The sequence below is a fragment of the Gordionus sp. m RMFG-2023 genome, chromosome 2 (genome assembly GCF_954871325.1).
Source record: "Gordionus sp. m RMFG-2023 chromosome 2, tfGorSpeb1-WG-v2, whole genome shotgun sequence".
Classification (NCBI taxonomy): domain Eukaryota; kingdom Metazoa; phylum Nematomorpha; class Gordioida; order Chordodea; family Parachordodidae; genus Gordionus; species Gordionus sp. m RMFG-2023.
In genome coordinates, this window is record NC_088776.1 from 36,042,536 (window position 1) to 36,102,487 (window position 59,952).

Here is a 59,952-nt window from a genome sequence, read left to right on the forward strand (position 1 = left end):
AACGACAAGTCGTTCATTGATGAATATTGTATGGTTAGTGAAAATATGATATGTATATATATGATTTTATAGGTTATGGAACCGATAGCTACGGCTCTTTCAATTTTAGAGAGCGAAGAAAATAAGCATTTGGGATATCTCACTCCCATTATAATATCAAACTTAAAAAATTGGCTTTCAATTTTAAGTTTTGTAAGCCGCTTATTGATTCAATCCTGGAAGCCATAGATAAAAGTTCCTCTATCCAACACACACACTAGAATATTTTCAGATAATGATAAATTTTTTTTGATGAGGAAATGAATGAAGATCTCTGTGAAGATGATCTTTCAAGCTTTTTTCAAAATAAAAATATTTCATCAAATATTTTTAATCAATTCCTCGAATTGAAATTTTTGTTTATTAAATATAACACCACTCTCCCATCCTCAGCGCCAATTGAACGTGTGTTTAGCACGGCGAAATTTGTGTTGAGTACTAAGCGCTCATGTATATCTGATCAAAATTTTGAAAATCAATTGTTAAAAATAAATAAAAAATTGTTACATAAAGATGTTATCTTATATTATATTATTTTTGTATAATTTTATTCATATTATAATTATATATGAAATTTTATTATAAAAAGATCCTATCTTATATTATTTGTATAGTTTTATTTTATTATATATTGTCGGAAAAAAATAAATATATTTTTGTATTAAATATAACATTTAATTTTTTTAAGGAACGAGTAGCCCGTTACTTTTTTGAAAAGTCGGTAACGCGCGTTCCTTTTGTAAAATGGTAACGAGTAACGGTAACGCGTTCCATTTTTCAGATGTAACGGTAACGCGTTTCTTTTTTGTAGTAACGTTTACAGCACTAGTTTTAATGATATTGTTTGTTCTTTTAATACTTCTTCTATCGTCTGTTGGCTTGATGACATCTTAAACTTTTTTTATTTTATTAGGCTCTTGTTGTGATATTTTGTTAATTTTATCGAATTCTATAGGGTGGTTTCTTTTTATGTGACGCTCAAGATTTGTCCATTGACCCTTCATATTTATTTGACTATCAGTAATATTACATTTTGATGTACTATACGTAAATAATTTATATATTGGATTTAATTTTTCTTTAGGTATTATAATTTATAAGCTTAAAATATTGAAAAAATGTTATAAAATGTCAATATAATAAAGTTTTTAAAATTATTAGCACTTGTCAATTAAATGTGATTGATAATAATTCGAATATAATTAAAATTTCAATATACTTGTAAACTTGCACATTATTTTATAAGCATAAAATCACGAGTCTCAAAGCGGTTCAGATGCATTTTAGTGGTTCGGTTCAGGTTCGGCTAGAATTTTTTTAGCGGTTTAGGTTCAATAAAAATATCAGGTTTTAGCGGTTTAATGATCGATGGTCACTATGAATGTTACCTAAAAATTAAAATCACTAATATTCACTTTATAAATTGTTAAAGATGTTCTACAACTAACCATTATAATATTAATAAAAAATAAAAATTATTTTTTTGATTAAGATTATTTTTTTGATTAAGATTTTCTAATTTGATATGAATTTTTCATTTAAAATTCATAATTGTTTAAATATTTTTAATCAACTTGCTCAATTGAATTGTTTATTTATTAAATCAAGTCATTCACGTTCGTCGTTTATTTGCGAAAATTGAATATGTTCGATTTCACCGTCCATTTACAAAAAGAACGCGTTCAAATCTATAAATATTTTTTTATAAATGCATTTTATAAAATATAAAATGCCTTATTTTAGCCGTAAGACAATATTTCTATTTTATATTAAAATATATAACAATCTAATATATAATCCCCATAATAAGATGATCGTTTTAAGGAGACTATATAGTGTAATGTTAATTTTTTACTCCACAAACCTCCCGTTCAAAAGTGTATACTTTAGGCAAGCACCAACTTTAATATAAATTAATTTAAAAAATTATTTATATATATATTAATTAAAAACTGATAATTTTAAAATTTTGCCGTTATTATCATAATAAATTTAATTAATTAGCTGATATTTTTATAATTTGACCGTTATTACCATATTGCCTAATTTTTTCTGACATAATAATTTTGAAAATTTTTTCCCAATCCAAGATAAGTAAATCTCTAATAACCATTTTTTATTCTTTTTAAGGGCATTTATTGTTTTCATTATGTATAGACTAGACAGATATATGATAGATATTGCCTTAAGGTAGTAACTATCAAATTTGTATTTTTAATTTGGATAGGTTACTAAAATTTATTTATAATATATATTTTAAAAAATCGTTAATTTTGAAAAGCGTCTGTAGCCTAATGGGCAAGAGTCTTGCTTACCAATCACATGGTTTTGGGTTCGAATCCCAGCAAAAGCAAATTTTTTCTTAATCCAATTTGGTGGTTCCGTCCTTGGGGGGGATGATATATAGGAGGCCGGACTCAACCACTTGATTCCTTTATAATACATGTTAAATAAGGGTCTTAATATTTTAATAAATCTTGGTCGATATTTAGCAAATTAGTATTTAGAAAACCCCTATAGGCTGACTTGGTAGTATCTATCTGAAATTTTTTTTAGACATAACCAGGCCTGATCAAAAACCCAAATCCCATGCAATTTTCATAAAATTTTGCCATTAATTTCTATTGTGATTTAACAACAATCTTAAATTTATTTATATTCAATTTATTTCTATTGTGATTAGAATAAATTTAAATTTGTGATAGAAATCATATTGGGTGAAAAGAATGATAAGCTCAGGATGGAAAATCCTATGAGGTTGGATAATAGGATTTGCAGCTGCTGTATATGTCGAGGGAAGGTTTGAGAAAATTTTTTTAAAATTATAATGGGTCGGGCTAGGCTTGGATAATATTTTTATAAATTATATTGGGCTGGGATTGGGGAAGTTTTTCAAAATTATTATCAGCTTGGATGTTTGGGAATTTTATGTTATTAATTATGGATCAGACATTGACCTCAAACAAATTTTTTTTGCAGACCTGGGCTCGGCCTGATTAAAAAACCAAGACCCATAAAATCTGATTTTGATTGTATTTTTAAATTCATTATGATTTTTTAAATAATTTATTCCAGTCCTCAACTGCCAAAATTATTATGATCTTTGGTTGGGCTTTAGGAAATTTTTTCAAAATTATTATGGCCTTATCCCTTGCTTGGGAATTTTTTTAATATATAATATTAGGCAGAGGTGGTCAGTAATATTTTAACAAATAATATTGATATGAGCTATAAATATATTTTGACTCAAAACATAGCATTTAAACTTAGTTTTAATGCTGAAGGTGGGAGGGGGGTTATAAAATAAAAATTGGATATTATTTTCAAATAACAGGTAACAACTATCATAAGATTAAGAAAAAAAATTCTCATTCCCTTTCATTTTTGATGAGCTCAGCAATGCTGACTAACGGGAGCTCTGGTACTCTTAGTTATATATTTTTCATTTTGCCAATCAAGAAAGAATTATTTTCTCCTTTATTCGATGATAGATGAATCAGAAATTAAGATACCTTATGAAATGTCTTTCACAAATTTAAATTTTAATATTTTTATAAAATATATATAAAGTATATTTAGACCATATACAAGCTAACTAATTACCCCTCAACCCCGTCATTCTTAACGGGTTATTAGCTAATGGTATATAAACTGTTTTAATCAGGGTTGTGCATTTGACCGGTCAAATACGTTTCGGTCAATTGACCGGTCAAATTCAAATATATGTTTTTTTAAGTTAATATTAACTTTATTTTGAATATAATAGTAAAATGAATCTATATTAATTTTTTAAATTCATTGTCATTCATTAACTAACGTGTAGCTATATTTAGCAGTCTTGTTCTAATTCATATTCAATATTAACATTTTCTATATTTTAATCAATTTTCCTGTTGTCTTTCTTAGATCTTAATCGATTTCTATTTTCATAAGAATCGACCTATTTCTTTCTAAAGAAGAAGTAGAACAAGGAATTGTTAGTCTCTGGACAGGGTAGACAAAGTTTAATCTATTAACTTGAGGTCGGAATTGATTGTTTCTGGAAATTACTAATTTCCACATAATTTGCTATATTAAACATGCTGTTTTTGTTTCTGAAAATAATTATATCACTTAAAATATTTTGGTGATCACTACCTTGTAAAATAGCTAATTCTTGAATTATATCACATACTTCATTAATTTCACTGCTAGTGAGTTCTCCTTTTGATATTGTGGACCCAAATAAGCAAACATTGTGATCACATGTATTTTCATCGTTTTTCCCTTTTTTAAACATATTTTTAATTCATTTTTCCTTTAAATTTTTTAGAGTATTTGACAGGTCAAATACTCCTCCGGTCAATTGACTGAATTTGACTGGTCAATTGACCGACTTGCAAACCCTGGTTTTAATACTTTGCTAATTAAAAAAATTATATTTATTTTTAAATTTGTTTTTCAAAATCTTTGTCTGATATGCAAGAGCATTTCGTGGATAAAATAGAATTCAATATGCGAAAACGCGTTCTGCGAGAGCGGAAGTTGGAATTGTCGTGTTGTACTTAGTGAATAGGAATTTTATTTCAAAATTTTATTTAAAATGGCTATAGATCAACTTTATAAGCAAAATGGAATCCATTTATTTTTATCGTTCTAGGTAGACCGGACAGAAAAAATAATAGTTTTTTAAAAAGCTGTGTAATCGGCTTAATTTGAATTTTTTAATAAACAATCCTCTTCTAAATTATCCATTAATTTATCATAAAAAGCGATAATTTAAATTGGAATTTTTTTCTGGTGCTCAATTCTAGGGCTCTCTAAAGACTTTTTTAAATATTTAATAAAAGTTTTTATTTATCTTTTGTTGATAAAAGTATAATTACATCAGAAAAGAAAAAAAAGAAAGAAGGAATAAAAAATATTTAAAAAAAGCTGAGTAGAATTTTAAATTAAAAAAGCGATCCTTTTTTTAAAATAAGAACTTAAATTTTTTAATTAATTTGAAAAGCGTCGGTCAATAAATCGAATAAGTTCTCATTCAAAATTAGTCTAATTTTTCTTCAAAAAATACTTTCACGAACGCGTTTGTTTAAAATACTAATTAAATACAATACAACTTTTCCGTCCTATATGCTAATTAATTTAAGCATAGCTAAATTTTGTAAAAACACTAAACGTTTTTCCCTAGCATATCAAAACAATTTTGTTAAAAAAAATTATTACAAAAAGTATATTATAAATTATTTTTAAAATTCCGTATTTAACGATATCTATATTTGTTTAATTTGTTTATTATATAATTTATAAGTATGATGCATTTGTAGGAAGTTATATTATCGGTTAATGATATTATATCAAACATATGATTTATAATTATTTTTCCGCATTAACCTCTTAGTTTTTTGGAAAATTAGATAAATTTCTTTCACTCCAGGCACCATTTTTAAAAATGCTTTAGAAAAAGGTTTTTTAAATTTACTTTACATTTTACAAATATTAATTTAAGTTAATTAATTTATAAGTACTATATTTCCTATTTAAAAGAAATGAATACCTGAATTTATATAATTTTACTTATAATAATAGAGTCCAAATTGAGGAAATATGATCCTCGGGCTAATGATACACACATTCTTATATAATAAATTTTGTATTCTTTTAAAAATCATGGGAAACCACTATTGTTCAATATTTATATCCATAAAAATATCGATAAAATGCGAGTCAATATTTATTTATATCCATAAAAATATCTCGAAAAATACAAATCAATATTTATATCTATAAAAAAATTGTCTCAGAAAATACGCGTAAAAGAAAAAACAAAACATTTACTACTTTTGGATATCTAAATTGCTCTCACTATTTGAAATCAACAAATTTCATCTTGGTTATTATAACCCGATTTTATATTAGATAGTTTACCATTCTTTTTGAGTTGCAAAGCATGTTGATAAGGTGGGTTTATTGGCATCTGGACGGGTGGGTGGTACACATATTCATTACCATTGAGCTTAATAAATGAAGTATTTCAATAAATTTTTTATTTAAATAATAATATCCAACAAGTACTTGTGAAAGAGACATAGACAAAATTATCTAAGAGAGCTTAAAATTTGTTAACCAAATTATGATTATTATAATTGTCCCTAAAAAATTATCATTACTACTATGACAAAATATCAGAAGCTAGAATATATAAACAAAGTACCTCGAAAGGATAGTTGCTATCAGAATCTAACCCCCGCTCATCGGTGCAAGAGGCAAAAGGAATAATGAGTCGGTTATGAAAGTTTTCCACCAAATAATCGTTGGTCCTCGTTACTTCATCCAGATCTTCATATATACTAACCGATGGGGATAGGAAGGTAGGTATGTAATCGGAAGGTGGATTGTATGATTCGCAGACCGCAAAGGCTTCGGAACTGCTATTACGACTGCTGCTTGGTTTTACGAAGGTCACCTGATCATTTATGATATTTTTAAAGGTTAACTAAAAAAAGCTCGCAGATGGTGAAGGGTTTTACATTAGCTTTAATAGATGTCATAATTTAAAAAGATAAAAATATATGTGGTCTATATATATTTTAAAAAAAGGTAATTTGAAACAGGCACCTGTTGAAAATTTTAGAAACCTTAAATAATAAATATGATAATAAATAATTGGATGCATTAGGAGAACAAGAAATATGGCGATTAAGGATTGTACTAGGAATTCTTTAAAAAGCTCGTAAACAGAAATCGCTAATAAATATCCGCTAAAAAAATTTAGTTACAAGGGTATAATAATATAGATTATAGAATATTTTGGAGTTAAATAAAACTTAATTATGGATATTTATAATAAAAAAGATTACATGATCAAAAAACTCTCTCAATTTCAAATAAATTAAATCACTCTCAGTGCTTCTAAATATTTTCGCAACAAATTTTCCGCCGGGCTTTATAAGGTGAGTTGTTATATTTAGGGCGGAAAGAAGGAGTTGATGCTGAATATACTCATCGATATCATGAAATCCTGTAACATCCGGAGCTCCATCGCATAGGACTAGATCCGCATGTTCGCCATTGAAATGGGATAAGATTTCTATTGACGTTTTTTCACTCGTTATATCGCCTTCAATTTTTTTGTAAAATTATTTTATAAATTACGCTATATAACAATTTTTTATTTCCACACCCATCTAATAAATAAATTTGGATAATAAAAAGGCGTTAAAAAAAGTATTATGACAATATTTGATAAGAGATCTACTAAATAAAGGTTATATATTTTATTTCACGACATAAATAAATAGATAGTATTAAAAAAATAAAACTGATGTTTTGTTTTTAAAAAAATTTTCAGATTTTGAAATGAATTTAAAACTATAGTAATCAAAAATTATTTTTTATACCCAATAATAAAATATATTTGATTTCCGAACAATATTTATATATGTATCAAAATAAAATATATAATAATAAAATCCAACTTTGGGCTAGCAAGAATATAAATATTATAATTTTAAATTACGGGTTCCCTGAAAATTTAATAGCAAAAAATTAAACACAATAAAAAAAAGATGGGTTGGAAATATTTTAAATAAAACTAGGGATTAATTAAAATGAGGCATTTAATTCATAATTAGAAAAGTTGTAATAGTTTTAAAAAAAAAAAATTAGGAAAAAATGAATAATTAATTAACATTTTTAGCTAAGGTTGCATTTATAATAAGCTCGCTCTCTACGGGGTTGTAAGATAATAAAATCAAGCAAATACATCGCTATTGTGAGATATCCGCCATTTTAGCGTATAAATGCAGCCTAAGATGTCTTCATTAAGGTTTGAGAAGTGGCATCCCGGTCTTATTTATTATTTTGACGTGAATCAAAATAAAATATTTGGCTATGCTCAAATAAAAAATATTTTAGGCATGTTCCGATTAAATTTCACCACGATAATGTCTCTGTTATCAAATTAAAAATTATTGAGTATTACCCAGTTTAAATTTTTACTCTTTAAAAGAGTTGTTAAGTATTATTTCCTATTAGTTCGATAAAAAAATTTAAAATAATAACATTTTTTAGTTTATGGAAGGAAATTTATATTATGTCATGGAATTTATTCCACTAAGATAGACAGAAATTTTTTTTTCTCATTGATTGAATGAATGATATTTTATTTATTCTATATATTCCTTAAACTGTTGTGGGCATAGGCATAAGAGGAGGATGAATATACATATGGCTAATTTGGTAAATGTTATAAGCCCTTACATTTTTATCGCTCCTTCTTTCCTAAAAATGAATAGAAGCTATTAAAACAATAATTTTTTAAAAAATGAGCATAAGTGAATAATTTAAAATAATGATTATAATTATAATTTATCAGAAAAAACAAAAAGACATTTAAATTTGAAGTAAATAATGCAAATTTTCCAGAAAAAAATATTGCAATTTTCAGTTTTAATTCAGGGATGTGAACCCTCCTTCTAAAAAAATGGGTTCGGGTTTGGGTTTAGTGAAAAATCTTTGAACCGGTTCGGGTTCAGGGTTCGGAGACCAGAAAAATAATGACTTATTAAAATTAGTTAGAATAAAAGAAACATTATTTTTTTAAAATTTAATTACATTTTCCATAAAAATAATTTATCATCATAATTATAATATATTCGTGATTTTGTACTTCTCTTTGTCTTACTATCAATTTAATAATCCACAAACTACAATATCCTAAAATAGATATTATTATATATTATCATCATTTATAAAAAAACTTTTAAAATCTGTTTTGCTGGGTAAAATTTAAAATTTTTTATGAAAAATGTCCGACTCTTAAATATAACAATAATCAAGAAATGTTTTTTTTAATTAATTGTTTTAAATAAGAACTCTTTTTAAATAGGAAATCTTTTATAAATGAAAATAGTAAATTACATTTTATTTATATTATTTTTAATATATAATTTAAAATAAATAACATGAAAGTTAATATATAAAAAATAAATTTTTTTTTAAAGGCTTGGAACCTGAACCCTATATTTTAGAAAAGGGTTCGGGTTAGGGTTCAGCGAAATATCGAGGGTTCGGATTCAGTATTGGGTTTTTATCCCTGTTTTAATTATTAGCAAAAAAAAATTTTCCAAATTCATTTTATTTATAAATCATGTTTAAACATCATCCTTAAATCTTTTTAATGCTCCCAACACGTAAAACATTAATACATGATTACCTCTAGTATATAAAGTAAATTCATATTACATTTGCATGCTGGGCCACTCATTCATTTAAACAAGCATGTTTTGTTCAAGAACTGAATCCTAAAAATATAAGCTATTTCTTAATATTTTCTTAAAACTTTTTTTTGGATAAATTATGATAATATATTAATGAGAAACTAAATAAATGAAATTTAATTTAAGGATTTTTAGAAATTTTTATAAAAAAAATGAAAAATATATAATAAAAATTATTTTGATAAATATCTAAATAAATTATAAGTATGCTATTATAACAAAACTTTACCTAAAACCCAAGTCTAAGTGATATTAAATTTATTTAGCTAAGATCGAATTTAGTAAAGTTACAAAAACTTAATATATCCTCCCCCACCCATAATATTAGCAAAAGGCGGCTCAAGCCATCCCTGGAAAGTGAAACCCAAATCTTTTTACAAACGGGTTAAATAAAATCATGGATACACTATTGAAAGCGTATTATTATTATTTTTAAATGTTACACGGCCAAAGGCCTATAAAAGGGCCTAAGACCTAATTCATAGCAAGCGTATGTTCAAGCGGTGAGCTATTTACACAATCAAGCCAATAAATAGGTATAATTTATAAATATGGAGCGTTATGATGATAAAGCTATGATAATTTGAAAAACATATGTTGCGATGATAAAAAATTTGCGATACGATCAGGGATGTGAACCCAGCAAAATTTTTGCCCTGGTTCGGTTTAAGGTAAAAAAAAATAGGTGGGTTTGGTTCGGATTCGGTTCAGGGAAATATTTTTGAACCCGGGTTTGGTTCCGGTGTAACGTGTGAAAGTGATTACCGTGAGATTTTGAAATCTCACACCATCAAAATCTCAAGGGATTTCATGAGATTTTGAAATCTCACACCATCAAAATCTCACGGCTAATACCGCGTGAAAGTGATTTCATGAGATTTTGATTTTTATCGCTTCAAATACATTGGGGGCCATTTAAATATTCAAAATCTCACGGCTATTCTTTATTTCAAAATCTCATGGATTTTTTCAAAATATCGCATTATGAATTTCAATATGCTTAATAGCTTAAATTTTCTCAAATTTAAAACGTCAGATTTGAAGGAAGCTGTCAAATTGGAAATATTTCTATATAATACAATTTAATTTGAAATTCTTTTTTAGTATATTTCCTGCATTATGATATGAAGTAAGTTTTTAACAAAATATTTTTTATTTAAAAATTATTTTACCAATAATTTTAAAGATATATATGACTTCTTAAAATATTCTAAAGTTCCAATGAATGTTAATAAGTCAAACTTTATTAGGAAATGCAATGCCTTCAAAATTATACATGAAAATTTGTATTACATATAAATGAAAGTAAATTTTAGATGTTAATATAAATAATATAATATCTTTTAAAAGTAGGAATAGTAATATTTTTATTAATAACTATAGGGTTTTCATTTTCTTTGTTGGCATTATCTATTAATGTACAAAAATTTTCAAAAAACATATTTAAACCATTTATTTTATTTATTTTTTGTCCATCACATAATATTATTTTATATATATTTTAATGATATATTATTTTAGAAGAAAGAAAGGTTTTATGGACTAAAGATGAACAAAAAAATATAATTAAAAGAATACATGAGGGAGGTATATCTACTCCCAGGAATATCTATGGGAGGGCATCTGGGGATTAATAAAACTAACCAGATAATAACGGAAAGGTAAAAATATGCATTATCTTATTTAATTTTTTACAGCTTTTATTAGTTGACCAGCAATAAAGACATTAGGTAGTTTATCAAATCCTGTGAGGTTTGTCAAAAATCAAGCAGTCATTTTGATAAAACTTCAAATGTGTTGCACAATATTAAAGTGGTTCCAAAATTTTGGTATCAAATTGGCATTGATCTAATCCAGATGCCTGAATCCAAAGAAAATTATAAATATATTTAATGTGCCATTTGTTATTTCTCTAAATACTTAATGGCTATTCCTATTAAAGATAAAACAGCTAAATCTGTTGTTAAAGCTTTATACATCATTGTCAACACTCACCAATGTTATGAAGTAATAAAATTAAAAAAAACTTATTTGAATTTTATCAATCTAATAATGCATATTTTTTTTAAATTTAATAAAACTAAAATATACATTTATTTAAGATTCAGATTAATGATCAAGGTAGGGAATCCTCTAACAATGTTTGTACAGAATTCCATAAATATTGTGGGATTGTTCAGCGAATAACCTCAGTCTACCACCCACAAGCAAATGGTTTGGTTGAGCGAGTTAACAGAACAATCCAGAACCGAAAAGCAAAATAGGTTATGGATATCCCAACTGACTTGCCATATGCTTTAGTGGGGATGTTGCACCTACAATTATTGTATACACTCTTCCACGGGATTTTCACCCTATGAACTGATGTATGGTCAGAAACCTCGACGTCCTCTTACAGTAGAAATATTTTTAACTATTATATTTTTAATTATTATTTAGTTACAAAACTAAATTGAGGATATATTTGCCTTACCAGAGGTTATGGCAAAAATTACTATAGATGAATGTTTAAAAGAAGAGTTTGATATAAAAATGGCTCATCTAAAGATAATAACGGAGCTGGCTATACAAAATATTGGTATAGCACAGCTCAAACAAAAAAAGGATTATGAGGACAAAAGGTTCTTGCATGGAACCATAAAAGGTTGGATAGGAAAGGGGGGATGTTGAACCCCTGGATAGGCCCATATTTGATCAATAAAATATTTGATAAGGGTAATTATATTATATAAATTATTATTTATTGTATATCAAGGTGTATATGAATTGATAACATCAAATAATATCATATTAAAAACTATATATAACCTCTCAAATTTAAAAGAATTTATTGTACGAAACAATGAAAATGGTAATGATTTTTTAAAAATCTTTTTATGAAGTAAAAAATATTTAGATACAAAAATTAATAATTAATAACATTATAATTATTTTAAATGATTTTATTATAATTAATGCATTTCCTTAAGATATTGGTTCCCAAAATGGGCTTGATGATGAAAATAATCCACATGATTGAGTTTGTCGATCCAAAGTCCCCTATAAGTATTGTGTAATGTATTTAAATAAATTGATTTTTTATATTCGCTTAAAGATACAATTTATTTACAATTTATAAAAATAGAAATATATATATATATAGCTGATATTAAATCATTTTGTAACTTTACAAACTTAATAAATTAATCTAAACATTTCATTTGGCGACGAATTTATTTTTCAAGTCATTTTTGACGACGACGAACTATTTAAAATAAAAAGATTAAAATTATACCATGCCTCTGAAGAAGATTGAAGAACATACTCAATTTCATATTCCAGAATTTGTCAAAGAAAAAGTTAATATTCAGGATTACCTATATAAAATAGAACTCATTTTCAAGGTAAAAAATATTTTCGATGAAAATAAAAAAAAGGATCTTTTATTGGCCTATATAGGCACCGAAAATTTAATTAAAATTAAAAATTTTTATTTTCCAAATATTTTAAATAATATAAATTATTTAACTTTAATAGAGAATCTTGAAAAAATTTTTAAGGATGTCTCTACCATTTTTCTTCATAGGAATAATTTTTTTACATTAAAAAGAAATAACGAAAATATAATTGACTTTTCAATTAAATTAAAAAGCATTTGCGCTTTATGTAACTTTAAATCGCCGGTCGATGAACTCTTAAGAGATATTTTCATCTTAGGAGTAGGGTTACCCGAGCTGGACAAAGAACTTCGGTCAAAATATGCCGAAGGAAATATTACTTTTGAAGATACTGTGCGTCTAGCTATCGCGCTGTCTTCATTGGAGAAGGAAACCCTGACAGAAGTTAATAAAATAATTAAACATAAGCCTATGCAAGTTTCCAAAAATACTTATCCTAGGAATAATTATAACAACGTAAACAAATTCAATAATAATAATTATAATGCTAACAAATTCAACAATAATTTTTCTAAACCAAGTTTTAAACCTAATTTAAGTCAAAAAAAAGTAATATGCTTTAGATGCGGAAAAGCAAACCACATAGCGAAAGAGTGTAGAACGCATGCTATACAAATGATTTTACCACGGACACCTCGCCTGTCTTTTGCTAATAAAGCTACAATCGATGCGAAGATAAATGGACTGCAGCTTACTATGGAATTCGATACTGGGGCGGCGTGTAGTGTGATAGACGAGGTTACCTGGAGTCGCATAGGCAAACCAACATTATCACCTGCTTATAAACTAGTAGGATATAACCATATCAAAATCGAAGTATTGGGTAAATGTTTAGTGGAAGTCGAAGTAAAAAATATTTCAAAATTTTTACCTATTTGGGTAGTTAAGGGTGAGAATTCCCTCATTTTTGGAATGCCTTTTCTTAAAGAATTTGATATAAAAATTAACAATATAAATATGAAAGATTCCAATTTAAATACAATTGTTTCAAAATTTCCGCAAGTTTTTAAAAAAAAATTAGGACAAATAAAATTACAGGAAGCTGTCATAAAGATACAACCAAATACAGTGCCAATTGCGTTACCATCTAGAAGAATTCCATTTCCGTTGCGTCGAACCGTTGAAGCTGAGTTGGACTAACTTTTAAATGAAGGGGTTATCGAGAAGGTAGATCGAACAAATACTCCAATTACTTGGGCTACGCCAACGGTTAATATTTTAAAGAAATCCGGTGCCGTGTGGATATGCGGAAATTTTTGTTTAACAATCAACAAATATTTAGCGATAGATAACGATTTACTACCAACTTTCGTTGACCTGACAAATAGGATCGCGGGTGGTAAAATATTTTCAACGATAGATTTAAGAGATGCATTTTTACAATTCGGAGTTAGTCCAGAATGTAGAGACCTTTTAGTAATATCGACTCATGTCGGTTATTACCGATATCAAAGAATTCCTTTTGGGTTGACTAGCGCTCCGATAATATTTCAACGTTTTATGCAAAATCTATTAAAGGGAATTCCTATGGTTAGTGTATTTTTAGACGATGTAATTATTGCAGGCGAGAATAATTTTGATCATTTAGTTAATCTAGAAGAAGTATTAAGAAGATTTGATAAGACTGGACTGACAACTACGACCGATAAAATTAAAATTGGAGAAAAGTCAGTTACTTATTTAGGTCATGTTATTGATGAATTCGGAATTCACCCGACCGAAGATAAGATTAATGCTATAAAAAATTGTAAAACACCATCTAATGTTAAAGAATTACGTTCGTTTTTGGGAATGGTAAATTATCATGAATCGTTTATTAAAAATTTACATTCTATTTGTGCGCCTTTACACCGACTAACGAGTAAAAATGTGAGTTGGTTTTGGTCAGCTAAAGAAGATGAAATATTTAATGTAGTTAAAAAATATTATCAAAAGAAGATACAATAATTCCTTATTCAGCCGATATTCCTGTCGTGATTTCTTGTGACGCTTCCGAAGATGGTCTAGGAGCTGTTATTGCACACCGATTTCTTACTGGCCAGGAGAAACCGATTGCTTACGCATTAAGGACACTTTCAGCAGCTGAAAAGAATTACGCCACTATTGATCGGGAGGCTTCGGCGATCATGTTCGCTATCGAAAAGTTTCATCAGTACATTTATGGAAGATATTTTATTTTGGTTACTGATCATAAACCTTTAAAATATATCTTAGGTGATAAAAGAGACCTTAATAAGATAACAAATAACCGTTTAATACGGTGGGCCAAGAAGCTTTTAAATTACGACTATGAGAGAATTCATAGGCCGGGTAATCAAAATAAATGCGCTGACGCTCTGTCCCGTTTGGGGATAGAGAGAGAAAAAATAAATGAAGTTTAAAAAAATTTGAAAATGAAATTAGAGAAGTAAGGATCAATTTAATTGAAGATTTATCGTTCACTCGAAGTAAAGTTATTAGTGAAACGATCAATGATATAAATCTAAAAGAGATTGTTAAATTAATAAAAAATCATTGGCATATGGATAATATGAATAATTATTCGGAAAGTTTAAAAAAATTCATCTTAATTAAAGTTAATATTTCTTTCAAAGAAGGGCTTTTATTTTATAATGATAGAATCATCATTCCTGATAACCTAAAAAAAGAGGTTTTGAATGTTATCCATCGAGGACATCCGGGGATAGTGGGGATGAAATCCTTATGCCGATACTATGTCTTCTGGACAAATCTTGACCGAGATGTTAGAATTCGCAAAAAATTGCAAAAGTTGTCAGGAAGGAAGACCGGGAGCCAGAGATGTACCATTATACAATTGGAATATTCCTACCCGACCTTGGGAAAGAATACACATTGATTTGACAGGTCCCGTGTCTGGAAAGTACTGGTTAATATGCGTAGACGCTTTCACCAAATGGGTTGAAGTTGCAATTTTAACACATATTAATTCGACGAGTGTAATAAATAATCTGCGTAATTATTTCGCTAGATTTGGTTTACCTCGTTACATTGTCTCAGATAACGGTACTCAGTTTACTGGATCTGAATTCAAAACGTTTCTTTTTAAAAATAATATAAAACATTTTAGATCGGCCCCTTATAGCCCCAAGTCGAATGGTTTGGCTGAGCGCTATATACGTACGATAAAGACGCGTTTCTATGCTGGAAGGAGAAGTGGGACTCCGGACCAGTTAAATTTAGCAAATGTTTTAATTACACACCGAAATACTCCAAACGCAACTACCGGTAAATCCCCTGCCGAAATGATGTTTGGAAGGCCGCTCAGGACGACGTTAGATCAGTGGAAATTATCTACGAGAGAACAGACTGAAAACGCGTTATGGAAACAAAAAAATTATAAAGATAGGAACGTTGAGCCCCGTGAATTTAAAGAGAAGCAAAAAGTTTGGGTAAAAAACGAAAGGACTGCGGGATGGCATGAAGGAACAGTGGTTCAACGGAAAAGTGCGATATTGTATGATGTTGAGTCTGAGGGTATTGTAAAAAACAAGCATGCCGACCAACTGAGGGAAGCTCATGTACAAGCTAAAGAAACACCAATGACAATGACTGAGGATTTGGACATTGCAGAACATAATGGAAATACAACTCTAGAAAAAAGAGTTTCGAAACCCCCATTACGTTATTATGATGAATTCAATTTATAGTGGGGAGAACTGTAATGTATTTAAATAAATTGATTTTTTATATTAGCTTAAAGATACAATTTATTTACAATTTATAAAAATAGAAAAATATATATATAGCTGATATTAAATCATTTTGTAACTTTACAACTTTACAATAAATTAATCTAAACATTTCATATTGTATTTTGGATATATATTAGAATTATTTTAAAATGCATTTATTATAAATAAATCATTGCCTTTAGATATTGGTTCCCAAAATTGGTTTGATGATGAAAATAATCCACACACGGAGTTTGTCAATCCAAAGTCCCCCATAGGTATTTTACTTTAGATATATATATATTTGATTTATTTTTTAATTTATTATGTTTACAGAATTGGATGATGTTATTTTAGTATCCCCAGATATTTTTTTCCTACAACAAAGGCATGGAAAAAATACCATGCTAAAATATATGGTCTAAAGCCTCCCAAACTTTGTCGGGATGTAGAATATGGGAAACAACTTGGTGAACCCACCATCCTGGTGAAAATTTGAAGGTGATGGGAATTGTTTTTATAGGTAAAACATTAATATAAAATTTCATTTTATTCTACTTTATATAATTTAGGGTGATTAGTGTAGAGAATTGGAGTTCAAAATTCCTATATTATTCTCAGGCAATGGTTAGCACAATTTATGCTGAGATGGAAATGGTAATTGAGAAATATATTAACGACACAAACAAAAAAACTAGATGTAAAAATTTATATCTTAAATAATGTTATGTTATGATAGAGTGGACATGGGCTTCTGACACAAGTCAGGGCCATGGCTACATTGTTAAATACACCAATTTTTAGATATATAAAATATAATAATAATTTTATATGGGCCCGATATGACCCTTTTTATATTCGCGATAATATTAAAATATTTAATAATAATTTTATTTATATAAAAAATGGAGGAAACCATTTTGAAAATGTTTCAGATTGCATTCATATATCTTCCATCATTATTTAATATACTTTTATTAAAATTTATATAAAAATATATATATATATTTCATTCTTTATAATTTATGTTCCGCCTGATATATTTTTTTATGAAAGTTGTAGTTTATAAATATAATTCAATATATTCATTCTGATATGCAACATTTGATAATAATTATATTACTTTATGTTTTTAATAAATTTAAAATTATGTATAAATATTTATATCAATAAAGTTCTTCGTTTATTTTTTATTCTTTCATTGTTGCCAAATGAAGTTTATTTTAATATTGGTGACCCAATTCAAAATAAACATTACGTTTAAACCATTTAGGCTAAGAATTTATCTTACTTATTCTTTGCAGTGTTTACAGAGGGTGGGTACTGATATTTAGAGGGTGGGTACTGATATTTAGAGGGTGACCTAGTAAATTTTCTGTAACATAGAAACTTTGTTAATAAATTAATATCTATCGAGAAGTTGTTCCTTGTATAAGAAATCTGAGGAGGAACTGGATAATCATGGTATCGGAGTATTTGGTTTTGGACCTACTAAAAACTTGTTTTACAATATTATTTTACAAATTTCAGTTTAGCATGTTAGTAAGGATCTTTTCCCTATTACTAAACTTTATTTCCAAATTGGCAAGGTGACACTCGTAATTAAAGCATATCAATAATCTGAACTAGAGGCCTGCAATGGTAAGTTTTTTCACCCGCCCATCCATACTTTGAATGGGTGTGTTCGGGTTTTTAAAATATTTTCAAAAATGGGTGGGCCTTGGCGGTAGAACTTTTGATATTTTTGCGAAATTTATTAAAAATAATAGTTTTATTTCATAATATTGCATATTATATATGTTTAATTAAAAATAAAATAAATAAAGAGCTAAACTAGCAATTAAAATAATTTTGAACATTAGGCGATGAAATGCAGACTAAAAATATAAAATACAAACTATAGATGAGCGGCATGGGCTTTTTAGATATTATACCGAGCTTTGTTAAGATAAATAAAAAAAGCAAAACAATTTTTTAAAAAAAGACATGTACATGGATTTGAACATGCATTTTGAGGGTAGGTAATATAAGTCTTATCAACAAGACTACCCACAACACATATGTTACTTCATTTTATTAGTATATAAAATTATAAATAATCTACTATATATTAAAAAGAGAAATTATATTATATCGTTAACTTCAATGATGTTAAAATAAAGATGAGCTCCTGAAATGAAAGAGTGAATGCAGGGCAAATTGTCGTAATAAATTTAATGGGGGGGGGGGGGGTTTACACAAAAGTCCCGGATATAGAAATCCTGACTAAGCCAATGAAAGCTGGACAATAAGTTTTTCTCAAACGTTGCTCTCCCAGAGACAGACCATTAGAACGACAAAATATTCAAAATTATTTTAAAAATAGCTTTAATGAAATGGCAGACGATAATATATAAAAAAAATTGCAACAAAAAATGAATTACTAAAGGGTTTGTAATGTTTTAAAATAATTACTGTCCTTCAAGTCTAGATTATTAATTTTAATTCATTTCCGCATTTAATAAATAATTAGTATTATTTATTAGGGTGTTAAAAATTAATTAATGTTTTAAAGATTAATGCATAGGGCGGGGGAAATTAAGGATGGACCTGACCCAGCATGTCGGAAGGCAATGTTGTAATTGCAATGAATCTTTTGGGTGCTTTGGCTACAAATAAACCTTAAAACTTTTAGCATAAGTTTACAATAGGATGTATTTTTGATTTAAAATCTATTAATTTAATATGTTCTGTACTTGAAGTTAAGTTGTAAAAAAAATTGCTTTATTTAAAGAGAAAATCTTAAGACAATAAAATAATACCTTTAATTTGGATCACATTGGGAATTGGAGCCATATCTTGCAAATCGACAGCCACAATTTTATTACTTTCTTGAGTATGGTAGGTATCAGCATTCAGTTTTTTTGCCAAAACTTGACTCCAGCTGCCTAATAAAAATGTAAACTTGTACAATTAATTATATTCAAATTTTTAAAATCAAACAACCTATTGTCATGCTTTTGAAAATATTTTAGAAATAATGATATTAATTATATAATTATAAAAATTGTACCATTAGAATATTACGTAACCATAATTAATTTATTCAGATAACAAAAATAGTTAACAAAATTAAGAGAAAAAGTTTCAAATTTTTCAAAATTTAGTTAGGGTCATTCCATATCAAATCAATTACTTTACAACTCGACCATCTCAGATTTTGCTGAAATTTGGTATATAAGTTAATGGCGTGTTGTGATTGACGAATCCAAAATATTAGCCCCTTAACTCTACTAGAACCGGAGATATAGGGTGTCAAAGTAGCTCTGCAAGGTCATTTTTTGAAAAAAATGATTTTTTAAAATCGGGATAACTTTAATATTAAATGTAGTATATTTATCTATCAGAGCTTATTTTAGAGCCCTAAGTAAACTCTTCCACATATTTTAAATGGAATTAATTTTTAATTTATAAATTTTTTTTAAATTGCGGTCAAAAATTTGTAATTAATTTTTTTAAATGTTAGTATAAATTTTTTTTCCAATTTTCAGATATTTTGTAGAGTATCAAGAACTGTTCATATAAAAATTTTCAGAGTGGTAAAAAAAAAATTAGGTAGAATAAATCTAAAAAATAAAAAACCGCTAGATGGCGTTAATAATTTTAAAATTTAATTTTTGAAAATATAAGTCAATCTACCTTTTATTTATATCCTATAATATAAAATTTGTTGAATAAAATCGCATTTTGGCACAAAAATAAAATTTCCGCTATTTTGGCACGTATCTGATAAAGCTGCAATTTATTATAAATTTATTGGTATAAAAAAAGGATGATTAAATAGAAGTCATTTTGAATGAAAGTCCTATTAATTATTTCTTTATATTTTTCTACAATCTCAATTTTATTTACTAAATGTGTAATATCAATAAAAAATTTAATATCAAAAAAAATTAACAACCAATATTTATACCGATTTCTTTGGCGGACCAATTTACCATATTATAAGGTATGTTGATTAGTAGCTACTATTATGTAACCTCGCATAGAAGAATGAAAGAAAAAAGAAGAAAGGTTTGGACCTCTACATATTATTTTGGATAAAATCATAATCGACCGTTTTAAAAATATGCAAATCGGCCCAAAGAATTAATGCGCAATTTTTTTATTATTTATATTATAGACATTGAAATTATAAATATACTAATTGAAAATAAAATTATTAATTTCCAGTGTAATTAAATATGAGAAATTTGACATTCGAATTATCATGGATAAAAAATAAGTAACTTAAAATCAAAAAAAGAAACTAAAAAGATTTTATCCGACTAGATTCATTGAAAGATAAGAGTCGGTGAAACTCTTTATTGAACTATATTATGTTGTATTTGCAACACTAGAATTTTATATATGAAGCAAGGAAAAAGATTCAGCAGATGATGAGAATCTTTTGCAGGCTATTATTTTAAAATTTTATTTTCTTTTGCCGGTTGAGTCTAAACTGTTGATTATGCTAGAAACATGAAAGGATATTAGGAAAATTTCAATATAGTAGGCTCATATGATAAGTTACTTTGTGATGTCTGATTTTGGTAAATCTTGAAAGAATAGAGTATTCATTGAGACAAAAATGCTTTGCAGGCCCTTTTCTTGTGTAATTGCACTTTAGATTCCCAATATCAAAACATTATTAATTATTTTAACTACATTAATAATTAGTACCTGCACTAATGAAAGGTCTTTTTCAACTTTAAAAAGGTTAAAAACCTATTTAAGAAATACTACCGGTGAAAAACCTTTAAATGGATTAGCCCTATTAAATATTTATTAGGAGATTATTCTAGATAAAAATTTGATACTAGATGAATTAGAAAAATCTCAGAGAAAAGTAGACCTCTCTTTATAAATTCAATCAAAATGTTAAACGGCCGATTTGGGTTTATTTTTTAAAATTTAGTCAAAATAATATGTGTACCTTATGTGATAAATTGTCCACCAAAGAAATCGGTATAAATATTGGTTGTTAATTTATTTTGATATTACACATTTAGTAAATAAAATTGAGATTTTTGTAAGAAATAATTAATAGGTCTAACATTTAAAATGACTTCTATTTAATCATCCTTATTTTAAACTAATAAATTTATAATAAATTGCAGCTGTATTAGATACGCGCCGAATTGTCGCTGCGCCGAATTTTCTACGCCAAATTGTCGTGCGCCGAATTAACGTGATACCATATTTATTTGCTTTACTGTGAGATTTACGAATAAATGTTATTTAATTGCTAACATTATTTTAATTATTTATAAGGGAGCTATCGATGTTACTCAAAAAAGTTGCGTTTTATTTTTTGAAGCAAATGATGCCAGAAAAAATAAATTAATGATATAACCCCTTTTGAAAAATGAAATATAAAAATTAGATTGCAAAACTTATATTGCTGAAAATGTAGCAGGTAGTTCTTATTAAATATAAAGTTGCTAAAAATTAATTACATAAATTTACAAAAACAGGCTGCAGATCCGATATTAAATTGATATCGGCCGATTACCAATCTGATATAATATCTATTTTGTATTCTGTAAAGATACCAATGGTTTTAATTTTTAATAAACTTTTTACTAGTATAACATATATAATTTAACTATACCATAACATACATAACATATGTCATTTAAATATATTATAATGATCAGTTATAGTTTATATTCAATTTAATTGCAATTCTAAATAATAAAAATAAGTAATAACATTAATCTATTTATATAAATAAGTAATAAACATATTTATTATGAAATTTAAAATTAATATATCGAAGATTTCTTTTTAGAAATACCAAAATTCGATGGGGACTTTCAATATACCAGCTTCACTAAAAACAGATTCTGAAGAGATTATCGCACACTTTTATAAACAGAATGCGCAAAAAAATTAACAATATGATAGAATGTTTATTAATTATTGTTAATAAAAAAAACATAAAAATGGATTTCGATTTTATTTATAAAATTAATGGTTTTTTAGACAAAACTTTTTTTAAAAATTTTATAACATTTTATTTTGTTAAAAACGCCATTTTTCGGATAAGAAAATTTAATTATTGGCCAATAACCGATATTTTAAAATAGGTGAAATATCGCCCCGATCAGATAAAAAATATTGGTAATCCCTAATTATGATCATTCCATAATAAATATTAGAAACCTGCAGGCAGAGGTAACATTTGCATAGCCCGGTCCGTATTTCTTTAAAAAAAAATTTCAGTCGGATTTTCTAAAAATATATTACATTCATTTTTAATTTTTATAATTAATAATGGCGATTTAAAATATTAGGCTCGGCCAGGTATTTTTTTTGAAAATTATTTTAGGCCCGAACCGGGTATTTAAGAAGTTTTTTTACCCAACCTAGTTATATTTAAAAATATTAAAATATGGCCCGTAGATCTCTGATAAATATATTAATAATTTATTTTTTTAACAATTCAAATGGTGATTGTTCTTCAAAGTTTTGAAGAACGTTTATCTCTCCTCTCAATGACTTTTGTTGTATTGAATATCATTCAATAGTTGCTGAAGATTGCAGTGGCATGAGTGTATTACATGAAAAACAGGGTTTTGATGTTAAGAAATTGTTAAGGTTTCCTTTCTAAAGTTGTATATTTTCTCTAGAGGAATTTTGATAGTTCATCTAAGTCATCACACCTATCTTCATCATAAAGAAACGTTTTTATGATTTTGGAAACGAGTTTTGGTAATTATTTTCTCCATGGACGTTTTATTTTTTTTATCAATAAATTTTCTCAAACAATAAACCAAATACTGTTTCTTTTATTCATTTGGCCTTAATGATTAATGATGAATATTATTCACATATTAATCTGTTTTTTATTTATATAATTTTTTAATACAAATATTGGGGATAAATTAGTAATCTGCATCGGGCCTAATTTTTCAAGCCCGGCCTGGCTTAAATTTTTTTTTAAAGTTTTGCCCGGCCCAGCTCGAATTTATTTAAATATAGAAATTAATTTTTAAAATTGCCCAAAATAAACGATATATGTTATATGGCGTCTACTTTCTATAAAACCACATATTTTTATTTTACATAAAAAATTCAACATAAAATTAATAAATTTAGATATATTTTAAAAAATTTCTAAGACCCGACCCGAATTTTCTTAAAAAATATTAGGCCCGGCCCGGTTTGAAGACCGTTCAAGCCGGGTCTATTTTTGCAGATCTCTAGCCTAAATATTAAACAATAAAATAAAAATGAATAAAATATAAAGTACCAAGTTACTATATCTATAAGTAACGCCGTTACCTTTTTTGGGAAAAAGTTTTAAAACACCAGATAAAATATTTGATAGAATATATTATCGATAAAAAATTTCTTCAAGATATTTTGGCAACTTATTAGTTTGTTGTTATCCTTTTCAATCAGTTTACTTAAAAAATATTTTAATTTGCCCATATAATAATTTCATTTCTGATCATATAATTTATATTTAAATTTTTATCAGATTATCTTAATGCATCTGAAGCCGTTAGTAGTACAGCATTTGTTTCATAAAAATAAAGCCTTTAATAGTCATAGTAGTACCAAACACGTACCTCTTTTTTAAAAATAATTTGAACTTTCTAAATATAAATTCCTTTATAATAAATTTATTAATTAACTAGAAGATAGCCCGTCAAAAATGACGGGGAATGAGAAATTTCTTCTTACTTTTATGATAGTTGTTACCTCTTATTTGAAAATAATATCCAATTATTATTCTTATAACCCCCCCCCCTTCATGCCAGGTTTAATCCATTAAAACTAGGTGTAAATACTATGGTTTGGTAAAATTAAATTTAAAGCTTTTACTTGATAATACCAATATTATTTGATAAATATTACTGATCATTTATACCTAATATTTAATATTAAAAAAATTCCCAGGCAAAGTACAAAGCCATAATAATTTTGAAAAATTCTTCCAAGCCCAGTGAATATAATAATTTTGGTAGTTGAGAACTGAAATAAAATATTTAAATAATCATAATGTTAAAAATACAATCAAAATCAGATTTTCATGGGCCTAGGTTTTTTGATCAGGCCGAGCCCAGGCCTGCATAAAATTTTTTTTAGGCCAATGTCTGACTCATAGTTAATATTAAAAAATTTTCAAGCATTCTAGCTCATAATATTTTTGAAAATAATATAATTTATAAAAATATTTTTCAAACCCAGCCCAACCTATAAAAATTTTATAAAAAAAATTTTCCCAAGCCTGGCCAACCCATAATAATTTTCAAAATTTTTTCCTAACCCGGGAGATAGGTAAATCTCTAAAAACCATATCTATTTTTTATTCTATTTTAACCCAGCTCACCACTACTTCAGATAAAAACCAACCCATTAAGACTGAAAATGAATACTATTTTTATAAAAATATATTTAAATTAGCTTTTACCTGAGGGCCATATAAATATTCCGTGTTAAATATTACACCTATGCCTAATAATAAAAAAATTCACAAGCCAGGTCCACTCAATTGGGAAAACTTTATCAAAAAGACCATAATAATTTTGATAGTTGAGAACTGAAATAAAATATATAAAAAGTCACAATGCATTTAAAAATACAATCAGAATATGAAAGTTGCATGGGCCTTGGTATTTGATCAGGCCTGGCCACGTCTCCAAAAGAAATTTTCTGGCCAAATTCTAACCCATATTTAAAATTAAAAAATTTTCAGGAATCTAAGACTATATTAAATTTAAAAAATGTTTCCCAAGCTACTTCCAAGTCCATATTAATTGTGAAAAATATTTCCCAAACCCAGGAAAACCCAGAATAATTTATTTTTTCCTTGGATCCAGAAAGATAGATGTGATGTAGGGGTTTATAAGAATTAAATATGTCTAATATGTATATATTTTTTTTGCTATTTATATTATTGGGAAAATTTTTCAAAATTAGGATCAAATGAAGGGGAAATATCTGATTTACCTATCCTTCTACTGGTTAGCTCCTGCCTGGTATTTATAAGAAAATCATGAATACATATTAAGTACCATGCTAAAAATATGTTCATTCTAATTTAAATTTAAAACAAACCACCGCCCTTCCAAATGATTTATTACTTAGTTACAAAATATAAATTTAAGACATTGTTATTAAATTACAATAGAAAAAATAAAAAGATATTCTAAGTTAACAAATAATAGGAGGTTAACTTTAATCATAGTCAAATTATATATAAGTTTAAACAAAAAAGTTATACATTTAATCAAAAATGTTATAATAAGTTATGAAAAATATACATTCTAAATTAAATTATGAAGTTATGAGAAAATAAACAAAACTATGGAATGCATGTAGAAAGGCCAATTTCAGAAAAGATAAGAGAGATGCAAATATTTACTTATGCATAAAAATTACCTAATTAATAGATATAAAGTTATATAAAATTCAACGTGGAATGGATCCTTCTTAAGTGTTTAAAACTCTCATCTGCAACAATAAATTTTTAGATTATAAAATACAAATGAATAAAAATTTACTTTAAAAGACTTTTTAATTGACACATAATTACTAAATATATACTTTATTAACATATTTTATAAAAATAATGGAAAATTTTAGAATACCCCTAAAGTGGGACATAAAAAGTGTGACATGAGAGCGTAATGCTATTTTTGTGACAAGGCTTTTATATATATTATAGATATGCAAAAATAAAAATTTAGTTTAGACCATTCTATTTACAATTTGTGATCCACTATTTTTTTCATCTTTTATTTTTTACGCGAAATTAAAAAACAAGGTAAAATTATTAAATTTCAAGAAACATTTATTTTTTAACGTTATTAGAAATAAATGTAATATTTTCGATTATTGCTGTAATTCATAGTGTGACATGAGAGCGTAACACTATTTTTGTGACAAGGCTTTTATATATATTATAGATATGCAAAAATAAAAATTTAATTTAAACCATTCTATTTACAATTTGTGATCCACTATTTTTTTCTTCCTTTCTTTATGCGAAATTAAAAAACAAGGTAAAATTATTAAATTTCAAAAAACATTTATTTTTTAACGTTATTAGAAATAAATATAATATTTTCGATTATTGCTGTAATTCATTGTCAAAATTTAGGCATTATTCGTACCACTATGACGTAAATGAAATGGAAATATAAATCATTTTTTAAATTTCGGAAATTTAAAAAAATATTATAATGGGCCAGGCCAAAAAAATTTTTTAAGGGTCAGGTTGGACAATTCGTACATAAAAAAATATCGGGTCAGTAGGTCGGATTTAAAAATAAAAAAACAGGCAGGGTCATTTCCTAACATTTTAAAATTATTGACGGATGGGCAAGTGAATTATAAATATTTTTTCGGGCGAAATGAACAGATTCAATATTATAATTTATCGGATCGGATCGGCACCGATGTTTAACTCAAAAAATATCTGATCGGGATACATGCAAAAAGCTGATCCGATCTTTTTACTTTTTTAGTTATTTTATTATTTATATAGTTTATTTTATATTATTATAATATTTCAAAGATTTTTTATTTATTTTTACAAAGATTGAAAGATTCTAAATCTTTTTTTAAAAAATTCTAAATAATTTTTTATTTATTTTTAAAACAATGAAAATGTACAACACCCCCTTAAATTGGAAATCAAAGAGAAACTAGTAATAAATAAAATAATTAAAATCGATAGTAATGTAGATGACCTGCCATACTTAAAAAGATATTAAGGAATATTTAAAATCTTTATATGTAGATGGTATAATAACTTATTTTTCATATTTTATCTAGTATTGCTTGGTTGGGTTATGATTGAGATTGACCCATTTGTTTGGGTGGTATCTGATTAACCTAACAAAAGGTCGGGTTTGTATGAAACACACTATTTTAAAAATGGTAATTTTAACAAATCCCCTGTGGATCCACTTGACTATTGGAGAATTAATACTGAAAAGTATCCAACTTGGCAAAATTTGCATGTAAATTTTTGGCGCCTCCTGCAACAAGTGTTCCATCTGAATCTATCTTAAGTATGGCAGGGGATATAGATAGTCCATGTCGTAGAAGCATATTGCCAGTAAATCTAGAGGCTCTCATATTTATTAAAAAAATCTAATATATATTACAATTTTATAATTCATACCAACATATATATATTATTCAAAATAAAATGGACACATTATTAAATATATATATTTTTTAAATTATCTTAATTGTGGAAATATATTATAACAAAAAATGCATAATTCTTTGCATAGAAAATATGGGTTTTTAATTACATTTGGTTAAAGGGTGGTGGTAAAAAATCAATATGAATATCAGATCGGTTTTGAACCAATATCGGGAAATATCGGATCGAAGAAATATGTGGATCGGCACATCTTAATATATATTTAAAAATTCGGATAAGGGGGGGGGGGGGGGTCAAAGAAATTTTTCGATTGGCAGGTAAATTTTAAAAATACCAAAAATTTAAAATAATGAGCAGGGAGGCTTTTAGTTTAAACCCCGATATGACTACACACCTGTAGTTTTAAAATAAACGACAATAATTTAGAGCCTCCAGAGAAAATTCTACTTACAAATTAGAAAAAGTAAGAATCATAAAATGATAAAATACTAGATGAGTTATAGTTATTTTCAAGATGTGTGATACAATGGTTATTTTATTTACTATTACTTATCTTTTATTAATATTTTTATATTTATGAATCCTGAATCTAATGATTTCAAAAACTTTTATATAATATGCAAGTAAGCTGCTTATTCAAGCATTTAATGGAGGTAAATTTATTTTTCAACATACTTAGTGGCTATGGTTTCCTCTGCCAGAATCAGGAAATCTTATACCTCAAATTAAGCTAAACAAATTAAATTGAATAATTAAGAAAAAGGTCATAAAGGCAACACTTCTAAATATAAAGTCTGTTCTGAGTGGAAGTACTGGGATTAAAACCTCGAGGAAAGCTAACAAAGATATGATGGATGAAAGTGATAATAGTAACAAAAAATGGGTCTTGCCAAAAGCAACACCCAGGATTGTAAAAAGTGGGGAAAAGGGATCAGAGTGGAAGCTGGCTTACCCAGATTAACATTCAATAATAAAGAAAAATATGTCCCATTGTCTTAATAAAAAAAGTTATTATTCCACAATAAGTCATAATGGTAAAGTTTTTGTGTTACTTTTTGTTCAATGATCCAATTTAATTTAATATATTTTGCATATATATATATTCTTGAAGGAAAATAAATATTTTAAATATCCTGTCAGTATTTTTTTGCAAAAAAAGTTGATAAATATTAATAAATATTATATTAAGGGAATTATAACAATTTTTTAATATTTCATTAAATCTTAATATAAAAATTATTTTTATAAGATATTATCATACCAAAAATAAAAATTTGAATATTAACACAGCATATAAAATTTTAAAATTATTTTAACAAATGCAAAATGTATAAAATTAAATGTTTATTAATAATTATTTAAATAAAATATATTTCACTAGACTTGAAAATAGTTATTTGATTTTTAATAACATTCCACCAAATAAGCAACTTTAATCCTGTTACTAAAATAATAAAATACATCCAAATAATTATGCATTTCATATTCATATATATATATTTGTTAGAAGAATTACCAGGAGCAGCACATAAATCTACAGCTTTTGTTACGTTTTCTAATATTTTAAATTTTTCGTCGATTTGCAATAATTTGAAGGCACTTCTAGCTCTCCATCCTTCTTCCTTAGCTAATCTATAATATATGTCCCTCTTATCCTTTGATGATTTTCCCATTTTTATATCTATTCAAAAAATAATTAAATGCCAATCAACCGTGAATTTTATTTACAATATTAAAAATAAATAAAGAAATGCTGCGTGAGTAATATCTTCATTTATTATTTTTGATACAAAGGTAATTTACACAAATATATTGTTTTAAATTTTCAATAATCATAAGCAGGCCTTTATATGTTTGGTTGAGAACCTTTTTGTTATTTTTTTAAAGGTAAATTATGTTTATAATTTTTTTTAATTAATTTTCTTTAGGTTTTTACAGATTATAACATCACAGGAGGTGATTAGTGGCTTTACATGTCACATAATTGGAATGTAGATTCAGTAGAACATGTAATTAATGAGCATTTAGATGATTCATTATCTAGTTTGTGCATAGAGATAGATAATAATAATAATTCAAATTTTAATATGACTGATACTTTAATGGCTCTTCCGCTTTTTGATATTGATCATAAGCCCATACTTTATCAATATCATCAACCAGAGCAAATGATTAGTATAACTTTAACTGCTCCAACTTCCCCAGCTATGAAAATTGAAGAAGAAAGTTTAACATATTTAAATCAGGGTCAACCTTATGAGCTCAAATTTCAAGGTATTGGGGGAGGTTATAAAAATGCAAAACTATTAAAAAGCTTTGTTAAAGTTGCATTTCATGATAGACGATTACAATATTGTGAAGATAAACAAATAAACTTATGGCGTATTGATCATCCCATGGAACGTATATTAGAAGTTGATACACCACTTTCAAGAGGCATCATTGAAGCCAAAAATTTACCATACAATTTAAATATGATTGAAATTTCATGGGATCCATTTAAAACAGCAAGTGTATATATTAAAATTAATTGCATAAGCACAGAATTTACTCCTAAAAAACATGGTGGTGAAAAGGGAGTTCCTTTTCGTTTACAGATAGATACCTACTCACTTGGTCAAGGTAGTTTTCATCAAATATATAGTGCATATTGTCAAGTTAAAATATTTAAGCCAAAAGGAGCTGATCGCAAACATAAAACTGACCGTGAAAAGTTTGAAAAACAGCCTCATATTGATAAATGTAGATATCAACCATCTTGTCCTTTTACAATATTAACTGAAACTAATTTAGATTCTGATTTTATGTGTAAACCTCATACATCTACACCTGAACCTCCATTTCTTCCAAGTGATAATAAAAATATAATTGAAAGCTCAACTTCACATCATTATATATTAAAACAATCACGATATACCAATGATATTGATCCTGATATTAAGCAATCTTCTCACATTACAACTACCTCACACATGCTTACTCAGATGACACCTAAAAAATTATCCAAAAATATAAGCTCTCAACAATACCAAATAAAAAGCATGCCTGAAAAACGCAGAGATATATTTGATGATTTGTCACATAATGAGGATGATGATGAGGATATTGGAAGGATTCGAAATAATTCTAGCAAAATGTTAGGTGTCAAAACACAAATAAACAAAAAAAGAATGAGTGATGCCAATAATATTAGCTTTGCAAATGTTTACAATAAGAATGAGAATTCTAAATCAATCATAAATGAATCATCAATAAAAGAATGTATATCAAAGGATTCTTCTAGTAAGGTGACTAAAAACTTATACTCATGTAATGCAAGTTCTCATCAGACTATGATTAGTTTTAAAAGTGAAATACCTTATAATAAAATGAGTCGTTCTTATTTAAAAGAAAATAATATACATAATGAATATACAAATGTTCAAGAATTCAATTCTCAGCTATCTAAATTAAGTGGAGCTCACACATGCAGTAATATTATATATAATGATTCTGATCTCAAATTTCTTAATCCTATATTCACAAAATTGAAAGAATCATCATATTTGAATAATAATTGCTCATCAAATCAGAATGAAATAAGTGACAGTATTTATAACATAGTTTCATGTGAAAATGATTTAGAATTAGAATTTGATGATAATAATAATTTAAATCATAACAATCAATACATTCCAAGTAATTATAATAATAACTACTTAAATAATAGCTCTCCTTATCCACAGATATTACCAAATGATGCACCTTCTTCAGATACTGCTAATTGGTTGGAAACCAATAATTTTTCTTCTTTTATAATAAATAGCTTTAGCACATTTTCAGCCTTAGATATGAGGCGGCTGTCTAGACAGGATCTTATTGAAATATGTGGTGTTGCCGATGGAATTCGACTCAACAATGCTTTACAATGTGTACCACCCAGACCTCGCTTAATTTTATTTGTTTCCCAACAATCATCAAAATTGAGTGAATGTGATAATTCCACTATTAAAATCCCTAAAGATAAGTTAATTGATGACCCAGGCTCAAATTCAAGAGGTGCATTATCTTCCTCGCCAGCCTCATCAATTCAAGCACCGACATCAGTATTTTTTTAAAATATTTTTGAATGTTGTGTGGCTATTTACCCTAAACTTTTGCAAAAATATTCAATTTGCATTTTTAATGGTGGAACAAATAGAAATTTAGAGAATTAGAAAAATATCTGGAAATTTTTTGAAATTCAAACATTAAGGTATTGTTTATAAGTAACTTAGTTATATGTCATTTATGTTAGTTCCTGTTTTAAATTGCTAAAACAAAAATTGCTAAAAATTAGGAATCTTGCTTATATCTCCTAGTAAATTTTTTAAAAACTCAACTTAAATACATGTGATTCTTCCCTAGCATCTATCAATAATTATTTCAAATTTACTTTAAAAATTTGATTCTCGAATTGGGGACAATGATAATTATTCCTCCTTTTTAGTAATTTTTTAAAACTCAACTTAAATACAAGGGTTTATTACCCAGCATCTATAAATATTAATTAAATATTTCTAGGAGGTATATGCTAGATTCCCAATTTTTAGCGATTTAAAACTTATCCCTTTATATTAATTCTTATTTTTTTCTTATTAATAAACTAAATTTAAACAGGAAGAAAATATCAAAGACGACGAAAATATATTTATTGGATTGTTTTTAACTGAACCTACTCAGCGAGAACTTTTCGATAAGTTGTGCGAGAATTTCGGTGTTGAAAAATTCGAAAAAGTTACACAAATATTTTTGATGCAACGGGTAATTAATTCACACACGAATAAAAATAATGAATTGATCAATGAAATTGATACAATTAAATACATTAAGATATTGATAAACGACAACGTTGTTCAAAATATGGCGGATGGTTCTAGATTTTTATTCTCTATTATTAATGCAGACGATAGTGATTTTATTTATTTATACAAATATGAATGAATGCGATTGTGTTCTTTTTTCTATTGAAACTTTTTTGTACATTTTTGATATCTGGATGATTTAATTATATCAATGCAAATCTTATATTTAATAAGTTTTATAAAATTATATATAACAAAAAAATATGTTTTTTAAATATTACAATAGTTTTATTTGTTGATTTTTTACCATGTTAGAATGGTGAGCAAGACTATAATGACCTTAAATTCAGTTTTTACCACTACCATTTCTCTATTGAATGAATAAATTATATAATAAAAATGCGAAAGAAGTTCTATGATATAAAATATTGCTTTATACTTTATCTAAAACGAATTATTTGATTTATTTTGTAAATACATATTTAAAAAAATTGAATAATAACCTTTTTATAGGCGTATCCAGGATTTTCTTATAGGGTGAAAACACTGTGAGGCGTGTTTTCTATCATAAACTTTATTGGAGGTCTTTAGATCTAATTATTGTTAGCCTTTGGCTATATTATATTTTTATATAAATAATTTTGGGTTTTCACTTATTTCTTAATAAAAATTCTTTTTTTCTAAAAATTTTGAATTATAAGGCATTATTTTTAAAAGTTATTAACTTTTACTAATTTTTTTTATAGTGATAAATTGTATTATTCCATTTTGGTTACGCGTCCCATTTCATTTCATTATTCGATCCAATTATTCCTAGATATTTTAAATTAAGAAATTATACCTATATTTTTTACTTTCTTAAACATTTTTTAAAAATTTAATTTTTGAATCTAATTTCGTACATGAATAATAAAGAATTATTCGATTTGTATAAATAAAGAATTACACGAATAATGTATTGATTCGTATTTTTGTAGCTACACATATAAATTATAAAAAATTAATTTTAAAATTTCAAATATATCAAAGAATGAGGATACTTTTATAATCGATTTTTTGCCAGAAAATTAAGGGAGTTTTAACGTTGCAAACAGTGTACGGAACTTTAAAGAACTGAGTTTAAATGTTTGACCTGAGCTAGCGAAAAAATTTACATCTTATTCTTTTTATCCCATTTTATTAAAATGAGTATTTACGAAAGTGGAACCGAAAATTCAAATTTTTTTAAAGATGATATAAGAACTATAAAAGATACAGATTCTAGTTCCACCAAATCTTTTTCATTAAGCTATTATGTTTATAAGATATTTTTAGCAGAGGATCTATAGCTCTATCAACTTCCACATCCTCTATGTCATTTAGCAATTTTAGATGGAAAGTATAAGAGGACCTTTTAGAAAATAACATCCTTATTTTAAAAATAGTCGGGTATCATATAGGAATATATTAGTGAAGGTCATGGTCCTCCGAAGTGTTGCAGATGTTTAATTAAAGAGAAAAATAAAAAATGTTTATTTATTTTCAAGAAATGTCAATCAGATTATTACTCTTCTCATAATATGTTTTGATTGAAAAAATAATATTTATTCTTCAGTCGGAGAATTTATGGAATTAAAATCATGAATGTTGTTGATTCATGATTATTGGAATATTGTATCGAGATATATTATTATTGATTTAAATTTAATGGATAGATTGATTCATTAATTTTTATATAGATTCGTGAATTGGTATTTTTTTTGATTTAATAAAAATGATTTTGTAAATTTTTCTGTGTACGATTAACAAACGAAGTATTTACGTTTTTATCCAATTTAATTTTTTTTTAAAATTATATTTAGGGATGTGCCGATGATATCAGTAGATTACCGATCCTATATATTCTGATTTTGTATTCTATAAACATACTATTTGTTTTAATTTTTAATGCATACATCTAGTCTTGCAAAATCGCTTCATTTGAGCCAATTTTTGAAAACGGCTAACTCAGTATTTTTTTCAAAAAATATTCGCAAGCCTGAAGATTATGCCCATAGATGGCACCAAGGGTTGAACATACATTAGTGAAGTCTCGAAACTAGGAATTTCTGGCTAGAGAGGCAGCTACTAAACTATTTTTATATAATTTAGTTTATAAGTTCAGTTTGATATTTATTTAAAAGTATTGAAAAAATGACGTTTTGCACGTGGATACATATTAAAATTAAGAGTAGGTTATATTTTAGGCAGGGAAACGGAATAAGGGCATTTTTGCATTCCCATTTTATTCCTGTTCTAGTTAAAATAAATTGTTCCGTTCCAACTTTCAAAACGTTGCTAGAAAAATTTCTAATTATATTTTAACTACACATTTTAATTAATCATTAAATGAATCAATTAATATATCGAAGCAATATATTTCAGAGAGCTGCAGGCACGGGCCGAGTCATATTTTAATTTTTTTAGATATACTCGGGCATGGCCTGATCCAAACCATTTTTATATTTTGTTCATATGGAAAAAAATGATGTTTTGCACATGGGTGATATTAGTGTTGTTAAGATTTTTAAAACGGCTAACTCAATATTTTAGCCAGAAAAATATTGTCTAAGCCTCGAGATTTTGAAAATAGATGTTTTAGCCTTTATGGCATCTATGAGCAAAACCTTAACGCTTGCAATAATATTTTGTAATAAAATATTGAGTTAGCCGTTTTTAAAAATCGACTCAAAATGAGCTGTTACAACACTTTGGTTGCTTATTAAAATTAAAAGTAGTTTATATTTTAGGCAAAGAAACGGAACAAAGGCATTATTGCCTTCTCGTTCCTTTCCTGTTATGTCGAAAAAATTGTTCTGTTCCATCTTTCAAAACATTCCTAGAAAAATATCTAAATATATTTATTTAAATCTACATATTTTAATTAATCTTTATTTAATCATTAAATTAATCAATTATTATATCGAAGCAATATATTTCAGAGACTTGTAGGCCCGGCCCTACGCCCAACCCGGGTACACGGTGGGCCGTATTTAATTATTTAAATATACCAGGCCGGGGATTTTAAAACTAAATATTTGAAATCGCCATTGTTAGCTATAAAATTCAAAAATAAATATAATATATTTTTAAAAAATCCGGGCCGAAAATTTTTTTTTTAAAAAAAGCTGGGCCTGACCTAAAAAAATATTTGTCAAAAAATCCGGGTCAGGCCGTGCAAATGGTACCTCTGCAGGTCTCTGATATATTTTCAAAAAGATTATAATTTATATTGGTTCTTTGTGGTGTTAGTATAAATTTGAGTCGAAAAGCAACGTTCAACATTTACCTGGCTGCATGGAGTTGCTAATACGATTTGGGCCAATTTATACAAGATAGAATTTCTTATTTTATTCGATTCCCAGTATTCTAGCAAGTTTTTTTATTTATTTAGACGATCTTTTTTATAGTTGATAGAATGTAATCCTTTTTGTAAGTTTTGCTATGTTTTCATTTTTATCCTTGGACCTTAGTTTTAATTCATCATATTGTCTCTTCAGAAGATTTATCGGAATTAATTATATTTAAATCTTAATACCTAAAATTTTTAATATGTTCTTATGTCATCAATGAATGATTTATGGTATATTATTTTCCTCTTCGTTCGAAAGAGGTATAAACCTAGAATCTAGATATAAGGCAGAACAAAATTATTAATTCATTAGTATTTTCTCTTTTGTTGAAAGCTGAAATCAAATCCTGTAATAACAGGGAATTTATTTTTTGAATCTTTATTTTACATTTAGTTCATCGACCTATAAATTTACCTGAAAAGGCTTTCTTTTTGGAATATTAAGCATGTTTTCTTTAACGGCTCTAATGAGTCCACCATTTTTCTACAGTTTTTCAATCTTTATCGGAGAAAAAAATTCAGGGTTACCATTTATAAGGATTTAGAAAATAAAAAGAACTTAATATATGCACTTGTTAGATGGATTAAAATAATATATTTTTTTAATTATAGAAATAAATAAGATATTTATATATAATTTCAGGAAATTTCGGGGATTCCCGTTCCATAAATTTATTCAACGTTCCGTCCATATCCATGATATTAAGGTATTTACATAATGAAAGTAAAAATTTAATTTTTTATCAGATGGTACCCATTAATCTTTATTTAGAATAAATTTAAATTATTGTTTCTAGAGATACGTTAAATATGGTACTGCCGGTGGCTTAGTCAATATTTATCCATGTGGTGGGGGGGGGGTCAAATTTTTTTAGGGGCTTCGCCCTCAAATCGTATTTTGCCCGGCCTACGGCCGGTTCTCTCCTATAAAAAATATTATATATCAAAATTATTAGTAACAAAATTTTAGTGAACCTTACGATTAAAAAGCGACTGAAAGCATTATTCAAAATTTTATCAATGTTTAGTGCTGTGTTGTAAATTAATTTAATCGGAAAAAAATTGCATAATGCTAGAATTTAAAAAAAAACTATATATCTGTTGTACGCTAATATTTAGTGCCTGACTAGTAGTTTTAATTACTCAATCAAATATGAGAACCAAAAAAAGAAATTGAGATGTAAACAAAAGATGGCTACGACGTCACGGTTTAAGTAAGTTAACCTTATTTTTGGAAAATCTGATACATACTAAACCATTAAGTGGGGCTTCATTTTATTGTTTTATTCTGTTTAGTAAATGATTTAAAGGAGAAGAGAATTATTGGTAAAAAATAAAAAATTGACGAAATTAGATTCATAACGGAGAATATAGTTATAACTATCTGTTTGGGTTTATATTTAATACCTTATCAATTCTTTTTCGTCAGCCACAAAATAAGTAACCGAATTACTAACCAAAAACAATCTATGATATCACTCCTTAAGCTAAAGTCATTGAAAGATATGGACTCTATTATTTATGTCAATAATTAGTGCGTATTTCATACTTTTTATGGCTTCAACCCGTTTGATAGATTTTTTAAAAAAATCATTTTGGCAAAATAAAAATAAATTGCCAAGATTGACATTATTTTAGAAGGAAAATTATAAATACAGTGAACAATATGTAAGGTATGATTAGTATCAATTAATTCATCAATAGATAAAGACCAGTTATAAGCTGAATAAAATCACGGCACGTCTTGTTGAGTCTTAAATATTTAATTTTAACTTATAACTCAAAAATCAATTACGTTTAAAAGATCTGCATTCCCTCTTTCATTACAGATTGTGTAAAATAAATATTTTGTCATTTTCTAAAGCTCTGGAGCCATCTAGAATTTTAAAAATTGTAAATTTTTTATAAAATTTAGAACTACTTCATCAAATATTTTGCTGTAAATTTTATCTTTTTTTTAGCAAGACAAGGACATTCAGGATGCAATTTTTGCTTCGCATCTATATAAGCTAAATTAATAATGCTGTCTCTGTTTTCGGGAAGATATTTTTCCTGATTTTCTTAGTTGCTGGTGGTTTATTAGTAAGCATTGTGATAATATGCTTCCTTTATTGGATTCTATTTTATAAGTTATTCTAATAACAATTTAAGCACAAAATAATCCATCTTGGATTGAGATCAGATGTTATTAAGAAAAGGAAAGATATAAATAATTCCAATGGTAAATTCAAATTTATCAATTCAAACATTGTAGCCTCGCAGATCACATAGAAATAGTGTTTTTAACATATAAATAAGACTTAAAAATTTTAACATTTAACAGATTTTCGAAATTAACCGATTTGCATTTTCTGATTAAACAAAAAAATCAATTTCGAAATATTAGGTTATAATTTTAAATTATTTAAAAATTCATGGCCGTCTTTAACAAAATTTTATTTATTTATTTATTCAAAATATGTTATTATATATGCAGTTTACATGTTATTCTAGTTACTTTATAATTTAGATCATTAAGAAAGGGTAAAATTTAATATGATTCTAACGAATGACATTATACGAATTTGTATAAAGAATTTATCATATTACTTTTAGACATCAGGACCCATTAATAATAAAAATCGTAATTAAATGTTCACTTGGTACTATTCAATATTGTAATATTCATAATTTAATTTACCATGAACTTATTTTATTTACCTTTCATATATAGATATTACTTTTTTAATCGTTTAGGTTTTAGAATGAAAAAAATTTATAATATTAATTTTATAAATAGGGTAATTAAAAACAATAACGCCAGCTTGCGAATTAAACATTATTGAATTATATATTTTACTTTTTTAAAAATATATAATTATTAATTTATATTACTTTATTATTGAATATATCTAATAATTTAATTTTTATAACTTATTCAATTTTGAAATCATGATACATATTTATTTTTCTATATTAATACCCTATATCAAATCTTTATTTTATTATTAACATGATTATACTAAATCTTCTAAAATACAAATAAAGTAAAAAAATCAGGTGACATGCCAAAAAAAATCTCCAATTTTTTCTCGAAAATGTTCTCACAAAACGTAGACAAAATGTCAATTATAAATTGAGAGGTTAGATCAAACTGGTTGAGAAATACAAATGATCTAAAAAATACAAAAATAATTATTATTTATTTTTCTGCTCCAGGAAGCTCCATATTTTTTCTTAACCATACTTAGTATTATCATGGTATTGTTAATTGTCATTTAATCTTAATGGTTGGTGGGCCATAGCTTGATTAGTCATTTCCCATTATACAGCATCAGTCTCCTTTCATATCGTTGATCATTCTATTGTAGGCTTGGTGTCATTAATTCAACATTATTGTGGTTGGACAGAATATTTAAGTAAGTCTATGTCCAGAACTACCTCTCCCTTATCAGTCTAATCAGAAATTTCAACACAACTTTCTGATCCCAAAATTCATGAGGTTTTTTATTCCTATGATCTTCTTTCTAAAATAATGTCACATATTTATACTAAAATTCCAAAAATAAGCAATATTCTAATATTATCTAATGGCTTCCTTTATATATAAAACCATATCAATTTACTATTTTACTTTACATATATATATATTATATATAATATTACGCATGCATATACATAAACTTATAACATTATTCGTTTATTTCAATTTGAACTATTTATAACCCATTCTTTACTTTCAATCCATCTTTAACTCATATTCAATATCTAGCTTTACTTATTTTTAATTCTAACTTTCATATCTGGGATTTGCCAAATTTTTTATTTCATCACATTATTTTTTATAATTAATTTAACAATTTTTTTATTTTATATATATATATACATTATACGAATATTTTACATCCATAATTTCATTTCTTTTTTTAAAAACATAATCCATAATTTTCATTTTATTTTAAACATCAACAAAATGTTTCATACAGCGTCTACACATTAATGGGGGTGGTAGGAACAATTTGATTCTATTTTTTTGAGGGGGGGGGGGGGGTAAGGGATCGGCATTTAAAGGGGGTTGACTAGGGGTAGGATAAATTTATTGGGGGAATGTCTATTAAATTTTTAGATATGCTGTATAAATTAATACTTTTATTATTGATGTATTTTAATATTGCTAATAATCGACCAAATCCATATTTTCTCAAAAAAATTATTTCTAGATAATTTCATGCTATCCCTTTAAATGTAATTTAAAAGAGGGTAGGCATTCAGTAAACTCATATTCATGCCAACAATATACTATAATAAGGCATTTATTGTAAATGAGAGGGGTTATTAATTGAATTTAAATTCTAAAAAGTGGATATTTTAGATTCACAATATTTTGATAGTCGGTAATATTTATGAAGGGAGTACCATTATAATTAAAAAGACGTAATTAATAATGTGAGAATATCGATACCGAAAGCGGAGGGTATTTTTAAGGGGGGGGGGGGTAAATATGAACTTTTGAGGGGGTTTGCATCCAGTAAAAACCCTGTCATGTAGAATATGGTTTCATACCATAATTTTTATTTTATCATTTAATTTAAAAATATCAGTTATCACAATATTCCCCTTTTTCTTTACATTATACTTCAAAAAAATTCATTCATACTAATTATAATTCAAATTTAAATATTAAGAAATCTTTTCTGTGCTGCAATACATAAAGCTTTTATGGATGCTTACACCATTCAATGAATATTAAAATTTACAAAATAAAACCTATCAAAATATATGGTTTAAGTTAAAATCAAAAAGTAATATATAATGGTTCCTTCATTTATATACTAGCATTAATAACCCGGCAATATTTAATGGTCTCTCTATTTATATGCACATAACTTCTATAAGTAAACCTATATCACCGTAATATATACTGGTTCCTCCATTTATATACCATCAATTATAAAAATACACTCATTTAAGCCTGTTTTACTTTTTATAACTTATTAAAAAATTGAACCCTTTTTGCACTCATACTTTACTGTCTATCTTGACTTGTCATATTTATTGTAAAATAACCTTTATGAACATTTTTTTTTTCAAACAAAATCCCTTTCTATTACAATTTGTTCATATTTTCCTCTTATTTTTTAATCACATATAAATCCATTTTTGGATTTCAACTATTTTTCCTTTTAATTTATAATATACTTAATTCTTTTCAAAATGTATACATTTTTTTTAATTTATAATTTATAATCTATTTATCATTTTCTTGTTTCACATCCTTAAATTAACACCATAATTAATTTCCTTTTTTTCAACATCCTCCTCCCTTTTCCTATTCCACTCTTTCTATCTTATTTTTCCTTTTATAACATCTATTAAAATATAATTATTTTACCTTTGTGTACATTGCGTTAATACAATACTCAAGTTTTATTTCGTCTCCTTCTCAGGGCACTAATGTTGAAATCATTATATATATTTACATACCAATATTAATATCCAAATCTCTCATTTTATTAATACCATATCCATACTAAATCTTATAAAATATAAACAAAGGAAAAAAAAATCAATTATTTCTCGAAATAATCTTTATAAAACGTCCATAAATGTCAATTACAAATTAACAGATACAGCGGTTTGTATCATTAGAAAATGAATCTCAACTCAATTAAAAGAATATATAAAAAAACATTTTTACTTAAACACTTGCAGTTTATTTTGGCATTTGTATATTATATAGGCATTTGCAGGTTAGTCAAACCAACATTTTTACCTTTATCATACAATAAATAGTTTGCTATTAATATGATCTATTTATCAATATTTTATTCCAAAAATAGTGTGCCATTTCGTTCCTTATAGTTCTTTCCAACCTTTTTCATCTTATCATATAGCCTATATTTCTCCATCGTTTTTCATTTTTTTTATTTAACATTTTAATTTATTTTATAGAAGAAATAAAAGTATTTTCGGTTATATTTTATAGCAAGAAAAATCGAAAATAAAACTGGGGAAATTATTGTATAAAAATAGGTTATGAAGAAAAGAAAAAAAATTATTATTAACTTTTGAATATAATTATTTTTATTTTACTCTTTTAATAAAGAAATCTTATATAATTAGAAAATGTGTATAAAAATGTTATGAAAGCTCGGCTTGAATTATTTATCAAATTGCTCCGTACTAATTTTTTTTATGTACGACTTGCCCGACCCGCTATAATCTATCCAAAAATTTTCCAGGTCCACGGGCCAGACTTGGCAGATCTCTAATTGATATACAATATTTTATTAAATGAAATTATAGGTATAAAAGAGAGTAGTCAATAAATGCACTCGCATTTCACTCGGACGTTCAAATAAAATATATTTCTTTAAATCTTATTCATCATTACATTAACCAAATATATATTTTATCCAGTGTCTTTAGTTAACCTGACGGATTAAAACTAATCGGTCCCATTTGATTTTTGAAATCGGGTTTCATCCGGCCAAATTTTTTTGGTTCATTCAATGGTATGGGCCGCTTTCATTTTAACAATCAAAAATTATATATATTAAATAAATAGACCTTTTTTTATTATTATTCATTTCAATATCCAAAAAAAAGAGGGTATATGTGTGTATAGTTCTATAATATATAATAATATAATACAAATTGCGAAGACATGCGTTTAAATCAATAATATTTAAATATATATTTTATTTATTAATATAAGGTATATAGTATATATAAAAAGGACAAAAATTTGTAACAAAAAAAAATATTACAAATTTTCGTTTCATTTAAAATATACAGTGGCCCGCCTATATTATAAAAAATGATTACAATAGAAAAAAGAGAAATAAAATAGATTGGAATATCAAAGGTTAATGGCAATGTATATTCTTGTGGCGTTCAGACTTTTTTATTGTAAAATCTTATATTAAAACCTTTGTAATAATTTGTTGAATTTTTGAGATAAAAAAGAAATAGTTGGTCTTATATTATATTAATAATACTGCAATGCATTTCTAATCATAGCTAAAAATATAACAAACTTCATTATAAATGAAATCGAGGCATTAATATAGAAACAAACATGTAGTAATAAAAGTAAATGTAAAAAAACAACTATTAACAGAAGATATTAGGAGATTACTATTATGAGATTTAGTCTGGTTTAAAAAAATATTATTATTATTATATATATATAAATATATAAAATCCATGCATAAGATTTCCTATATTTATTTAAGGAGATTTAATTTTCTTTAATAATTATTGCACTTTTGAATTTTTAGTATGTTTTATAAAAGGAACCTTCTTCTTCGGTTAAATCCTTTTCGGCATTTCTCAAAAATCAAACTATCTTTCACTATTTTCGTTATCTTCATTTTTGGAAATTCGGTTAGGTGGTATGGGTGAAGTGTTAATCGTTTCAGGTATAGAATACTAAATAAAATATGGTTAAAAAATAGTATTAATTTGACCAAGTTAGATTAATTTAAAAGAGAATGTTATTGATTTCAAGGTTAAATAATATAATCATTTTTCTAAGTAAGAGCTAGTTTTATTTGGTATGTGAGTAAATAATTGTAAGCATGTATCATTAAATCTCTGGCTTAAATCAAATAACCTTTTAGTACGCCCATGCTTCGACATTATTTGGAACAATATTTTACATAAACCTAAACCAACCTGATCAACATTGTAATCGATCAATGATATACATCTGAGTATTTCTTTAAGTGATGCTCCGAAGGGCCTGAAAAAACCTTCCCTTCCTCTATTATCGCTATCTAAATCAATATTTGTGGTATCAGCGCTAACAGTAGTCCCATCTAGGGAATTGGGCATAAACCGACCGTATAAATCATCCAAAGCTGTGTTTTGGGATAGATTTAACGCGTTTTTTGTCTTTCCTTTAGATGGCGATTGAGATTGATAGGAAAAAAGTAGGGGGTCGTGACTATACACATTATTGACCAAGTTCAAGTCATGGTAGGTATTAGTATGACTAAATGTGTCTAGAAGTAGAAGAGGTGCGGATTTATGTCTAATGTTTGATGATGGTGACGAGGAAATTGTTAGTTTTAAGTGAGATGATCGTTTTTTGCGTCTATAAACGATATAGTTAAATTTAATATATTAAAAAAATATCAAGTTAATAAAAAAAATTTTTTTTTACTGTAATATCAAATATAATCCAAAAATCAAAGTCGCGGCAAATAAAAGAGCTGCTATCAATCCACTAGTTATACTAGCTTTCATAATCGTGTTTGTATTTTTCTCTATATTAAGCAAAAAATAATACAAAATATAAAAACAAATTAATGTTACTATCTTTTCCTAATATCAGAGTAAATTTTATTTAAAAAAATAACATACCTATGTAATAATGGCAGTCGGTACCAAAAAAGGGCGGTTTGCAGCTTAAAAAAAAGACAAAATTATATTTAAAACACTGAGCTATTAGTTATAAACAAATGTATGAAATATATAATTAACGTTATGCCCACTCGTGTCGTCAAGGACGAGCAAAAGCGTGCATTTAATCACGCCTATGTAGTGTAATATAATGGGCGGATCAATTTTGAAGGGCTTATCAAAACGCCAAACCTTGAAGGGTGAATTAGTTTGTTTCTTCGATTTTCCTCAAGGTAAGACCTTCTAAGGGTTTCAAGACTGAGGTTATAGTTTTCGGTTAAAAAACAGAGTTTTTACGATTTATAAAAACTAGCCTAAAGAATTACTGATTTTTCTATCATCAGTGAAGGTTATCAAAATGATTTACAAAAACTAAAAGGTATAGTGGCCAATGGAAAAATAATATCATATTCCAGTCTACTTAAAAATCGGAACCTGGAAGCATCTTAAAAATATTTTGTTCTATTTGCTCGACCAGCTAGTAATTGTATGGCCCACCAGAAATTTTTCAACTTCCATTTAAATATTATCACCAAAAAAAGGAAAATACAAATTTGCTACATGAGGCAAACATTTATAACCGTGTATTAATATGCCTGAACTGTTAAAATATTGTATTAGTTGCCCGGTTCTGTCCGCCAAAATTTTTGCAAGTATTTAAAAAATTACGTTTTCATATTTTCATATAAAATAATATAAAATAAATATTTAATTATATTATGAAAGATCAGAAAATTTAGGTGGAGATAAAAAATTCAGAATGATTTTTAAATAATTGATGCATATATGAATGTAATATAAATTACTAGCAGCGGCCTTCTTGACAATATCCTTTAGGACCACATGGCATTTGGTTATGGGAAGTTGATTGGTTACAATCTTTATGCTTTGTAGTAAGCGTTTCATTCAGTGATATTTCACTAGAATAATTGAAAGATATTCGGTAAACGCCCGTTGAAAAATGGTCAGATGTGTTTTTCGTAATCGAATTTGAAGGGTTGGAGGAATTGGACCAAACGGAATGATTAGAGAGCAAGAAAGTGCCCCATGGTGGTGTGGAAATATACGAGTATAAAAGGGATGAAATAGAGGTAAAGGAAAAGTTTGTTTCAATGTCGCCTATAAGGTGGGAAGCAATCGGAGGTCTCATTTTTACGGGAAATCGACGAGAACATGCACCTTATGGAGGTCATGTTAAATAAAAAATCCAAAACAAAAAAAGATATAGTTGTTATGTATTATTTGTAAATGACCCGAACTCAAATTGGTTGGCCAGACATTCTTTTCTGATTTGGTCGGGTGAGATCCTGGCTTAATATGTTTGGACTCAAGTCTAACCAATAAGGTCCGATGCTGAATGAGAGTGGACACCCAGACCCAAGCTTAAAAAATAAATCGGACTGGCTGGGCTTATTTTATTTTTTTAAATGTCCTAATTATTTTTATATTAACTTAAAGTGAGTTTGATTTATATTTCTTCATTCAAGATTTCAAGCCGGGCTCCTGTCTAAAATCAAAATATGGGCCGGGTTCATTAAAAATTTCTAACCGCATCTGGCTTATAAATTAATGAATAAAATTAAATTTACGAAGCTTTGTGCAAAACTAAAATAATACCTAGTCTTAATCCTAATATAATTAAAATTATTTTTCTCAAAAACCTTAATAACGGAAAAAACTTGGTAAATAGGTATAATTAAGGGACACGTGACTATCATTATTCTCGTAAAGTTTTTACGGCTTGGTTTAAGTGTCAGTAAACGAGTCGCCATCTTCATATAATGAAAATAATGTTAGTTTCATGCCATGTGATCTTAACCCACTTGCTTAATAAAGAAATTATTCATACTCGTATAATTCATCGGCGTTAATAACAAAAACAAGGTCATGTAGAAGGTGTATAATCGAATGGGTAATGTGAAAGATGAAATGGATTTCTTTTTCACGCGTTTTATGTGGTAGAGTACCGAGAGCGATGAATCTTTTCTATTTTTCAGAAGCTCACAAGGTAGATGTTCCGTTCGACGCGAGTTAAATTTAGAGGACGTTGACACGTATACAAAATCATGGTAATTATTTTGATCTTTGCGATGATTAGTTGGGTATTTAATACGATTTGGCGAGATGCGATATGATTCTTGGACAAAACAAGGGCGGATAAATAATAATACATCCAAGAGCATAGAAGAATCCCAATATTCTTTCGTTTTCATTTGGTAAAATATATGGTTTGGATGTTCCAGCATCATTTTAGAGGCGACTTAAAATGCATCAAATTGTCCATTTTTAAATCAAATGTCTATAATGAGATATAATGTGATTTTATAATTGAGTTATTAATTAAATTAATAATTTATTGGCGAGAAATGAATAGATTTTTATACTAATCATAATCATGTTTTATTTATTTTTTATATTATGCTATTTATGATTATGTATCAAATTTATATGAACTTCTCTTCAGGAGAAAAAAAAGGAATTACAATTTTTTTTGAAAAGGATGTTTCACATCATCGAGGTGAACAACATGGTTTGTCATAGATCTTACTTACAATTTTTTAAAAAAACAATATTTTTGTCTTAGTAAGCAAAAGAGAAAATATTCAAATTTTTCTTAAAGAATGAAGTTTAATATAAAAGCATAGTTTCATCAAAATTCATAAATGGTACTTAAAAAGAAATATTATAAGGACAAAATGAAAAAACTTAAAGTTATATAATTATTTAAATTAGTCATAAATAGATATTTTAATGCAAAATTTAAACGTTTCCAATTATTATTTTTTGAAATATAATTATATCTTAAACGGAACATATCCAAAGCTTAATTCATGGTTAGAAAGAATAAAGCAAGCAAAGAGCTATTTTGTTATAGAATATTTGTATGCCAAAACAAAAAATCTTTGTTTATTTTAAAATTATTTTTGATTTTCTGATTATTGGCAGATAAAGTATCTTAGAATATAAAATAAAATAAATGGAATGCTTTGAGTCTGACATCTAAACCTCATTTTAATAAATTTATTGTTATATTGTATTTAAAAAAAAGAAAAGATTTTATCTAAATTGTATGATCAAAAAAATATTTTTTCAAAAAATATAGACTAGTTGGTAATATATATAAAAAATAGTATTAACGTACGTATAATTAAATATATATTATAAATGGAAAACTCATAATCCTCCATCATTCTCACCTGTTTGTCAAATTTATTATATTTTTTATATAATATGGATAAATGTAGATTTTTCATATAAATTAGTTATTATTATTTGTTAGATTATGTTTGATTAACTAATTAAATTTATGTACCTTTTCGTTAAATAAATGTTAATTGAATTATATTTTTACAACATAAAATAAAATTCAATTTTTTTCTTTACCTTTTTAACATATTTTTTGAATATAATATTTAGTATTAGTTAAATTTATTTAATATATTATATAAAATTATTATTGTATTGTAACCGTAATGAACTCGTTTTTACATATTTTTAGACAAGTTTATTATATTAAATGTATTTACAATTTATTGTTGTATGTAGCATAAATTAAATAATTTTATATTAATTAATCCTTTACAAGTTACGTTTTATATTATAATATAAAATAAATAAAAGGAATTTGCAAAGATGCAGCTGATTGCGATAAAAAAAGGAAGGTTTATTAGTTATACTTTTGTATTATTTTATATTTTTTTTATAACGTTTGGTAAATTTTATTAAAAATCCCTATAAATTGTGGAAGGTAAAAAATAGGCCAAAAAATTTAAAAACTTTATAATATTTTGTTAACCCACCCCCTTAATTTTCTCGATACCTCTTATAATTTAAATGTACATGGGTAACCCTTATGTATATCAGGATAGGATTTAAATCCACAAGGTAAATTACTCACACAGATTTAAAAGGCAATAAAACTTATACTTTAAAATATAATTTGATAAAATTATGTGAGATAAGATAAAGGATTTACAGATGACATATAATTGACAGTGAATAATGACCCATCCAGAATGGGAACAGTTAAAAAGTTAATTGGAAAACTAACATTACTATTTATAACATACGAACTATTTAAGTAAATTTACAAGCTTTGAGATTGTTACAAATTAAGATAAAGTTTGATCTGGGGAAGAGGGAGGGGAGTTGTGGGAACCTGATATTGAATATTTTTATATAAAATATCAAAATATTTATACAATTTTAATAAAATATATAGATAATATTTATCTAAATAATTTTTTTTAACCATCCAGATTTTACATATGTTTACCCCAAAATGTATCATCAATTTTGTTATCTAATTTTTGTTGGTACATTATATAATTTGTAAATACAGCGAAAAAAATGTTTAAATTTAATCACTGTAAGATAAAAAAAATAAATTTAAAAATGAAGATGTGCTAATAATATAAGACATTAATATCTGTATAAGAATGTTAACAATATCATATTCAACTCAAATACCACAAAAATTTTTTTTTAAAGTATGAAATTATTCGAAAAATTAAGTAAAATAAACATAATAAAAAAATGGGGGAGCTTGTTGCTAAACCGGAAATCACATCTGCAATATAAATGAGATTCCAGTTTTAACTTAAATAATTTTTTTAATCTTTTTGTTTTAGTTATATAAAAAAAAATATAGAAAGTTCAAGAAAATTATTTCGCTGCATTAGTGTTGGGGGGGGGGGTTTATTGGACTCCGACTTCACGATCTGACAAGCCACCAATTTAATGCATGAACACTTGATTTGTGGAGGACGGTAAAATCTTATTGTACAATATTTTCTTGTCTTCGAACGTGTTATTAATTGATTCAAAACTTGCTTGACCAATACATTTATTTTTAATTGTTCATTGTAAAAAATATCATTCAAGCCCTTCGATTTACTTTTACCTGCTCTTGTAAAACAGGTGTATAAAACAATAAAAAAAATTTCATATTATTTAGATAAGTATAATTATTTTGTATCAAATTTTTACTTCTAAAATATTTGCCCTAAAAGGACGATTGAATTATAAAATAAAATTTAATTTAATAAGATAAAATTAAATTTCAAACTTGACCTTATTTTTTATTATTATAAAAATAAAAGACTTGAATAAATGTTAAAAAAATATATAAAATACAAGAAAAAAAAATAAATTTTATGAATTAATTATTATAGAAAGTTTTAATAAGAGAGGCTTATTGGCCCTCCCTCTCCATTATAAATAATAATATTACAAAAAAAAATATAATTGACAAATCTTAAGTGAGGAACACGTTTCTCTCAAATAGTTAGCCACAAAGTTTATCAAGAGATTTTTCTTGAATCCTTTCAAATTTTCCTCAAATTACTTCCCACTCCCATAATTTTCGAAACTTAAAAAAAAATGTGTTTATAATTTTTTTGTTCTGTTTTTTATTCCAGAAATCTAAACTGAACTGTTAAATCGGTGTTAACTCTATTATTTACAGAACCAAACCAAAACCGTTAATAATTTTGTCACCCGAACCTCTAAGAAATATTCGATTGTGGTCGATTTTTGTAAATTTTTTTTTAGAGGATTTGCCCTAAAACCCCCTTTTCTCCTACTCCGGCTGGGTTAAATAGGAAAATTTATAGTATCAAAAAAATACTAATTACGGATTCATTTTTAAAATATTAATAAAAATACAGCGGGGATTTATTCTTTAAAATTTTTTTAATGGTATATCATTTTAAAATTTATACAAATTAGCTAATATGATATAGCCACTAAAATCCCGTCCTTTTATTGTTTATCAGACAAAACAACAAATTTAAGAACAGGGGAACAAATAGAAAGAGATAATTGAAATTTTTGATTTTAAAATTTCTCTTTTTGTTTTAATATAAAAATTTTCAAAAAATTATTTTTTTTAGAATATGGGAGATTTTGTGGAGCTTTTGTGGTATATTTCGGAAATTTAAAAAATATGGTAGTTGAATTGAGTGCATAGATTTCGACTTTTTAATAAAAATGGTAGTCTACTAGTTAATGGTATAAACCTGGCAACCCTATCTGTGAACCGGTTGGAACACTACTCTTTAAAAGATTATTAATATTCAATTTTGATTGATATTCGGTATTTTTATACATTTATTAATATAATAATGTTATTTAAAAGTACATTTTAATAAAAAAAATGAGCGAATACTATATAAATTAGTAATCTATAAGAATTTATTTTCTATTTATGATTCATGATATATAATATAATATGATGAATAATTTTTAGTTAACAAATTTTAATGAATACGGGTACTATTTAATATTAAGAGTTTGTATTTTATATAGAAGTAATTATGTTTAAATACGACAGAAATCGATTGAAGATCTAGACAATAAGAAAATTGATTAAAAAATATTTATCGGTCAATTGACCGAATTATATCTGACCGGTCAAATACACATCCCTGCGTAAAACAAATAATCTTGTATGAGCCACCGTCATCGGAAATAATAAAACACACAAGCATAATTCTCATAAAAATATTATTGAGTGGTCAATAAAATACCAGTATATTTTTAGGAAACGTCGTAATGTCGGCAAGCCAAAAAATTCAACTTTGAAGATTTATTTGAAAAAAAATCAGCTTGCCTCAAGATTTAGCGGATTATTTTTGAACCGACGCATCGAAAAGGAGTCGATTTTGCAACATTAATTTTATCGGGAGTTGATTGACCTTTTTTAAATATCGGATCAATCAATTTTTTGATAGATTCGATATCGATTTATAAGTAAATCTTATTTTTTATAGGAATTTTATTTAAAATCTTTTACTTGTCTTTTTTAAGGTTCTATTAATTTACTCATAAAAGACGAAAGATTCAAAAATTTTAAAAAATGTTTTTATCCCAACCTCATTGGATTTTCCATCCTATGTTTGTCATTCTTTTCAAGAGCTTGGTTAAGTAATACTATATATAGTCATGCATGGGTGAGCCTTTAAAACAATAGGTTGGCGAATTAAAATATTTATTAAAACAACTGGTGGGCGGGTGAGTTCAAAATATTTTAATGGCAAAATTATTAAAAAGATTGTTTATTTCAAAATTTCATAAATTCCAGTATAAAAAAATCACTACCAATAAAAATTTAGAACGAAACCAACTAATCAAATTATTTTTAAACAACGGGAGGATATAATTTTTTTATAAATATATAAGGCGGGCGGAAAAATTAAACAAAGCCACATCCGCTTGTGGGTTAAAACCTTCTGGTACAGATTTCTGAATTCCCACTGTCTTACTTACCTATACCTCTATTTACAAATTTTGCTGATTTATAAGTATATAAATATAATAAAGGTATATAATATAGGTTGTATGCTAATTTCAATGAACAAATATAACGTTTTGCTCTTATAAATTTTATGTATACATAACACAATACAAATTACAAATACACGTATAAGCATAATTCTACAATATACTATACAATGTATTTACACAAGCATAAAAACATAAAAGAGACTAAATAAATAATGTAACCTTGGGTGGTGGACTTATCGAATCACTTAACATATTACATAATGATAAAATATTATCATTTATTCAAAAGTTGACTAAAAAAATTTATAGGAATTATATCATCAATTTGTTAAACAAATATAATGTATAAAAAGAAGTCCTATATTTTTGAAATGAATATATGCAGTAGCGCAATGATAGCAGTAAATTAATTTTTTTACCTATGTTTTAATTCCTTTCAAATAAATGTGATTGCAATCAAAGATAAGATAGTTATGCCATTAACAAAGTTTTTGCATCAAAATCATTATTTAAGAACATGGATAAACAAAAAGATTATTGGTGATAGCCATGTTAAAATTATTCGATTGTAGTATATTTTTGTTAAAAAAATGGGAGGAGGGGGGGGGGGGCTCGTTCTCAAACTCTCTTTTGACCGACCTCCAGTCGGGTTAAAAAGGAAACTAATTCCTAGGCTGAAAAAAAATTAAATATGGATTTATTTTCCATATATTTAAAAAAATATAAGAGGGATCTTTTCTTAAAAAATTTTTTATTTTGAAATTTATAAGTAGTTAATAAGGTATGGGGCATAATTACATAATTATAATCCCATCTTATTGGTTATCAGATAAAATATAACAAATTTAAGAACAGGGAGATCTAATAGCAAGAGGGAATTGAATTTCTTGATTTTGAAATCTTTTTTTGGTATAATACATGAATTAGAGATCTGCAAATCACGGTCCGGTTCGTATTGGGTTTATTTTTAAAAAGTAATTTCACATTGAATTAGGCCTAATATTTATGAAAAAAGTTCTGGCCAAGTCGGGCTTAAATTTTTATATATGATATCATTACATTTTATCAAATAAATTGATATATTTTAAATCTTCAATAAACAAGGCGCTAATATTTTTTATTTGTAAAATATTTTTACAATAAAAAAATTAAAATTTTCTATATTTCGGGCCGGGCTGGGCGGACAAATAATATTTTTTATTTCGGGTCGGACTTTTCGGGACAAATAAAAAATTTCGTTCGGAATCGAGCCAGACAAATTTTTCATTAAAAAATTCGGGCTGGGTCGAACTTGAAAAATCAGGCCCGATGCAGATCACTAACATGAATATTTGATATAAAAATTTTCAAAAACATGATAATTGAAATTTATTTAAATGTAAGAGATTTTGTAGTAGTCAGTCTACTAGTCAACTTGGTAGACCTGACAACCCTGATAATGTAACGTGTCAAATTAAACGTACAAAAAATATATGGTTGTATAAATTTAATTTATTAAGGTTTCATACTGTCAATGTTTTCATTATATCATATCTATCTAGATCTACTGCAAATCCTTTCTCAGAATTATAAAGAACCCCGATTTAAATTTCTGGTTTTTTGAAAAATGTTATTAGGAAGACCGGGGATACCGCTAGCGAGGTAAAGGGCTAGTTTCATTTAAAGTCAATAATGTCTCAATACATTATAATGTATGTTTTAATTTTTTTTCCTATCCAATGATGATAAAATTTTTAAATATATAATTTAATTGTTTTATTATATATGATAATAGTTCGAGTCTTTAAATATTCGGCCCGGCCCACGTTTTATAATTTTTGGCCCAACCCGGTTTTATAGAAAAAAATTTAGTCCGGTCTCTGGTTACATTTAAAAAACATTAAAAATATTTGTATTTAATACTTTCTTTCAGTATATGTATTTACATTTTCATAAAAATTTGTCCAATGCTGATTAGTTTTTTAATGTTTATAAAAGGCCTCTTAATTTATATTTTTCCATTAAAAATTGGAGCCAGGCCGAGTTCAAACCTAAAATAAAATTAGGACCAAAAATAGGACTTGGGCCTAAAAACGAATAGGGCCGTATTCAAGATAGGCGGAATTGGCGCGAGCTTGGAATGCATAAGGCGTAAACCCCTACAACATTTCTTCATTTAGTTTTTATTTACTGTATATTAATCTTTGCGTATGTAATTAAACATTTATCTACTGGTGGTATTGACTGATACCTTAAGGGTGGGATATCAACATTCGATTGCATCTTTTAAAATGGTAACTTCATTAAAAAAATTATTTTATCACAATATTGATTAAGTATGTAATATATGATCTTAAATAACCAGTTAAATCAAATTAACACTTGAAGCGTATTATAAAATAAATTAGACGAAATTATAATGAATCATATTATTTTCAAAATTATTGTTACATAAAATAAAAAGGTGTTATGGAAAATGTGTAATTTTAAAATAAATATGGATATATTATTATAGATGGCGTTAATAAAAAACCTTGTAAAATAAATAATAAGAATAACGACTTCATAACATTACATTATTGTTATGAAAATAGAATAAACACAGTATCACAATTTTTTCTAATATTTCATATAAAGTTAGTTAGGTAATCTATTAAAAATATCTTAAAGCTAATTGTTTTAAAATACAGGCGTTCGTTTCTATAAATTAATTATAATTTATTATAAACAAAAAATTTTCTCTAAATGCCGAACATTCTTTCGAAACTTTAATATAAAAAAATTAATTTGTGAGTGCAGGCGGGGCAGATTATTTATAGACTTAATAATTTTTTTTGTAATCAATTGATAAAAAAATCGTGTTAATTTTTTTTATTTGAACTCATATTTGTATCAAAATCTAATATTTTTTGTTTGCCCTAAAAGAATTAAAATTTCATATAATGAAACATGTTTCCAAATAATTCATAATTTTTTTTTTAAATATCAATGACAATGAAAGATAAGTATGAGGACAAATTTATAATTAAAAAAAAAGAATGTAATAGAAAATTTGTAAAGTTGTTTATACTAAGTATTATGATACCTAGTATACTTTTGTTACTTTAATGAGAAAATCGCGAAGCCTTCATAGGTGTAATCACCTTATCTTGACTCCCTTTAGGTGGGTCCTTTACTGCTAAAATCATATTTAAAATGCTTAATTAAATTTTTCTATAACCAAAATATAATCGCCTTTTAAGTGGCCACCTCATAAATATTATTGAAAAGATTTTTTTCTCCGATATAAATACCAGAGACCTGCAGACCTTCCCGGCCCGGGCCACTTTTTAATTTTTTAAAATTTACCTGGGCCAGGTAAAAAAAACAATTTTTTTAAATACCCGGGCGGGGCCCTATAAAACCGAATATTTTAAATCGCCATTATTAGCCATAAAATTTTTTAAAAAATGTAATATATTTTAAAAAATTTCAAGCCGGGCCGAATTTTTTTTTTAAATAATACGGGCCGGGTCGTGCAAATGGTACCTCTGCAGATCTCTTATATATATTTATATGATTACAATATATCTTTTTTTGCGCAAAGAGAACTTAAGAGGTTAAAAAGGGGAGATGAAAGTCAGAATTAAAAAATCAATAATAAATAAGGAATTGCATAAACATCAAAAGCCGAATAAAATTTAAACAAATTACCAAAATATTCTTATTTTGTATTAATTTACTAACAAATAAGTAATAACCTCGTTATTAACCTCCAAGGGAAAAATGTATATTTATCAATTTTAACGATGTAGGGTGAAACTTAATAATAGCCGGTTTATTTCAGTATGATCCTTGGTAGCTTAAGATATGTATCCAAGCTCAAAATATTGTTTTGTGATAGAGGGAGATTTCTGTTTTTAAAAACCTTTTAACTTAACTCTTCGATGTAACATAATGGCGTTACTTGGGAGGGAAAAAAGCATATTCAGAACTAGTAAAAACATGATATGAATCAGTGAGGCAGTGGGTAACTTTTTAATGTAATCCATAGGGAAATTTATTTTATAAATAATATCGAAAAATCAATTTATAGTATTTATTTTATATTTTATTTATTTCAAATAAGAAGTTGGAACATTCCAGCCCGCAAGAAGATTTTAGGGCCGATACGGGCAAATTGCTTACAATCAACTTGTAATTAATTTTAAGGGCAGGGCTGGATAAAAATATAATTATGGGCGGGGACTAACAACCGAATAGAAAATTTCTACAGGCCGCGCCCATCTCTACTTTAAATCTCTAAATACATAAAATAATAAAAGTTCTGACATGAAAACAGATTTAGTCGTAAAATATAATGAATTATATTCTTGTATATTTGTGATTCTTTTGCATAAATACACTATGACTCGCTTACAAACATTCTTTTTATGTTCCCAGTTTTCATGTTTTTATTTCAGTACCAAAAATCTTATAATCTTAAAGTGCTCGAGTTCAATTGAAATAACTGTTGGTACCTTGAGAAATGTTATACACTGTATTATTTTTCTAAACCGGATTCTTAGATCATTCCAATATAAATCGGAATAAAAAATAGCTATTTTCAGGAACATATTTCAGATTAGGGATGTACCGATATTTTTTATCGGATCGGATCGGGCCGATATGTCACCTATTATACATATCGGCTATCGGCCAATATTATAAAATTTGCAGATCCGATCCGATATAAAATGGCGTCCTTAACAAAAATAAAATGTTATAAATTTTTTAAAAAAAAGTTATATCTAAAAATCATTTATTTTTATAAATAAAATCGAAATCCATATTTTTTTAATAATAATAATTAATTAATAAACATTCTGCCATATTGTTATTTTTTGCGCATTCTGTTTATAAAAGTGTGCGATAATCTCTTTAGAATCTGTTCTTAGTGAAGTTGGTGATATTGACAGTTACCATCACCGCAGGCTGATTTCTGATAAATTGGAAATTTTGATATTTTTAAAAAGAAATCTTCGATATATTAATGTTAAATATTATTTTAAATATTTATTTAGATTTCATAATATATTTGTTTATTACTTATTATGTATATAGATTAATGTTGTTAAATATTATTTTAAATATTTATTTAAATTTCATAATATATTTGCTTATTACTTATTATGTATATAGATTAATGTTGTTACTTATTATATAAAAGTGATATACTTTTAGGCAATAGAATTGAATATAAACTATAACTGATCATTATAATATATTTAATGACATAAGTTATGGTATAATTAAATTATAGATGTTATACTAATAAAAAGTATATTACAAATTAAAACCATTAGTATCTTTACAAGAATACAAAATTAGATATGATATCGGATCGGATCGGCCAAAAAGTGGTATCAATACACCCCTATTTCAGATCAAATAAAATTTTGCACAGTGATTTGGTATGTTTCAAATTGTTATTACTACATCTCTATAAGGTATTAGGATATGACGTTAAATGTGTAAAAATGACGCGTTGCTCAATTTTGAATATAAATAATAAATCTTGAAAATTTCTCAGTGTTTTATCATTTCGCGAAAAGTTAAAGGTTAATTTTTAACACTGGCCTTGTGTTCAAAATTTATGAAATTTTGTGTAAATATGTTTATTAAAATAGGATAAACTGTGTTAAAAATTTAGTCAGGAGTAAAAATTCGTTTTAGTTAATGATAATATTTTACCGATCAAATATACTATTCTAAATGGTGACACAAAAAATAAATCAATAAATAAATCGATTTTATTAGAATTTAATTATCAGTGGCTTGCATCGCTCAAAATTTCAGACCAACCTAGCCCGAAAATAATAAAAAATCATTTTCCAGTGTGGATTTTTCAATTTTAGTATTGTAATTATATTAGTTATCCACATTTAATTGGAATTTTAATCATTTTAAAAAAGATTTAATATATTTTAGATAACTTAAGTGGTAATTTATGAAAACTACATAAGACGTATAAATTTTCAAAATATATAATTTTGCAGTCAAGCTTGAAGGCCCGGGTCGAATAATATAAACATATAAAATCCGAGTGAAAAAATAATTTTTTTTATTTCTGGGCCAGATCGGCCTTAAATTTGGAGATCTGCAGGCCATTAATATTAAAATTCAGATAATTTTATTTAGGCACCAGAGTAGAAATTTGAGAAAATAAAATAAGTTTGAGGCCCATACTGGTATTGGGACGATACTTTAAACTTTAACAAATACAAAGAGCTAATACACAAAAATGATAATCAACTTTTATAACTTTATAAAAAAAAATTAGTCAACAAAATAAGGTTTGATTTTATTTAAAAAATCAGTTACAGCCTTTTTAAAATAATATATTTTATTTTATAAACTAATGCCTATCAATATTAGAAAAATAATAAATTAAAAATAATAGACCCCTTGATAAAAGCAATGATAAAAAATTTCTAAAAAAGAGAAAGAAGAAATAAAGAGGGTGAGGTTACTGTATATCAGAGTTGTTAAAGAATCTAGATACAAGTATCTAGATCCTGTATCTAGATATAAAAATGTGGTATCTCTATCTGTATCTAGATAGATTTTTGATTAAATAATCTGTATCTAGATATTACTTTAGACATTGTATCTGTATCTAGATCCATTTAAAAAGTATCTTTTAACAACTCTGCTGTATATTGTTATAAAAGATATTGTTTTGATGAATAAACTATTCTAGATATAAAATTGGAAGATACACATATGCATATTCCAATCATAAGATATATATAAAATTGTGTCAAAAATAAAAATAATCAATTTCATAGATAGCAAATTTTGTATTCAAAAGAAAAACCACCAATTATTGCTTTATATTTTATTTTAATCATTAAATAATTTTCAAAATTATCTTAGTTTTTTTAAAACAAGTTTAATTATTTTCTACTTTTATGACTGCCAATGTTAAATAAAACTTGTTATTTCTTTATTATTATCTAATTAGTGATCTGCATTGGGCCTAATTTTTCAAGCCCAGACTGGTCAGAAATTTTTTTTGAAAAATTTGTACTCCTCAGTTCAATCCCAAACAAAATTTTTTTTATTTGTCCAGAATTTATCCAAAATAAAAATAATGATCATTTTTCTATTGTCCAAATTTACTTAAATATAGAAAAAATTAATAATTTTTTTTAAAAAAATATTAATGCCTTGCTTCCTGCAAGAATATTAAAACATATCAATTTGTTTCATAAAATTTAATGATATCTTATTTAAAATTTAAGACCAACTCAGATTATTTTTAAAAAAATATTAGGCCTAACTCAGTCTAAACCAAAATTATTTTTAAAAATTTCAAGCAGGGCCATGATTTGCAGAACATATTTTCTTTAAAAATAAATTAACTAATTTTTAATGTCAATATTCAATATTTATCCTATTCTAATAAAAATAAACACTATAACCAAAAATATAAAAAATTTTGAAATATCAAACAAAAAATAGCCAAACAAAATTAAATCATGTTAACTTCTTAACACTTTTTTGCTCATTTTATATTCAAAAAAAATGATGATAAATAATAATGAAATATAAAATAAAGTTTAAATACTATATAATAATACTTGCTTAAAGTATTACTATAATTTTATAAGTGATTATAATATAGAAATAAAATTGCAAAAATTAATTTTATATAGTTAATTTGCGTAAACTTTTAAATTAGTCCATAATAAATAATAGAATAAATCATAAATGTAGAATTATTTCAAATAAAATATTGTTCTTACTTTACATTTTTAAGAATTTTAGAATTTTAGAATTGTTGAATGTTTCTATGAATTAAAAGAAATAACTTTATTAGAATTAAGAATGATCGTCACATTTTTGATAGCTGTCAATGTAATTTCTAATTTATAAAATTAATAAAAAGAAATGGCAAAAAGAGATGTGAATATGTTAGAGGATACCGTTAATTTCTTTTTTGATTTTAGTCCCATTTCCAAATTTTAAGGAGGATTGTCCCCCCTTGCTAATAAATTTAATATTTTTTAAAAGTGTAAATTTGAAAACTAATTTTTAAATCAAAAATATAATTTTTTTTTATATAACCACGAAGATAGAAAAATAAAAATTTTTTTTTAAATATTTTAATTTTTATTATATAATCTATTATCAATTAAAATATAATTATAATATTAATTTCTCTCAATTTTTATGAATATAAGATAATTTCGGGAAAGAAATGGTAAAAAAAAATATTTTTATAAAAATATTAATCATGTAAATATTAAAACGGAACTAAAGGAAATGCAAAAATTAACAGTAACGACAGGTTTTAATTTTTACTTTATTTTAGTGGCGTCAACTTTAAGGGGGTCGTGACCATAGGTGTAGCCAGGGGGGTAAGGGGGGAGCATAAGGAAACCCCCCCCCCTTCAGAAATTTATCACCTTTTGTGAATATCATTTTAAGCTAATAAAAATATCCCCCTTAGTCCTCCCCCCAATCCCTGATCCCCAAAAATGTATGCATATATCTTAAAC

The 59,952-nt window shown here is 26.2% G+C and overlaps 3 protein-coding genes and 1 long non-coding RNA gene across 5 annotated transcripts; 2 read left to right on the forward strand and 2 right to left on the reverse strand.

The window, feature by feature from the left end:
* Positions 1-5,813: 5,813 nt before the first annotated feature.
* LOC135923137 (tRNA (cytidine(32)/guanosine(34)-2'-O)-methyltransferase-like) lies at positions 5,814-29,323 on the reverse strand. Of its 2 annotated transcripts, XM_065457729.1 has the most exons (6): positions 29,309-29,323; positions 29,097-29,261; positions 19,230-19,355; positions 6,879-7,138; positions 6,233-6,484; positions 5,814-6,034 (listed from the first exon to the last, which is right to left on the reverse strand). In XM_065457729.1, exons 2-6 carry the CDS (start codon positions 29,251-29,253, stop codon positions 5,894-5,896), a joined length of 936 nt encoding a protein of 311 aa, XP_065313801.1. In that variant the 5' UTR covers positions 29,254-29,261; positions 29,309-29,323; the 3' UTR covers positions 5,814-5,893. The 2 variants fall into 2 exon arrangements, with proteins under 2 accessions (XP_065313801.1, XP_065313800.1); XM_065457728.1 differs by lacking the exon at positions 29,309-29,323 and having other exon boundaries at positions 29,097-29,286.
* On the forward strand, positions 16,632-17,237 carry LOC135923138 (uncharacterized). The gene is made up of 3 exons (XR_010571136.1): positions 16,632-16,706; positions 16,765-16,951; positions 17,001-17,237. It is a non-coding gene; the product is annotated as an uncharacterized LOC135923138 (long non-coding RNA).
* A 38-nt stretch (positions 29,324-29,361) lies between the features above and the next one.
* LOC135923136 (transcription factor CP2-like protein 1) lies at positions 29,362-33,101 on the forward strand. The gene is made up of 3 exons (XM_065457727.1): positions 29,362-29,467; positions 29,509-31,665; positions 32,219-33,101. Exons 2-3 carry the CDS (start codon positions 29,554-29,556, stop codon positions 32,540-32,542), a joined length of 2,436 nt encoding a protein of 811 aa, XP_065313799.1. The 5' UTR covers positions 29,362-29,467; positions 29,509-29,553; the 3' UTR covers positions 32,543-33,101.
* Positions 33,102-42,536: 9,435 nt separating this feature from the next.
* LOC135923764 (uncharacterized) lies at positions 42,537-59,277 on the reverse strand. Its single transcript, XM_065458694.1, has 7 exons — positions 59,197-59,277; positions 46,011-46,460; positions 44,968-45,340; positions 44,123-44,166; positions 43,923-44,025; positions 43,433-43,853; positions 42,537-43,186 (listed from the first exon to the last, which is right to left on the reverse strand). The coding sequence occupies exons 2-7, from the start codon at positions 46,408-46,410 to the stop codon at positions 43,100-43,102; spliced, it is 1,428 nt and encodes a 475-aa protein (XP_065314766.1). The 5' UTR covers positions 46,411-46,460; positions 59,197-59,277; the 3' UTR covers positions 42,537-43,099.
* Positions 59,278-59,952: the final 675 nt, after the last annotated feature.

Coding starts and splice junctions, on each gene's coding strand:
- LOC135923136 (XM_065457727.1), top strand. CDS start 29,554: ATGTCACATAATTGGAATGTAGATTCAGTAGAACATGTAATTAATGAG. Junction 31,666..32,218: donor CAATTCAAGCACCGACATCA/GTATTTTTTTAA, acceptor AAATTTAAACAG/GAAGAAAATATCAAAGACGA.
- LOC135923764 (XM_065458694.1), bottom strand. CDS start 46,410: ATGATGCTGGAACATCCAAACCATATATTTTACCAAATGAAAACGAAA. Junction 45,341..46,010: donor AACGCCGATGAATTATACGA/GTATGAATAATT, acceptor GACCTCCATAAG/GTGCATGTTCTCGTCGATTT. Junction 44,026..44,122: donor CGACTGCCATTATTACATAG/GTATGTTATTTT, acceptor TGCTTAATATAG/AGAAAAATACAAACACGATT.
- LOC135923137 (XM_065457729.1), bottom strand. CDS start 29,253: ATGGGAAAATCATCAAAGGATAAGAGGGACATATATTATAGATTAGCT. Junction 7,139..19,229: donor CAATGTGATCCAAATTAAAG/GTATTATTTTAT, acceptor AAAAAATTGAAG/GCGATATAACGAGTGAAAAA. Junction 6,485..6,878: donor TGAGAGAGTTTTTTGATCAT/GTAATCTTTTTT, acceptor ATAAATGATCAG/GTGACCTTCGTAAAACCAAG.